The sequence below is a fragment of the Muscardinus avellanarius genome (genome assembly GCF_963383645.1).
Source record: "Muscardinus avellanarius genome assembly, chromosome: 11".
In the NCBI taxonomy this organism is placed as follows: domain Eukaryota; kingdom Metazoa; phylum Chordata; class Mammalia; order Rodentia; family Gliridae; genus Muscardinus; species Muscardinus avellanarius.
Genome location: NC_137797.1, coordinates 65728903 through 65800991, shown reverse-complemented (window position 1 = coordinate 65800991; position 72089 = coordinate 65728903). Strand labels below are relative to the sequence as shown.

Below are 72089 nucleotides of genomic sequence, written 5' to 3'. Positions count from 1 at the left end.
GAATTGCCCAGCACTTGCCTCCCACATGTTAAAACTAATTGATGTACCCATTTCCACAAACAAACTAATTTTAAGTATCAGAAATCTCCAGTAGTCAGTAGTTCCATAAACCCTCAAAATGATACAAGTATATTATAATTTTTATTCTTCTTGTGTGTGGGGCTACTGGGACTTGAACCCAGGGGTGTTCTACATCTGAGCTTCACTGTGCCCTATTTTATTTTGTTTTTAATTTTGAAACAAGGTCTCACTAAGTTGCAGAGAGCTCTGCTAAGCTGCTAAGACTGGTGGTGAACCTTTGATCCTTCTGTCTTAGCCTCTTAAGTACTGGTATTATAGGCATGATGACTACATTCAGCTCCATGTTTTCTTAAGATGTGAAAAAATATACAATGAAATTCATGTTTTCTTTGATAAAACACTTATTTAAAACATGTGACAAGTGTGGTGTGGAACTTTTTCAGTGTCTAGCAAATTCACTTGGGGATAAAGCAGAGAGAAAGAAGCATTTTAATGGTGATTACCAGAGGCTAGGGAGAGAAGGAGAGTCAGAAAGGTTGATCAATGGGTACTGAGTTACAGTAAAATAGTAGTAAGAGGTTCTGGTGTGCTAATTATTAGTATTATCTACAGTAGGGTGAATATAGATAATAATAATTCACTATATGTTTCAGAAAGTTTTAAGAAAAGATTTTGAATATTTTCACCACAAAATATTAAATATTTAGGACATAGATATGTTTAATCTTATTGAAATATTATACAATATATTCATGTATTAAAATATCATATAGTTGATGGAGACCTAGGTTGGTTTCATATTTTGGCTATTACGAATTATGCTGCTATGAACATGGGTATGCATGTATTAATATAGTTCTCTAATTGCAACCCCTTTGGAAAGATACCCAGGAATTCTATAACCTGATAATATGGTGGATCCATTCCCAGTTCTCTAAGGAATCTCCATACTGATCTCCATAGCAGCTGAACTAATTTGCACTCCCACCAACAGTGTAAGAGTTCCTTTTTCCCCACATCTTTACCAGTACTTCTTGTTATTTGACTTCTTTATGCTTGGGATTAGATGGAATCTCAGTGTAGTTTAGATTTGCATCTCCCTGATGGCTAATGATGTTGAACATTTTTCATGTATCTATTGGCCATTTGAATGTGTGTGTGTGTGTGTGTGTGTGTGTGTGTGTGTGTGTGTGTAGTGTCTAGTCAATTCAGTTGCCCATTTCTTGATTGGGTTATTTGTTTTGCTAGTGTAGAGCCTTTTGAGCTTTTTGCATATTCTATATATTATCCCTCTATCAGAGTGGTGGATGGTAAAGATCTTCTCCCATTCTGTGGGCTTTCTCTTTAGATTCTTGATGGTTTCCTTTAATAAGCAGAAACTTTTTAGTTGATGCCATCCCACTTGTTAATTCTCATTTTAATTTCCTGTGCTTTGGAGATCTTGTTGAAAAAGTTACTACTTGTGCCTATATGTTAGAATTGTTGAGCTTATGCCCTCCTCTACTAGGCTTCACAGTCTCTGGGCTAATTTCCAAGTCTTTGATTCACCTTGAGTTGATTCCTGTGCCTGGTAAGAGGTAATGATTTAGTTCCATCTTTCTATAAATGGAAAGCCATTTCTCTCAGCCCCGTTTGTTGAAAAGGCTGTCTTTTTCTTCAGTGTGTGAGTTTGGCCACTTTGTCAAAGATCAATTGACTATAAGTATGTGGGTTTGTTTCTGTATCTTCAGTTCTGTTCTGTTGGTCCGTATGCCTGTTGTTGTGCCAATATCATGCAGTTTTAACTACTTTTACTCAGGTAGTATAATTTGAAGCCAGGAATTGTGATGCCTCCTGCATGGTTCTTATTGCTGAGAATTGCTTTGGCTATTCTGGGTCTTTTCTTTCTCCATATAAAATTCATGACTGATTTTTCTAGGTCTATGAAAAATGTCATTGGCATTTTGATAGGAATTGCAATTAATCTGTAGATCACTTCTAGCAGAATGACCATTTTGATATTTATTCTGCCTATCCATGAGCAAGGGAGATCTTTCCATCTTCCAAGGTCTTTTTCAATTTCTTTCTTTAATGTTTTATAGTTTTCATTGTAGAGATCTTTTACATCTTTGGTTAGGTTTATTCCTAGGTATTCTATTAGTTTTGAGGTTATTATGAATGGAATTGTTTTATTTCTTTCATTGTGCATTCATTGTTGGTATATAGAAAAGCAACTGATTTATTTAAGTTGATTTTGTATCCTGCAACTTTGCTGAATTGGTTGATCAGCTCCAGTAGTCTTTTGCATGAGTTCTCTGAGTCTTTTAGATAAAGGATCATGCCATCTGCAAATACGGATAATTTAAATTCCTCTTTTACTATTTGAATTGTTCCTGATTTTAGAGAAAATTTTTGCTGTTTTCCCCATTCAGTATGATGTTGTCTTTGGATTTATTGTATATTGCCTTAATAATGTTGAGATACACTCCTTTTATTCCAATTTTCTGCCATAGGTCTCTGTCATAGGTCTGCCATAGGTTTCAACAGGTGAATGAATTGCAAAATTATTAGAAATACACACAATGGAATTCTACTCAGCAATAAAGAAGAACAAAATCATGTCATTTGCAATAAGATGGAAAGACCTGAAGAACACTATGTTAAATGAGATCAGCCAAGCACAGAAATAGATGGGACATATATTTTCTCTAATATGCCCAAACTAGTATTAGGGATACCAGAGGGACTCCAGATAATGGAGGGGAAACCTCAGCAAAGCTAGAAAGGAAGGGTAGGAGAGGAAGAAGACTGAGCTTGATTAATGGAGGAGCTACATTCAAATATGCAGTAAGTGTGAATGCAGTATGGTCAACCTGGACACTCATTGTTGGGAGGGGGCAAGGGGAAGCGGGGAGGGGGGAGGACACCAAGTACTGTGTGCATGCATGCCATTGTCAATATGATCCACATTATAATATGAAACTATAGTGTACCAATAAAAAATAAAATATATCATATAGTATCCCCCCAAATAGGTACAATTTTTATGTTTTATGTGTTGGTTCAAAAATGTAGTAAAAGGAAAATAAACAAACAAAAAAGACTGCAGTTGAACCACTAATATTTGAACTTACTAAAATGGTGGAAAATCACCCCAGCCACCTACATATGACCAATTCTATATGAGGGATGGTAAGAAGCAGTTAGAACCATTGTACTTGAAGAATTGCATTTCTATAAGGAGACAAGAAGGGTGATCTGCAAATACACCAAATTATATTGAGCAGAAACAAAAAAGAATCATTTTTCAAAGCTTTTCACCTGTAAACAGGTGAAACTGGATTATAGTTCTCCAGTTGGATGTTTTCTGCTATGTAGACCTGTGATCACCCAAGGTGATTCCACCTGAGCAAAACTTTGAATGATTTAATGAGAGAAAGAGAAACATAAAAACTAGGACCCTTTCGCATCCAATTAGTACCATAAGTTTGAGGTTTGCCAGAGGATTCTTTAAAGCAGGATTGGAAAGGAATGTAGACGGTATTTTAAAAATGATCAGCTTAGGCATAAATATAATAAAACATCAAGATCTATCTGATTAAAACTATGAAACTCCACTGTACAACATCAAAGAACTAAGTAAATGGAGGGGTATTCCATGTTCACATATAGCAGATTTAATATTTTCAAGATGTCGGTTCTTCCCAAACTGATTTAAAAATGCAATACGATCTCAAACAAATCACTTCAAGTTATTGTCAGCATATGGACAAACTGATCCTAATATTTCTATGGAGAGGCGAAGGACTCAGAACAGCCAGCTAAATCTTGAAGGAGAAAAATAAAGTGGAATTGTCACAGTGTTCTGCTTCAGGACATACTATAAAGGTATAGTAACCAAGACAGTGAGGTATTAGAGAAAGAATAAAGATATTGGTCAACGGAACACAGTAGAGGGAGCCAGGAGTAGACTCAAATACATATTATCAACTGATCTTCTTTCAGAGACAAAGACAAATTTATTTAGGAAAGCGGGGGGATAAATTCAAGGGAGAATACAGGCTACCTCAAGGGTGAGTGGCCCTTAGGGAGTGCAGGACTCAGCCTTTATAAGAGACTTTCATGAGGGGTGGGCAGGAGGGATGTGAGGATGACCTCAGTTCCATGATCACCAGGTGGTTTAAGGGTGTTTGGGGTCTTAACCAATACTGACTTATCATCAGGAATCCTTCTACACTACTCAAGGGCAACCAACAAGGTTGAGAAGATTGCTTTCTTCAGTAGTGACCAAGGATTCCTCTTTGATGTTATCTTTTGTTTGATAAACAGATTCCACCATAAGGATGGTCCATAGTGCTCAGGGTCTCTTGTAAATTCCCAAGGACTTTGGGTCTAGCAGGCCTTGTCACAGGTTGCCATATTAAAGTTACATTTTCCTTGTTCTCCCTTTGTGTGTGTGTGTGTGTGGGGGGTGTTTTACTGGGGATCCAGGGACATTCTACCTCTGAGCTACACTCCCTGCTCTGTCTTATTTATTTTTTTAATTTTGAAACAGGATCTCACTAGATTGCTGAGGCTGACTACAAACCTGCAATCCTCCTGTCTCTGCCTCCCATGTACTTCTTTATTTTATTGATGCATTGTAAGTACATGTCACAGTGAGGTTCAAAGTGATATAAATGTACATTCGCATGCCACTTGGTTTGTTTCCCTTTGGATCTTTGGCAAGGGAGCAAGGGCACTACAGTGAAGTAATGACTGTCTCTTCAAAAACTGGTGTTGGAACAACTGGGGTTTACCAGGGACTGAGAAAAGAGGATGATATGATAAAAGTGAAAAGCTAGGTGTGGTGGCACACACCTGTAATCCAAGTTCTTGGGAGGCTGAAACATAAGAATTGCAAATTTGAGGTCAGCCTCAAAAATTAGCAAGGTTCTCAGCCACTTAGTGAGACCTTGTTTGTTGTTGTTGTTGGTGGTGGTGGTTTTCTGTTTGTTTGTTTGTTTTACGACACTGGGGATGAAACCCAGGAGCATTCTACCTTAGAGCTATACCCCCAAGTCTATATTTTTTTCTTTGCTTTGAAACAAGGTGTCATTAGGTTGGAGAGGCCCTAAGTATCTGAGGCTGTCTGTGAACCTGTGATCTTCCAATCTCAGCCTCCCAGGTACTGGGATTATAAGCATATGCCACCACACCCAACACAAGACCCTGTTTCAGAATAAAGAAGTAGGGTTCCCATGTTCTCTATTTCCCTCTTTGAAGCACTTACCATTTTTCATTTCACTTTTATTCCGGCCCCCTCCCATGTTAGTCCCCACCCCTCTCATATTGGGGACTGCTCAGAGACACCTTGATGGCTCAGCAATTTGCCAACTATGGCTGTGTCTCTATGGTGGGGTCAGGCAGCAGAAGTTAGTGTTCCTTTTTTCAGGAATGGGAGATCTTTCTCCCTTATCTCTTGCCTCTCTTACTCCCAACCCCCAGGAAAGCACCAGAAGATGTCAGGGACGTGGCAGTAAAGGTCATTGACAAACTGCGCTTCCCCACCAAGCAGCAGAGAAGTGGCCATTCTCCAGGTGACCATCAGGATCCATGGACCAGGTTATGCCTGACCAAGAAGGGCCGCCCCCTCCTGCTTCCTCCTTTCAAGGGGCAACTGACTTAGTCTAGAGGTGGTCAGAGAGGGTTTCCTGGAGGAGGAATATGCGTGAGACCCAGGGGGAGAAAGTATTCTGAGCAAAAGGAGCAGCAAGAGCCAAGGCTTGCATGAGAAGGAAGTATCAAGAGGTCTTCAGCACGGAGGTGGTAGGAGGTGAGGCCAGAGAGGAGGTGGGCTAGACCCTGTGGGCTGTTTCTTCAAGGTACTAGGGAGTTTAGCTATAGAAAGATTGTGAGGGCTAGGTATGTAGCCCTGTGGTAGAGTACTTACCTAGCATGTGGGAGACCCTAGACTTCATCCCCAACACAACACACACACACACACACACACACACACACACACACGCCAAGTATGGTGGCACACCCTTGTAATCCCAGCACTTGGAAAGCTAAGACAGGAGATCACAGCCTCAGCAAGTATCAAGACTCTCATCAAAGTAGCGAGACCCCATTCCAAGATAAAAAATAAAATAGTGCTGGGGGGGTGTGGATTGGAATTAGTACTAAAAACTTAAAAGTTAAAAAAAAAGATTTTGAGCAAGGGAAAGACAGGATAGATGGTAGACTTGAGAAAAATCTCTGTATTTGCATCTGCACACAGTGGGTGGGAAGGACTGTGACTGGAGTTTAGGGTGTAGGGAAAAAGGAACCTGGGCAGGAGAATTGGGGTTAGGCAAGATTAGGCCTGGGGAGGGCATAGTTGTTTTGTTTGGTTTTTGTGTAGGGGATTGAATCCTCCAAACTACATCCGTAGTCCATCTCCCCCTTTTTTGCAGTATTGAGGATTGAACCCAGAGGCATTCTACCCCTGAGCTCCACCCTCAGCCCTACTTTTTATTCTTTATTTTGAGACAGGATCTCACCAGGTTGCAGAGGGCCTCTGCAAGTTGCTGAGGCTTTCTGCAAACCGCAATCCTCCTGTCTCTGCCTTCCCAGTGTTGGGATTCTAAGTGTGTGCCATCACCCCAGGCTATCACAGCCCTTTTTATTTTTGTATGTGAACAGGGTCTCACTAAGTTGCTAAGAGTCTCGCTGAGTTTTTGAGGATGATTTCGAATCTGCCATCCTCCCATCTCAGCCTTCCAAGTACTGAGATTACAGGTATGCAACAACATGCCTGGCTGGGCATAGATTTTAAAAATACATAGCTGAGGGTAGTGGTGCACATTTGTAATTCTAGTACTTAGGAGGCTGAGACAGGAGGATTGCAGGTTTGAGGCCAACCTCAGCAACCTCATGGGGCCCTCTGACATTTAGTGAGATCCTGTTTCTAAATAAAAAATAAAATTGGGCTGGGGTATAGCTCAGAGGTAGTACACCTCTGAATTCATTCCTCAGTACCACCAGAAAGAAGAAAGAAAGAAGGAAAGGAGGAAAGAAAGAAAGAAAGAAAGAAAGAAAGAAAGAAAGAAAGAAAGAAAAAAAGAGTTGGAGGGTAGCTTAGAGGTAGAATTCCACTGAGTCTAATCCCCAATACCACAAAATAATTTATCAATAAAAACATGATGATTGCAAAGCATTAAATTCCACTTACATGTACAATTTAAAATGGTCAGTTATAAAACTATGGGGACATTATTAAGCAATATAGTAAAACAAATTTAGACAAAACTGTATTAGCAAATATTTAATAAGCAATTAATAAAATTCTGTTATTTTATGTATTTTAGCACTTTAATTATTTAGTTTGCAATTTGCTGTTATTCTCATTCTAAATAAAATGCATTATTTGCTCAAAATTTAATATTTAAATTTTTTTCATCGCATTTTCTTGGTTACTAATGCTGTTGAAAATGTTTTTCATGTATTGTTGGCCATTTGTTTTTCTTCTTTTGAGAAGTATCTATTGCTAAATTGCCCATTTTTTATTAGATTACAGAGAAAGATAAAAGCCATGTTTTCTTTCATATGTGGAAGTGTTATACTCAAAGTCCGGGACCTCAGGGGGAGAGAGACCACCACCACACACAATAATGCAAAAAAACAGAAAGGGTTTTACTGAGGAATTAGCTTGAGCTAGGGTCCAAGTCCCTCCAATGCAATGAAGTCTAGACAAGGACCCTGAGTCTTTGTTTCAAGGCAGTTTTGTACATTTCAGTCACTCGGGTGGGCTGTGATTTACATTTCAGTCACTCGGGCTGTGATTTACACTTCAGTCACTCGGGCTGTGGTTTACAAAGGAGTTATCTTTAAACCCAAAGGAATCTTTGATGCTGTTATCACAAGCAACTGGACAGGATACTTGGTGCCTCCCATTTGGTTCGTGCCTCCTGAGCTTGGTTGGGAGTTTTTCATCCTGACCCAGGTGCCAAAACTGGCACTTAACTGTTAATTGTATTCCTGGGAAACTGAAACTCAGGCCTAGCGTGTTAGCTGTATGGATGACACCATGTATGGATGAAGCCTGTCATGGCTCCACTTTGGTCCTACAAAAGCTAGAAAGAAAATAGGAAACAAAAGGTACTTCAGATAAATGAGGATAGACCAGTAGAACAGTGGAAGGGGACAGGGAGAGGGAGTTGGGAAGTATTGAGAAAGGAAATGGTTTAAATATGGCTATGTCCACGTATGAAGGTATCACTACCAATCTCACTGACAGGATCAGGGAAGTAGAAGCGGGTGCAGGATGGGACGCAGATGGAGATACACCAAGTGACGTCTGCGTGTATATTTGCTTCACTTTGAAACTCGGTATGATATATAATCACAATGCACTAATAAAAGTGTAGAGTTACAATGCACTATAGAAAATTTTGCAGTGGTAACTGAAAAGTTTGTTTGTTTGTTTGTTTGTTTGTTTGTTTGTTTGTTTTGTGCTACTGTGGATTTAACCCAGGGTCATTCTACCTCTGAACTATACTTCCAGACTTATTTTTTATTTGGAAACAGGGTCTCACTAATTTGCTGAGGCTGTCCTTAAACCTGTGCTGCTATGCCTTAAAAATAAAGTAATTTAATAAAAGGAAGTTTAAGTGCCCCCAATACTTAAATCAACACTTTAAATGAGGAAAAAGTACATTTAATCTCCATGATTATATAAAACAAATTTCTTTCATTGGGCCTAGAAATCAATTAATTCTGATGGTTGAGAAAAAAAGTGTTCCAGTTGTGATGGTGCTGAGAAAAAGAAATGAGAATAAGAATTTCCCTAATGCATTTGAGTCTAATGAGAGCTTGTTTGCCCTTCTGGGGACCAGCCTGGGGAGGGAATGTCAGAGCACATAAATAACTATGCAATTATTTTAATGAGAAAATTAGGCCCAGTGATAACAATGCATTGTAACATAAAGGAACAAAATGTTACCAAGATGGGATTCAGCTGGAATATTTGTTTTGTCAAAATCAGATGGCATATGAATTTTAATTATAGTTATAATAAAAATTATGAAAAACAATGAAAAGACAGGGGAAATACATAAAGGAAGTTGAGGAGATATAATGAAATCAAATATTCATATTCCATACTTAAAGCTAATAACTAATAACCAACTGGAAAATATCATGTGGGAAGTGTAATATTTATAAAAATGGGAAGACACACTAACAATCTCTGGGTAAAATTTACGATGGGCGAGGGCTGGAACAAGAACTTACGTGTTACTAACCATTCAGGATTTTTGGCTTTTTGAACTTGAAATACATGTATCTTTAATAATAGCAATAAACTTACTGAAATGATAGTTGGGGAAGAAATAAATAAGAAATTTGCTCACACCCAGTCACAGCTCTAATGAGTTGTGTGCTAGATAATACACATTCAGTTTCTTTAAAAAAGGGAAAGGAACCGAAGAGGAATTGAAGATCATTTTATTTAACAGTGAGGCAATTACTGCATTTCTGACATAAAATCTGGTGCATTGTTCTTATTTTAAAGCACTGTACACTAATGTTACTATCAAATGCTTCCAGAGTTTCAGAAGTTTGACTTATTCATGTTCAGTGTTTGTGTGTTTGGTTTTTTGTTCCTTGCTGCTGGGGGGTGAACTCAAGACTGGACATGTGAGACAAGCACTCTACCATGTAGCTGCCTCTACCCTCTTGGTGTCGGTTATTTTATTTGACATTTAGGAAGAACTATCTATATTGGAAGATGTTTTAATATAGATGACACCCTGGATTAGTTGCTTAAAAATTAGCTCTCTGTTATTTTCTGTGTCCTCCAATCTTGCCCCAGGATCACTGCCCAGGCTTCCTCTCGCCAGGGACTCAGGCAGTTGTTTTATTTTGTATTTCCTCTTGTTTAGAACTTCTGAGTAGCATTCCACTACTCTCATTGCCAACTTGTTCTACTCGGTGTCCGGGATATTCCGGATCTTAAGTATCTAAGAAAGAATAACACCGGGGTGCAGCCTTTGCTCTGAAGAAATATAGACTTCTGTAGAAGATCTTTTTTTTAAGTGAAGAAAAGGCATGCAAAAATAAATATTGATAGTGTTGGGAAGAACAAAAGTCTGAAATAAAGATTATAAGGGAGAGCCAGGCACAGTGGAGCACGCTTGTAATTGTAATCCCTGTGCTTGGGAGGCTGAGACAGGAGGAGGCTGAGACAGGAGGGGTGCACAGCTTCAAAGCCAGCCTCAGCTACTTAGTGAGGCTCTCAGCAACTTAGTGAGACCCTGTTTCCAAATAAAACATAAAAGGTTTGGGAGTATAGCCGGGAGTTAGAAAGCCCCTGGGTTCCACTCCTTGTACCACCAAAAAAAAAAAAAAAAAAAAAAAAAAGTCTCCTTCTCAAAATGACATCTTTGTGGAGACAATGTTGAATCTGAGATCTGAAATTTGAAGGTGGAATGAGGGTGGGGCTAGGGAGAGGATTAAGAAAAGCTAGAGAAATTGAAAGAAAGTCGGTGTTACAATGGATAATATAGTACGTAAAGAAGGAGTTGAAATACACGAGGTTAGGATAGCTGGAGCTACAGCAGGAGGTTTTGCTGACCAATCATAACCTGCATTTCAAATGGGTTTTATGGCCTAAAGCTAGCAAAGAAGTAGCATGATATGAATTGAATTTTAGATAACAAAATTTTTATTCTCTATAAACAATGAATGAGATGAGATTAATTAAAAATTATAAGACTACAACAGACTATTAAGTTGAGGTTGAAGGTGAAGGGAGTAGTAAACTGATGGGGCAGCTCAGCAGACACTGGTTGTTTATCCCAGAACCTCTCCTGCTGCACCCATCTGGACTCTATACCCAACTGCCTTGCACTAGGTGTGCCTATATATCTCAATTCTTGTCAAGTCAGGTATGAAAATCACCTCCAGGCCTAGCAATAAAAATCTCCCAGGTGATTCTCGCTCTGTCTCTTCTTCATCTTCATGGATCTATATTCCAGATGGAAGATCATTAATTAGATGAAATCTCCATGTGACTGCAGAGAGTAAAGATCCCCTTCCTCACCATCCAAACAAGCAGAGGAAATCCCTGCTAGCCAGGCTGCATACTTGACTTTAAAGTATATGGAAATAACCTTCTCCTCTGTTAAAGTTGATGAATCTAAAGTTTGTTCTATTGAAATTCAGAGTAGTGGTTAGCCTTGAAGAAATAATGACCAGAGGGAGCAGGAGCAAGGGTTCTGGATTGCTGGTAAGTTTCTGTTTCTTTATCTGAGTGCTGCTCATTTGGGTATGATCAGTTCATGAAAAGTGACCAACCTGTCTAATTAGAAGAGTTCCATTTTTCTGTTGTATGCTATTTCATTAAGCAGTTTATTAACTATCTTATATGTATTACCACTATGATTTTAAATTTTATCTGTTATAAATCAGGCATGTGGTACACACCCATAATCCCAGTACTTGGGAGATTGAGACTGAAGGGTTGCAGGTTCAAGGACAGCATCAACAACATAGCAAGGCTCTAGGCAACCTAGTGAGATCCTACTTCAAAACATAAACTTAAAAGGGCTGGGGATGTAGCTTGGAGGTAGAATGCTCCTGAGTTCAATCTCCAGCAATACACACACACACACACACACACACACACACACACACACACACACTTTACCTGTTACAGCACCTAATGTTTGTTAAGTAACTTAGCAGTGGAAATGCAGAAAAGCAGATGTATTTGAAATATAGTTTGTATATACAATCAACATCTTCCTGCTGGACATAGAGACAAATCCAAGCACATCTGACTCATGTGCCTGCCCTGTCCTGAGAAACTCAATATTGGCCCAATTTTCTTTCAGTCCAGAGCTTTGTGATTCTGATGCTTAAATTTGGATGCTATCCCACTTGGTATTTTCTTTCAAGATTTCAAATCTGATTAAATCTCTTAAATCACCCACTCGAGAGGATGGCCTTAACTAGGGGAGTATAATGCAAGCCCTTTTTGGAATAAATCTGAATTCAAATTTTTGGTAAAATCCCTAGTTATTTCCACAGTAGAAGATTGGTGACTTCTATTTTTCTTGTTTAAAATGTACATGCATAGCCAGGTGTGGTGGTGCCCATTTGTAATCCCAGTACTTGGGAGACTGAGATAGGAGGATCATAGGTTTGCAGCCAGTCTCAGGAACTTAGTGAGGCCCTCTGCAACTTAGTGAGGCCTTGTTCAAAATAAAACAATAAAACAGGGCTGGGAATATAGTTTAGAAGTAGAATGCCCTTGAGTTCGATCCCCAGTACTGGAAAAGAGATGGAAGGAAGGAGGAAAGGAAGGAAGGGAGGAAGGAAGGGAGGAAGGGAGGGAGGGAGGGAGGGAGGAAGGAAGGAAGGAAGGAAGGAAGGAAGGAAGGAAGGAAGGATGGATAAAGAAAGGGAAAAAGGAAAAGGAAAGAAGGAAAAGAGGAGGAAAGGAAAGGAAAATGCACATGCATTATGTTCATGTAAGCTGAATTAGATTTTGCTAAAATTCTCATTGGATTTACAACATATAGCCACTTAAAATTATTTTTGTCTTGTTTTTAAACTTGAGCTCATGGATTATAGAGTTTTCTCCATTCCAATTAGTACTTTTAATATATTTTTAACATGCCAGGTCTCCAGGTAATTGTTTTCTTCTTTTATTAAAAAAATTAAAATTTGCGCATGGTGGCGTACATTTGTAATCCCAGTATTTGGGAGGCTGAGACAGGAGGATCTCAAGTTCATGGAGAGCTATTTATTGAGGCTCTCTGCAAATTAGTGAGACCTTGTTTCAAAAATAAAGAATAAAAAAATAGGGCTGGGAGTGTAGCTTGAAAGTAGAATGCCCCTGGGTTCAATCCCCAGTACCACATACACACACACAAAAAAGCCCATGAATCCTCCTGAGACAACTGTCACCGTATACAAAAGGATTATAGTTCTTAGAATTCTAAAATCCACACTACAAACAACTGTGCCATCCAGGTAGGCTAGAAACATCTCAAAGTAAACACGAAGCCTGGAATTTTTTCCCCCTCCTTTCCAGACTTAAAAATAACATATATCTTATGTGTAACCAATCAAAGTGTGCTCCAAATTTAATATAACAAATTGGAGAACATTGCTTCTTTCTAATATAAAAATCACGAGAAATGAAAATACTTAAGGTTCTTGTCATGATAAAATCTTTGAGCTTACACAGTCTAAGTGTATGTTGCTGGTACTAGTGAGTTTTGGATGAGAAATAAAAAATAGAAATATGGGTTAGAGCACCATATAAATATATTGACTATGAAACAATCAGAAATTGCCTCTATTCTGAGATATGTCAAAAGAAAATCATTGATAATGAAGTTACTAAAGATATTAAGGTTTAAAAAATTATGTCTTTAATCTTATTAGCTTTGTTACATGAAGCTAGAGGAATGATTTCTTATGTGAAATGATTTAACTGAGATGGCATGAAGTTAAAACTAATTTATTTTTTACAGTGCATGCAGTAAGCTGCAATGTTGGAAGTTATAACTGAGGAAGTCAATGGTGCTATAAAAAACTTGCAACTTTTTATTTAGCAGGAATCAAGTTTTGAGCAGATGATCTTCACAGTATTTAATAGAACCTTTATTAGAACCTTTATTTAATAGAACCTTTATTTAATAGCAACTCTTCTAATATACATAGTAGTCATGAATATTGTGAAATACAACAATAAACAGATTTGTGCTGAATTTGAGAGACTTTGTCTCGTATTTGTCATGCAGTTATATTTAATTCAATGTAATTTTAAGGTTTCATATTAAAATCTTGCTTCACATTCTAAAGGAAGCTCTTATCTCACTCATAAATTACCTAATCAGCCTTACAAATGCCCCTGGAACTATAATGATGGTTAGAAAGACATGATTATTTTACTGTCATCTAGTAAGCATTTTATTATGGAACTAAGAAGCAAAATAATGCTGTAAAGTAGTTTATAATAATTTTTATTTTTTCAGTAATTTAAATTTAGGCAAAATGTATCTATACATAAATCTACTTCTTATAGTTTGGCACCTATATATAAATCATCTTTTGTTGTTTGAGTTTTTCCTAAGCCTTTTTACCTTTAATTATATATTATAACCTTGAATTTAAAAAAATCATTTATTATGAGTTATATTGATGATGATGATGATGGTGGTGGTGGTGGTACTGGGGTTCCTGGAAGCCCTTCTACCTCCGGGCTACACTCCCAGACCTATTTTTACATTTTTATTTGGAAACAGGGTCTCCTAAGCTAGCGCGCGGCTGACTTTGAACCTGCGTGATCCTCCTATCTCTGCCTCCCAAGCACGGGGATTACAAGTGTGCGCCACCATGCCCGGCCTATGAGTTATAGTTAAATGACCAGAATATAGACATATATTATACATCCTACATATAATATACACACATACATATTATCAAGTAACAAACATGAGGACCTAAGCATAATCTGGAAAGAAAAAAAAATTTAAGTCAATGTAATTTTTCATTGTTATATGCTGAACCAGAAAGAAAATGAAGGGGAAGTGACTAAATCACAGAATAAAAGAGGCCATAATGACAACAGGGAGAAGCATGCTGAGCAGGACTCTAATGAGGACTGTCATGGATGCCCAGCTGGCATTTTACGTTGAACAATTCATTTCTGTACAATCCTCCCCTGTCACTTCAAATATTCTGTAAGACATATTATGTAATTAACACAAGCATCATGAAAGAAGTTATGCTTTGCATCTGCTTGAGTGTACATCAGAGAAAAGAGAACAACCAGGGTAAGTTAGATGTAAACAGTTTTTGTTAATCAAAAACTATATTAATAATAAGCTTTAAAAGATAATATTGATAAGGTTAAAATAAAAAGTGACATACAAGAAAGTCTTAGAACAAAAAGAAAGTAAATTCAAGTCTTCAGGAAAGCAGAATTAAAAGAAGTCATGAGGATGGAAATGCGTCTTCAAAAGGTTGATGAGGATATTAAATTCCCACTGTGTTTCAGCTGGAGACGTTTAAGTTAATTGCAAGTTGCTTTTAAGATAGAATCAGCTGAAATATGACATGAAGAATAGCAAAGTCTATGAGAAAAAGTTCTGAACAGAGAAAAGAAGATTCATGTAGCAAAGAAGAGTCACCAGTGATGTAAAATAATTTAATATAAATATATTTTACAATTTTAAATATAAAAGATAAAAGATAAAATAATATTATAATTTTGGTTTTTATACTTTATAGCTTTGTCAATATAATATATTATCCCTTTGGAATGCTTAGATTTATTGACTTTGAGAAAAATAAAATAACCTCAAAAATTTGCATTTAGCAAGTAAATTTTTTTTTTTTTGTGGTACTGGAGTTCCTGGAAGCCCTTCTACCTCCGGGCTACACTCCCAGACCTATTTTAACATTTTTATTTGGAAACAGGGTCTCCTAAGCCAGCCGCTGCACGAGCCTCCTGTCTCTGCCTCCCAAGCACGGGGATTACAAGCGTGTGCCACCACGCCCGGCGCAAGTAAAATTTTGAACAAAGATTATATGAGCCAATTGTTACAGTCTACTGCTGAGCAGTATATTGATGGAGGTTGAGTTTGGGCAGCAAGAAAGTGATATATGTGCGTATCATTCTGAATCCCACTCTAATATGTAATTCTAATGTAGTAATATAAGTATTTTAAAATATTGAAAGAGGCTGGATATGGGCAGCAATATGTTTATGGAGGATCTGAGAAAAAATATTTCTCTGACAGACCTCTTTCCTTCATTACTAATTTTTCCATTTCTTTTTAACACTAAAAATCAGCTATGAGAAACCACACAATGGTAACAGCCTTTATTCTTCTTGGACTAACAGAGGACCCACAGTTACAGGTGGTCATTTTTCTTCTCCTTTTTTTCACCTACATGTTGAGTGTTACTGGGAATCTAACCATCATTGCCCTCACCCTACTGGATTCTCATCTTAAGACACCCATGTATTTCTTTCTCCGCAATTTCTCCTTTTTAGAAATTTCTTTCACAACTGTCTGTATCCCCAAATTTCTCGTTAGCATCGCAACAGGTGATAAGATCATTTCTTATAATGATTGTGCTGCCCAGCTGTTCTTCACCATTCTCTTGGGGGCGACTGAATTTTTTCTTCTGGCTGCCATGTCCTATGACCGCTATGTGGCCATCTGCAAACCTCTGCACTACACGACCATCATGAGCAGCAGGGTCTGCAACTTATTGGTCTTTGCTTCGTGGTTGGCTGGCTTCCTCATCATTTTCCCACCCCTCCTGCTGGGTCTCCAGCTGGATTTCTGTGCAGCCAACACTGTAGACCATTTCTTCTGTGATGTTTCTCCTATACTTCAGCTCTCTTGCACAGACACAGATGTAATAGAATTAATGATGCTTTTCTCGGCCATTTTGACACTCCTGGTGACTCTGATGTTGGTGCTTGTCTCCTATACAAACATCATCAGGACGATTCTGAAAATACCTTCTTCACAACAGAGGAAGAAAGCCTTTTCTACCTGCTCCTCTCACATGGTGGTCGTGTCCATTTCCTATGGCAGCTGCATCTTCATGTATGTGAAACCCTCTGCAAAGGAAAGAGTGTCTTTAAATAAAGGGATAGCTCTGCTCAGTACCTCTGTTGCCCCCATGTTGAATCCCTTTATTTACACGCTGAGAAACAAGCAAGTGAAAGATGCCTTGAGGCACGTGACCAGGAATACCAAAGTTTTCTCAGTGAAGTAAGTAATTTTAATGAGATTTCTAGAGTTATGAGTGAAATGAAGAGTCAGATATGTCACAGAGCTCTTTTGCATCCATGTTCGCAACAGTGTGACTTTTTTCTTGACTTGTAATTGTCACTGTGACCTGCCTAATTGCCAATGCATGACCTTTATGCTGCTTTTTTCCTGAGAACATATAAAATATATTTCTTTTGTTTGGGGTTAAAATCATTTGCCTTTATTTTGTGCCTCTGGTGACTTCCTCTAGAAATTCTTTCAGAGGGAGACAAAGTAGAGCTTCAGTTTTCTCTGTCCCTTTCCACTGTTTTGTAACTCTGGAATTCAATTTGTTATACAGTCTATTATATTTCCTAGATTTGATCAGCCAATGAGCTTCTAACTGCTGGATGCAGAATGTGAAATTTAATATTTTAGCCAGGCATAATGACACATGCTTCTAATCCCAGTAGTTGGGAGGCTGAGACAAGAGGATCACAAGTTCAAAGCCAGCCTCAGCAACTTAGCAAGAACCTCCCCAACTTAGTGAGACCCTGTTTTCAAATAAGAAATAAAATCGGGTTGAGAGTATAATTTGGAAGTAGATCCATTTCCAGTACCAAAAAAATTGAAGAAAAATGATATATTTTACTCGGTGTTTAGTAAAAACTTGGAGCTAATAGACTTAATTATACCACTTCTTTAATTACACAATTTGATAGTTCAAAATTTTAACAAGAGTTAGAGACATAGTGTATTTTCAGAAACAAAGAAATTTCAGAGAGAGTAAAGCATTACTGCCACGATTATTTATCCAATAGAAGTTATAGCTAACTCTTACTGATTATTGATAATCTGCCCGATTTTATGAAATGCAGTTTCATCTTCAAAACTCTATAGGACCATTATAGCTGTTCACTAATGTCTATGAACCTCTTATGCACTGTTAGCAAAATTAAGCAGAAATCCTCTCTGACTCTCCCTCACTCAGGGTGCAAAATAACATTAATATTCTTTTAGAGCATTCCATAGATTTGAAGAATGACATACATAAAATTAAGGCCCTATGAGATCTCATGGTGTGTGTTATTTTTTCAAAATAAGTCATTTTAACATTAACATTAGATATGATTATATGTCTAGAAATAGATTATATGTCTAACATTAGATATGATTATATGTCTAAAGCAGAATCTCCTCTCTTTGAATGACATATTTCAATATGACAAAAAGGAAAAAAAAAACTTTCCCTGAAAGACTAGTGTAAATTTGCTCTATGAATATTTGTCAGCGAGATAGTTTCCACACAAGGCAACTGATGATGTTATGGAAGATGTCTCACTATTAGTTTTTTTTTTACCTTATCAAAATATTACATAAATTTTGTCCCAAAGTATTTCAAAGAAAATATAACTTATTAAACCTCCAACCAAGCAACTAAATCTTAATACCGATAGTGACAAGGTTTACATTTGTATATCTAGATAAATTTTAATGGCAGCATTGAGACTATTCAAATGCATTCTTCAAAGGGAGCCACTTATAGGTAAGTAGTGTACATGAAACTGCAGGGCCTCAAAAATAACTTATTTGATATTAGAAGATAACTTATCAAAGAAGTCCTCTTCAATTGTCATTATTTGTCTGTCTTTGCATCAGAAACTGAATTATGCATGCACAAATTTTCTGCCTTGCAGAAATAACTCTACCCTAAAGAAAGTCATTTCAAAATGTCTGACATCTGACAAAATTTCTAATGCCTTATCTCTCAGCTTTTCTCGTGAACACTATATCCTGTTATTGCCAAATGCGACCATGTCAAATATTTATAATGTATTTCTAAATATTATATTGTTTACTTATTAAACCTGATTTTATTTTTGAACTCTAAGTCTGTTTGTCTTATTTATTTATTTATTTATTTATTTATTTATTTATTTATTTATTTATTTATTGGTACTGGGGTTCCTGGAAGCCCTTCTATCTCTGGGCTACACTCCCAGACCTATTTTTTTATATTTTTATTTGGAAACAGGGTCTCTTAAGCCAGTGCGGCTGGCTTCAAACCTGCGCGATCCTCTTGTCTCTGCCTCCTAAGTGCGGGGATTACAAGAGTGCGCCACCACGCCTGGGTTTGGCTTTTTAAAAAGTCTGGTATGTATATCCAGAAATAATTTAATACAGATTAATGACAGTTCTTTCCCCTTTTCATTTATATCTAAAATGAATTAACAACCTATTTATGAATTACTAACAAATTCATAAATATATTTACTAAATCGAACTACTTAGAATGCATGAGGTGTTTTTTTTCCTTAAATTTCTATACTAAGTAGATAATGGAAAATAAAAAAAAGAAAGAAAAACCTAGTCTTACACTATGATGGAAATGATTAGTGGACATAATTATTCGATTAATTTTAAGTAAATTATGAGTTTGATGGTAAATGTTTACTTGTATAAACACTTGGATGAAATTCTATATTTGAATCTATGATACATAATTTGTGTTGGATGTTAGAAATATTAAAATCTTGATTATGCACCAGTGTCTGCCATTTCTGGTATTTCTTCCTCTCTGGAAATAAAATGAAAAAGCAAGAGCAGTTTTTGTTTTTTGTTAAATATACTGAATGAGTGTTAAGACAAGCAATATATTCAAGGTATATCAATTGTGTCGTTTTTTATTGGTGCATTCTATTCAAATACCATATTGGGGTAAAAAACTTGTGTGTACAAACATGTACACATCACTGATTTAACCCCTACCCAATTCCCACCCCATTCCCTCCCCGTCCCTCCTTCCCTTGCTTGGCTTAGTGATAGACTTCGATATGTTTAAGTACATTGTGTGTTTTAGAGATTTTCCTCTTCCCCCCTCCTTTCTCCTCCTTTAGGTTGTCTTGTTTGCTCCTCTATAGGATTTCCTTTTTCAAGAGTTCCTCCTATGACCCATTTCTCCCTAACTCTCACATATTAGGGAAAGCATCTGATTTCTTATTTTTTGTGACTGACTAATCTCACTTAGCATAATGTCCTCCAGTTCCATCCATTTCCCTGAAAATAATGTAATTGAGTTTTTTTGATGGCTGGGTATAATTCCATTGTGTACATATCCCACAGTTTTGTAATCCATTCATCTGTTGATGGACATCTTGGCTGGTTCCATAGTTTGGCTATGGTGAATTGTGCAGCTATGAACATAGATACACATGCATTAGTTTGGTAGTTTGGCTTCCTATCTTTTGGGTAGATACCCAAAAGTGGTATTGCTGGATCAAATGGTAGATTTGTTCCCATTCTTCTGAGGATTCTCCATACTGTTTTCCAAAGTGGTTGCACTAATTTGCAATCCCACCCACAATGTCTTAGAGTTCCCACTTCTCCACAACCTCGCCAGCATCTGTTGTTGTTTGTGTTTTGAATGATTGCCATTCTAGTTGGAGTTAGGTGAAATCTCAGGGTAGTTTTGATTTGCATCTCTCTGATTGCCAGTGATGTTGAGCATTTTTTCATGCATTTATTGGCCATTTGAATTTCTTCTTTTGTGAAGTGTCTATTTAGTTCATTTGCCCATTCTGTTATTGGATGCTTTGTTTTCTTAGTGTTGAATTTCTTGAGTTCTCTGTATATTCTAGATATTAGTCCTCTATCTGTGGAATAGGTAGCAAAAATCTTCTCCCATTCTGTTGGCTCTCGATTGAGGTTCTTGATAGTTTCCTTTGCTGAACAGAAGCTCTTCAGTTTCATGCAATCCCATGTATTGATTCTCCTTTTCATTTGTTGTGCCTTTGGGGTCTTGTTGAGAAAGTATTTATCTGTGCCTATGTGTTGCAGTGTTGGACCTATGCCCTCTTCAAGGAGCTTCAAGGTCTCTGGTTTGATTTCCAAGTCTTTGATCCATCTCGAGTTGACTTTTGTACAGGGTGAAAAAGTGGGATTAATTTCCTGTTTTCTGCATATGGTTAACCAGTTTTGCCAACACCATTTGTTGAAGAGGCTATCTTTTTTCCAGTGTAAGTTTTTGGCCCCTTTGTCAAAAATCAGTTGGCTGAAAGTGTGTGGACTTGTTTCTGGGTCTTCTATTCTGCTCCATTGGTCTATATATCTGTTCTTTTGCCAGTACCATGCTGTTTTTATTACAATGGCCTTGTAGTATAGTTTAAAGTCAGGTATTGTGATTCCTCCTGCATGGTTTTTGTTGCTGAGAACTACCTTGGCGATTCTGGGCGTTTTTTTTATTCCAGATAAATTTAAGGACTGATTTTTCTATGTCTGTGAGGAATGGTCTTGGTAGTTTAATGGGCATTGCGTTAAATCTGTAGATTACTTTTGGAAGGATGGCCATTTTAATGATATTTATTCTGCCGATCCATGAACATGGACGATTCATCCATTTTCTAAGATCTTCTTCAATTTCTTTTTTCAGTGTTTTATAATTTTCTTTGTAGAGATCTTTTACCTCCTTAGTCAAGTTTATTCCTAGGTATTTTATTTTTTTGTGGGAGATCCTGAGTAGAAGTGTTTTCTGAATTTCTTTTTCAGTGGATTTATGGTTGGTGTACAGGAAAGCTTCTGATTTTTTAAGATTGATTTTGTATCCAGAAACTTTGCTGAATTTGTTGATCAGCCTTTTGGTTGAGTTTGTTGGGTATCATGTCATCTGCAAATAGTGAAAGCTTGACTTCTTCTTTTCCTATTTGTACTCCTTTGATTTCCTTTTCTTGCCTTATTGCTCTGGCTAGAGTCTCTAGTACTATATTGTAGAGAAGTGGTGATAGTGGACATCCTTGTCTCATTCCAGTTTTTAGGGGGAATTCTTGAAGTTTTTCCCCATTTAATATGATGTTGGCAGTGGGCTTATTGTAGATTGCCTTAATAATGTTGAGATATGTTCCTTCTATTCCAATTCTCTGCAGTATTTTTTATCATAAATGGATATTGAATTTTATCGAATGCTTTTTCAGCGTCTATTGAAATAATCATGTGATTTTTGTCTTTGATTCTGTTTATATGATGAATTACATGGATTGATTTTGGTATATTGAGCCAGCCTTGCATCCCTGGGATGAACCCTAACTGATCATGGTGTATGATTTTCTTGATGTGGTTTTGAATGCGTGTTGCTAGTATTTTGTTGAATAGATTTGCATCCAAGTTCATCAGAGATATAGGCCTGTAGTTTTCCTTCCTTGAACTGTCTTTATTTGGTTTGGGTTTTAGTGTGATATTGGCTTCACAGAATGTATTTGGGAGAGTCCCAGTTATTTTCTATTTCGTGGAATAGTTTGAGTAGTATTGGGGTTAGCTCTTCTATAAAGGTTTTATAGAATTCACTTGGGAAACCATCTGGTCCTGGACTTTTCTTTGATGGTAAGCTCTTTATTGCTGTTTCAATCTCTTTGATTGTTATTGGTTGGTTTAAGTTTTCTATATCTTCTTGATTCAGTTTAGAAAAGTTGTATTTATCTAGGAAGTTGTCAATTTCCTCCATTTTGTTGGAGATTTTCCATTTTGTTGGAGTATAGTTTTTCAAAGTAGTTTCTGATAATCCTCTCCTTTTTAATCTATCTTCATAATTTGGGTTGATTCTCTCTTTTTTTTTTTAGTTAGGTTGGCTAGTGGTTTATCAATCTTGTTAATTTTTTCAAGAAATCAGCTTTTGGTTTTGTTGATTTTCTGTATTGTTTTTTATTCTCTATTTCATTAATTTCTGCTCTAATTTTAATAATTTCCCATCTTCTGCTGGCTTTGGGGTTCAATTGTTCCTGCTTTTCAAGGGCTTTGAGGTGTGTCATTAGGTTATTTATTTGAATATTTTCTGTTTTTCTTACGTGAGCACTCAGTGCTATAAATTTTCCTCTTAATACTGCCTTCAAAGTGTCCCTGAGGTTTTGATACATTGTATCTTTATTTTCATTTGTTTCTAGAAATTTCTTGATTTCACCTTTTATGTCTTCTATGACCCATTCTTCATTCAGAAGTGTGGTGTTCAGTCTCCACATGTTTATGTTGTTTCTCTGGGTCTTCTTATAGTTGATTTCTAGTTTCATTACATTATGGTCTGAAATGACACAGGAAAGTATGTAACTTTTTTTATATTTGCTAGTGCTCATTTTGTGTCCCAGGATGTGATCTATTTTGGAGAAGGTTCTATGAGCAGCTGAGAAAAATGTAAACTCCACTGTAGTTGGGTGAAATATTCTATATGTGTCTAACAGGTCCATTTGGTTAATGGTGTTCTTTAGTTCTGAGGCATCTTTACTGGCCCTTTGTCTGGAAGATCAGTCTAGTATTGTGAGAGGTGTGTTGAAGTCTCCCAGTATTATTGTGTTGGGATTTATGTGTGACTTCATGTCACAAAGAGTTTGATTTATGAAAGTAGCTGCCCCTATGTTGGGGGCATAGATGTTGATTATTGTTATTTCCTCTTGTTGGATTATTCCTTTTACCAGTAAAATATGACCTTCTTTGTCTCTTCTAATAAGTTTGGGTTTGAAGTCTAACTTATCTGATATCATAGTTGCTACTCCTGCTTGTCTTTGAGTACCATTAGCATGGATTACCTTGCTCCAGCCCTTTACCTTGAGTTTGTTCCTATCTTTACTTGTAAGGTGTGTTTCTTGTAAGCAGTAAATGGATGGATTCTGGTTTTTAATCCATTTTGCCACTTTATGTCTTTTTATTGGGGAGTTGAGGCCGTTTACATTCAGTGTGATTATAGAGAGATAATTTTTAATTCCTAACATGTTAAGATCTTATTTCTGTTTGAGATACTGTTTATTCTTCTTTGCTTAGTTGTCTGCTGGATGGGAATTCTTGTTTCTTTGGTTCTGGCGTGTATTACCTATTTCTTCTTTGCAGTTAATCCCCTTGAGTATTTTCTCTAGCGCTGGTTTTGAAGACATAAATTCCTTCAGTTGCTGTTTGTCATGGAAGCTTCTTATTTCCCCATCTAATTTGATAGATAGGAAATTTTTGGCTGGAAGTTGTTTTCTTTCAGAGTTTGGAATATGTTACTCCATGTCCTTCTGGCTTTCATGACTTGATTTGGAAAATCTGGAGTGATTCTAATTGGTTTGCCTCTGAATGTCACATGGCCTTTTGTTTTTGTTGCCTTTAAGATTCTCTGCTTGGCTTCCACATTGGTCATTTTGACAAATATGTGGCATGGGGATCCTCTCCTCTGATCCTGTCAAAAGGGAGTTCTATAAGTTTCCTGGACCTGTGTATCGACCTCTTGCTCTATGTTTGGAAAATTTTCTGCTATTACTTTCTTGAAGAGATTATTGATCCCTTTGGTTTCATCTTCTTTTCCCTACTTTATTCCAATTATTCTTAGGTTAGCTCTCTTAAAATGGGCCCATATTTCTTCAATGTCAGATTCCTGCTGTCAGATTTTTTTTTCCTAAATTAGAAACTATGCATTCATTTTTGGAGTGATCATCTTCTAGAAGTGAGATTCTATTCTCCATGTGGTATAATCTATTGTTTATACTTTGAATTGAGGCCTTTATTTCAATGATTGCATCCTTTATCTCTTTTTGACTCTCTCTGAATTCTTTTCAAAAGTCCTCTATTATTTCTAAATTTATTTTTCTGATTTGATCTTCTAGAGATTTCTGGATTTCTGTGTTATCAGGTTCTGATGTTGTGGGGTTGTGGGCATTCATTGATCCATTGTTATTTCTCTTTCCCATGATTTCGGAAGTTTGTGCCTTCTCTGGGTTCTTCCCTGGGTCACTATGACTTCACTTAAAGTACTCTGGATCTCGAGTTTGTGGTATCTCAGTCACCACTACTCCTTTACTGGGTTGTATTGCAAAGTCTCAGACCCAGGGAATCAATCGAGGCTGCTTTAGACCATGGGGGGTGCCAGGTTGGGCTTTCTCCTGCAGGGAGTTGTGACTATGATGTGATATCTCTGCCACTGCCACTCCCCCACTGGGTTGGACTGCAAAAATTTCCAACCCAGGAGACTATCTGCGCAAGTCCCTGGGAGTGCAGTACTGGGATTTCTCCTCTAGGGGGCCACAATTTGACTCATGGTTGTTGAGTGAGCTTATGGAGTTGTAGTGGACTTGGTGAATTCACTGCTACTGCTGCTGCTGCTGCAGGCAATATGGCACTGCTGCTACACCTTCGGCCGTGAGGCTGGCATATTTCTTCTCTGGTTTTGAGCTCCACTCTGAGTCCCTTCAGGGTGTGCTGAACCCGGCCCTTGGGAGCTTTAGACGTTCCTTGCCCTGAAAAAACTGCTGACTGCCACCCAGCTGTTCAGCAACTGCTCACCTCAGCTCGCTGTCCACCCCTCCTCTCTGGAGCCTGGTGGCTGGTTGAGTGCGTTGGTCTGGAGCCGTCCAGTGAACTCGCCGCTGCCGCTGGCAGTAAAGTGCTGCTGCCGTGTCCTCGGCCATGAGGGTGGCGTATTTCTTCTCTGGTTTTTAGCTCTGCTCTGAGTCCCTGAAGGGTGTGCTAAGCCCGGCCCTTGGGAGCTTTAGATGCTCCTTGCACCAAAAACACTGCTGACTGCCACCCGGCTGTTCAGCAGCTGCTCACCTCAGCTCGCTGTCTACCTTCCTTGTCTGGAGCCTGGTGGCTGGCTGATTGCATTGGTCTGGAGCCATCTGGTGAACTCACTGCTGCCACCGGCAGTAAGGCACTGCAGCTGCATCCTTGGCCATGAGGCCAGCGTACCTCCTCTCTGGATTTGAGCTCTGTTCTGAGTTTCCCTCCTCTCTGGAGCCTAGTGCCGCAAGGGAAGATGGAGCCCACGCTGCTCCGCACCACGGCTCCGGCTGCAGCACTGCGGGCTTGTTTCTTTCTGGTGTCTCATTTTTCCAGCCCACTTTTTCTCTGTCTCTTGTATTTACAGTTTTTATTTCTTTGCTGATGGTGTTTACTGGCTATGAAAGGCACTGGTTTTGTGGTAATAGAGAATGATTGTTAGTGGGACCCGTAAGCGCCGCTTTTCTCCATCACCATATTCCCAGAAGTCTCTCAATTGTGTCTTAACTAGCCTCTCAGCCTATGATCTAAAACTCATCCAACATTGCAGCTAGAAAACTTTTTTTAAATTTTATTGGTGCACTGTATTCATACATCATAATGGGTTAAAAATAATACTTTTGTAGACATACATGCACAAATCGCCCAGTTAGCCCCCACCCGATCCCCACCCCATTCCCACCTTATCCCTCCTTCCCATGATTGGCTTAGTGGTTGACATCTAGTATTATAGCAATTTATCCAATATTAACGTTGATAATCTCACATAACAGTTTCATTTGTCTGATACCAAACTTTTGATGACTTAAAGATAACATTTCAATATTTCTTTTTACTTTCTTTCTACCAGAGAATATTTCTTTCTTTTTCTTTTTTAAGGTGAAACTATCATATATTTATTTATTTATTTTTCACAAAAAATCTATCCTAATATGGAATATGGACTCTAGATACCCAAAATGATCTTGAAAAAGAACAAAGCTAGAAGATATATATTTTCTGATTTCAAACCATATAAAGCTACAATAATTGAAACAGTGTAGTACTATTCCAGAGGCAGATATATAAACCATTGGAGTTAAATAAAAGCCTAGAGATAAATTCTTCCATATATTGTCAAGTTATTTTTGACAAGGTTTCCACGAACATTTGGTGGAGGAAATACTAATCTTTTAACTAAATATTGTTGAAAAATAATAATTATATGAAAAAGAATAAAATCAGACCCTTACCTAACACCATATACAAATATTAACTCAAAATAGATAAAAGACCTAAATATAAATCTTAAGACTATAAAATTTTAGAAGAAAATCTGGGTCATAAAACCTCACAACATTGAAATTGGCAGTGATTTCTTGGATATGATTTCAATGGCACAGGCAACAAAAGGCTAAACAAACTCCCTAAAAAATAAAAGCATATTGTATATCCAAAGACAATGTAAACAGAGTTAAAAGTTACTGATAGAATGGGATAAAATATTTCCAAATGCTATATCTGAAGGTATATTAATATTCCAACTAGAAATCCTAAAAATTAACAACAATAAAGGCAAACAATACCCTTTAGAGATAGGTAAAAGACTAACATAAATAATGAATCTCCACAGATAACCAATCTTAGTTGTCTGTTGGATAGAAAATCTTGTTTCTCTGGTTCTGGTGTGTGTTACCTATTTCTTCTTTGTAGTTAATCTCTTTGAGTATTTCCTCTAGTGCTGGTTTTGAAGACATAAATTCCTTCAGTTTCTGTTTGTCATGGAAGCTTCTTATTTCTCCATCTAATTTGATAGAAAGTTTTCCTGGGTAGGAAATTTTTGGTTGGAAGTTGTTTTCTTTCAGAGTTTGGAATATGTTACTCCAAGCCCTTCTGGCTCTCATGACTTGGTTTGGGAAGTCTGGAGCGATTCTAATTGGTTTGCCTCTGAATGTCACTTGGCCCTTTGTTTTTGTTGCCTTTAAGATTCTCTGCTTGGCTTCCACATTGGTCATTTTGACAAATATGTGGCGTGGGGATCCTCTTCTCCGATCCTGTCTAAAGGGAGTTCTATAAGTTTCCTGGACCTGTGTATTGACCTCTTGCTCTATGTTTGGAAAATTTTCTGCTATTATTTCTTTGAAGATATTACTTATCCCTTTGGTTTCACCTTCTTTTCCCTCTTCTATTCCAATTATTCTTAGGTTAGCTCTCTTAAAATGGGCCCATATTTCTTCAATGTCAGATTCCTACTGTCGGATTTTCTTTTCTAAATTAGAAACTATGCGTTCATTTTTTGAATGATCATCTTCTAGGAGTGAGATTCTATTCTCCATGTGTTCTAATCGGTTGTTTGTACTTTGAATTGAGGCCTTTACTTCATTAATTGCATCCTTTATCTCTTTTTGACTCTCTCTGAATTCTTTTCGAAACACCTCTATTATTTCTACAGTTATTTTCCTGATTTTATTTTCTAGAAATCTCTGAATTTCTGTTTTATCAGGTTCTGATGTTGTGGGGTTGTGGGCATTCATTGCTCCATTGTTATTCCTCTTTCCCATGATTTCGGAAGTTTGTGCCTTCTCTGGGTTCTTCTCTGGGTCACTACGACTTCACTTAAGGTGCTCTGGATATCGAGTCTGTGGTATCTCAGTCACCACTACTCCTTTACTGGGTTGTATCATAGAGTCTCAGACCCTGGGAGTCAATAGAGGCTGCTTTTGACCATGAGGAGTGCCAGTTTGGGCGTTCTCCTATGGTGTGATATCTCTGCCACCGCCACTCCCCCACTGGGTCAAGTCCCAGGGAGTACAGTACTGGGATTTCTCCTCTGTGGCCCGCAATTTAACTCACTGTTGTTGAGTGCGCAGATGGAGCTGTCGTGGACTTGGTGAATTCGCTGCTGCTGCCGCCAGTGGCAATATGGCGCCGCTGCCACACCCTCGGCCGTGAGGCTGGAGTATTTCTTTTCTTTTTTTGAGCTCCGCTCTGATTCCCTGCAGGGTGTGCTGAGCCCAGCCTCTGGGAGCTTTAGATGCTCCCTGTGCCGAAAATCTGCCAAATTCCTCCCGGCTGATCCACAGCGGCTCACCTCGGCTCACTGTCTGCTGCTCCTCTCTGGAGCCTGCTGGGCTGTTGAGTGCATTGGTCTGGTGCCATCCGGTGAACTCACCGCTGCCGCCAGCAGTAAGGCGCTGCTGCCGCATCCTCGGGAGTGAGGCCAGCATATGTCCTCTCTGGTTCTGAGCTCTGTTATGAGTTCCCCTCCTCTCTGGAGCCTGGTGCTGCAAGGGAAAATGGTGCCCACCACTTCTTGCCGCGGCTCCTGCTGCAGCACTGCGGTCTGGTTTCTGGTGTCTCGTTTTTCCAGTTCTCTTTTTCTCTATCCCTTGAAATTACATTTTTTTTTCTCTGCTGATGGTGTTTTCTGGCTATGAAAGGCGCTGATTTTGTGGTAATAGAGATTGGTTGTTAGTGGGGCTCGTAAGCCCCGCTTTTCTCTGTCACCATCTTCCCGGAAGTCTCTGATAGTAAGTTTTTTAATTGCTATTTCAATCCCTTTTATTGCTCTTGGTTGGTTTAAATTTTCTGTATCTTCTTGACTCAGTTTAGGAAGGTTGTATTTATCTAAAAAGTTGTCAATTTTCTCCAAATTTTCCATTTTGTTGGAGTATAGTTTTTCAAAGTAGTTTCTGATAATCCTCTGGATTCTACACTGTCAGTAGTAATGTCTCCTTTTTCATCTCTTATCTTCATAATTTGTGTTGATTCTCTCTTTTTTTAGTTATGTGGTTTATCTATCTTGCTATTCTTTTTGAGAAACCAGCTTTTGGTCTTACTGATTTTCTGTATTTTTTTTTTATTCTCTACTCCATTACTTTCTGCTCTAATTTTAATAATTTCCTGTCTTCTACTGGCTTTGGGATTAGATTATTCCTGACTTCAAGGGCTTTGAGGTGTGTCATTAGGTTATTTGAATATTTTCTGTTTTTCTTATGTGAGCACTCAGTGCTATAAATTTTCCTCTTAATACTGCCTTTAAAGTGTCCCGGAGGTTTTGATATGTTGTATCTTTATTTTCATTTGTTTCTAGAAATTTCTTGATTTCACCTCTTACATCTTCTATGACCCATTCTTCATTCAGAAGTGTGGTGTTCAGTCTCTACATGTTTATGTTGTATCTCTGGGTCTTCTTATAATTGATTTCTACTTTCATCCATTATGGTCTGAAATGACACAGGGAAGTATGTCACAGTTTTTGAATTTGCTAGTGCTCATTTTGTGTCCCAGGATGTGATCTATTTTTGAGAAGGTTCCATGAGCAGCTGAGAAAAATGTAAACTCTGCTGTAGTTGGGTAAAATATTCTATATGTGTCCAACAGGTCCATTTGATTAATGGAAAATTTTCTGCTATTATTTCTTTGAAGAGATTATTGATCACTTTGGTTTCACCTTCTTTTCCCTCCTCTATTCTGATTATTCTTAGGTTAGCTCTCTTAAAATGGGCCCATATTTCTTCAATGCCAAATTGCTGCTGTGATTTTTTTGTTCTAAGTTATAAATTATGCATTTGTTTTTTGAGTGATCATCTTCTAGGAGCGAGATTCTATTCTCCATGTGGTCTAATCAGTTGTTTATAGTTTGAATTGATGCCTTTAATTCAAGGATTGAATCCTTTATTTTTTTCAGACTCTAAATTCTTTCAAAGGTCCTTTATTATTTCTACAGTTATATTCCTGATTTGATCTTCTGGAAATCTCTGAATTTCTGTTATCAGGTTCTGATATTGTGGGGTTGTGATATCTCATTGCTCCATTGTTGTTCCTTTCCCATGATTTCAGAAGTTTGTGCCTTCTCTGGGTTCTTCCCCGGGTCACCACGACTTCACTTAGGATGTTCTGGATCTCATTTTTGTCATAATCTCAGCTGCCACTACTCCTTTACTGGGTTGTATCACAAAGTCTCAGACCTAGCCAGTTAATTGAGGCTGTGGGGGTGCCAGGCTGCATGTTTTCCCATGGGGAGCTGCGACTATGGTGTGGCATCTCTGCTACCACTACTCCTTTACTGGGTTGAACTGTAAAATCTCAGACCCAGGGAGATTACAAAGCTGTGCAAGTCCCTGGGGCTTCAGTGTTGGGATTTCTCCTTTAGGGGCCGCAATTTTGCTTATGGTTGTTGTGAGCACTGATCTGGAGCTCTCAGAGGCATGGTGAACTTGCTGCTGCTGCTGCTGCTGGCAACTTGGCACTACTGCCACACCCTTGGCCCTGAGGCTGGTGTATTTCTTTTCTGGTTTTGAGCTCCGTTCTGAATCCCTGGAGGGCATGATGAGCTTGGTCACTGAGAGTTTTAGATGTTCTTTGCACTGAAAGAACTGCTGAATTATACCTTAATGTTCACTTCAGCTCCTTGTTTACCTTTCCTTTCTGGAGCCTGGTGCTGTGAAACAAGCTTGGGTCAGTGCAGCCCCCACCGCCACAATGCAGGCTGGTATCTTTTCTGGTCTCTGGTTGTTCTTCTAGTCTTGTTTTTCTCTGACCCTTGTACTTACAGTTTTTATTCCTCTGCTGATAGTGTTTTCTGGCTATGAAAGGCACTGATTTTGTGGCAATAGAGATCGAGTGTTAGCAGGACTTGCAAATGCTTCTTTTCTTGGTTGCCATCTTCCCAGAAGTCTCCTAAAGACGAATTTTAAATATATATATATATATATATATATATATATATATATACACATATACATATACATATACATATACATATATATATATATCCCTGATATTCAGAAAGTTATACATACACATATATATTATATATACATATATACATATATACATATATACATATATATATTATATACATATATATAAATATATATATCCCTGATATTCAGAAAGTTTACTCTCCAAAATATATAATGTTCATTTTTCACTATTTTCTATACCATGTGTTAATCATGTTTGCATGTATATATAGGTATATTTATATGTATGTATATATTTATATATGTATATACCTATACATCTATTAAGAGATTATAGTATTTAGATATATGAAGGTTTATCTGGCACCTATACCTACAGTATATATTGTTAATAGCCTATACTTTTTTGTTGATAGGAAACTTACATGATTGTATCAAACTATAGTGATCAACAAGTAATGTTTCTTGGATTTTAACATATATATATTACAGTACTGAGGATTTAATCTATGGGCATTCTACCACAAAGCTACATCCCTATCCCTTTTTGTTTTATATTTTGAGACAAGGTCTCACTAAGTTTCTGAAGCTGGCATCCAGCCTCAGCTTCATGAGTTGCTGGGATTATAGTATGCACCAGTGTGCCCAGCTACTTTTTATTTTCAACCTTAAAATTTTTAATTTATTGCCAGGTGTGGTGGTGCATGCTTGTAATCTCAGCATTTGGGAGGCTGAAGCAGGAGGATCACAGTTCTTGGCCAGCCTCAGCTACTACTTAGTGTGGCCCTTTGCAACTCAGTGAGACCCTGTTTCAAAATAAAGAATAAAAAATAGGGCAGTGGGTGTAGTTCGGAGGTAGAATGCCATTGGGTTCCATCCTTAGTACCACAAAAATAATTTAATTTATTGACTTTTTTAATGCAGGGGATCAAAACCAGGGCCTTACACATGCTAGGCAAGTGCTCTGTCTTCAAGCTACAACTCCAGATCTATTTCTTGGTTTTTAAATTTAGTATTGCATGACTATCTATGTTTGTTAAATCACAATTTATAATTTCCAAACTATGAAGCCGGTTTAGGTCTCTATCAATAGATTAATTCATTACAAAATTATGGGCTATAATACAATGGAATTCTACTCAGTCATAAAGAACAAAATTATGTCATTTGCAGGGATATTGCTGGAAATGGAGAATATTATGCTAAGTGAGATTAATCAGTCACAAAACATGAAAGGTCAGATGTTTTTCCTTATATGTGGAAGCTAGGGAGAAATTAGGGCACTGGAGGGATTCCTGACACAGGAGGAGAAACTTTATTGGAGTGAGGGAGGGGGCCTAACTGAGTTAGGAGGGAGGGGTAAGAATACTTGAAGAGGGAAACATTTCAATAAACATGCTATACATATGCAAATCAATGCCAATCACAATATTATGCACTGGGAATTGGGGAAGGAGGAAAAAGTGGTGTGTCACAGATTTCTTCTTAGTAGCCACAAACAATTTAGCTTATGTGTGTCCTCACAAGTAGACTTAGTCTTAAATAAAGTTTAGTTTAAATATTTATTATTTATTTATGGGGAAGCTGGAGAAAAAAGTAGAGCACATTTCTCTACTACTTTTCTGCTACTCCTGCAAGTCTCTTCACAGAAGCCTCTTTTACTAGTTAAGTTTAAACAAAACATCTGTTAATGCCAACCTTGGGATATGCAGAAAGTAACTTGTAATTTGGAAAAAAAGGGCAATTCTCAGCATACATCAAGGACAAATACATTATAAAGGAACAGTGTAAAGGAATGTCCATCTGGGCTCATGTCTGATATCGGGACCTTTATACAATCATTTGTGCAGAAATTCTGCTCTCCACAGCTCATTGTGTCAGTTACTGAGACAGTCTAACTGACCTCACAAATTTAACTCTTGATGGTCTGCAGCAGGCTGGAAAATGGAGAAGGGTTTACCAAGTGTTGTGTGCATTATGCTTTTTTCTTTCAATTACAAAACATTTGAAAATATTTCCTAAATAAAACACCAGACAGCAAAGGAAATATCTCTAATACAAAATAAATAAATCACAAAAATATGTTCTCATATATATTTAGTATGATGAATTGATCAATATTTATATGATATTTATAAGGTGTTGCTCATATTTGGGGGAATAATTTTTTTCTGAACAAATTTCAAAATGCAATATTCTTTGTAAAATAAGCTGGCACGTGCCTGTAATTCCAATACTTGGAAAGCTGAGAAAGGAGAGTCACAGGTTTGAGAACAGCTTTAGAAACAGCAAGATTCTCATCAATCTATCAAGACCCTGTTTCAAAATGAAAAGAGAGGAAAGTCTAGATGTAGAATGCCCATTGATTAAATCCCCATACACACACACACACACACACACACACACACACACACACACACACTATTTTAGTCGAAGATGTGATAACCACATGCCAAAAGAATGAGGTATCAGAAAGAAATTAGAAAAGTTACTTAATGGATGAGACATATTTTTGTGTGTGTATGTGTGTGGTGCTGGGGGTTGGAACCCAGGGGATTTCTACCTCTGGGCTATATACCTCAGCCCTATTTTATAATTTATTTGGAAACAGGGTCTCACTAGTTGCCAAGATCTTCTCTAAGTAGCTGAGGCTGGCTTCAAACCTGTGTGATCCTCCTGTCTCAGCTTCCCAAGTGCTGGGATTACAAGCATGTGCCACCACGCCCGGCTTGGATGAGAAATATTTTTAACATGTTTTTTGTTAGAAAAAAAATGAAAGAACAAGGATGACAAAAAAGGACAATGATGATTTGCATGGGCTGTTGAAATTTCATTCTTATATTTCAAATTATTGTCCAATGTGCTTCTAATTCATGATACCACATGTGAAAAATACAGTCTTCCTGGCCATGTTTATGAAGGCTCTCTTGACTTGCTGATTCCTTAGGCTGTAAATAAAAGGGTTCAGCATAGGGGCTACCGAGGTGTTCAGCACAGCAACTCCTTTGCTCAGAGACACCCTCTCCCTTGCTGAGGGTTTAATGTACATAAAAATGCAGCTACCATAAGAGATGGAGATGACTATCATGTGAGAGGAACACGTGGAAAAGGCTTTTGTCCTCTGACTAATAGAAGGAATCTTCAAAATCGTTCTGATGATGTATGCATAGGACAGAAATATTAATGCCAAAGTGAACATGAGAGTAAACACAGCACAGGAAAACCCCATGAGCTCTAGGAATTTTGTGTCTGAGCAAGAAAGCTGGAGCAGGGGGAAATAATCACAAGTAAAATGGTCAATAATATTGGACCTACAGTAGTCAAGTTGCAAGAGCAACATGAGAGCAGGGAAGATGATTAAGAAGGAAGCCAGCCAGGAAGCAAAGACCAGCATGCTGCACACCTTCCGATTCATGATGGTCAGGTAGTGCAGAGGCTTGCAGATGGCAACGTAACGATCATAGGACATGGCAGCCAGAAGGTAAAACTCAGCCACCCCCAGGAGAATGAAGAAAAACAGCTGAGCTATGCAGTTGTTAAAGGAAATGGATTTATCTCCTGAAATAATGGTGCCCAGGAACTTGGGTATAGTGACCGTTGTGAAGGAAACCTCTAACAGGGAGAAATTCCTGAGAAGGAAATACATGGGGGTCTGGAGGTGCGAATCCAGCAGGGTGAGGGCGATGATGGTCAGGTTCCCAGTGATGCTGAGCATGTAGGTGAGGAAGAGGAAGACCAATAGCACAGCCTGCAGCTTGGGGTCGTCTGACAATCCCAGGAGGATAAACTCTGTTATTTTTGTGTGGTTTCTCATTCTTTGATTGCTGGTTTTCTTTTCTTCTCACCAATCCTATAAAACAAAGCACAAAGATCCAACACTGAGGATTAATCAATATCCAAGTACAGAGTTGGAATTTTGCCGAACCAGTATGCCATTTCCACCAAAGGGGAAATGTAATTTTTAAAATTTTTAGTCTTTTTTTTTTTTTTTTTGGACTGGGATCGAACCCAGGGCAGTGCACTTGCCAGGCAAGCACTTTGCCACTGAGCTACATCCCAGCCCTAAAGGGGAAATTTAAATCTACCTAACAACGTATAAACACATACACACACAGCAAATTCTGATGAGTATGTAGATAAAGAGGAACTCTGAGACACAGCCAGTAGGAATGGAAGTTATTATAGCCACTATGGAAAAGAGTCTGCTGGTTCTCAAAAATCTAAAACTAGAACCACAAAATGATTCAGCCACCCCACACCTGAGTATATATTCAATGGAAATGAGGTCAGCAAAGCAAAGAAATATCTGCATGCCCATGTTTACTGTGGCAATACTCACAGTAACTAAGATATGGAATCTGACTAGGTGCTCATCAACAGATAAATGGAAAAACAAAATATGGCATATAAACACAATGGAATTTATTCAGCCATAAAAAACAATGAAATTATTTGCCATAAAATGGATAGAATTGGAGGACACTATGTTAAGTGAAAGAATTCAGAGACAGAAACACAAGTGTCACATGTTTTTTTCTCATATGTGGAAACTAAAAAAGTCAACCTGAAAGTATAATAGTAATTACTGGGGATTGGAAAGAGTGGGGTGGGAGGGGAAGTGTTGAAGAAGAATGTTTGGATATCGATTCATGCTGTATGCATCTATGTAAACCTAACACTGAATATTATTAATAGTTACAATTAATATGTTTGAATAAAAAACAACTAGCTAACTAGCTAGGTTGGTCCCATACAACTTGAAGGAGAGCAGGAGTGTGCAACATGACTTTCTTGATGTCAAAAGCTACTTCTTGCCTTCAGAGGCTTTTTTGCGAAATTTCTTCCCAGTTAGAATCACATTTGAGTCATTGCTCCAATCTCTACACAAATTTCCCTTTAAGTAAAAGTTTAACTTTTAAACTTATAAAAATTTAGGAAAATGGTCCCAAATTGGAAAGACATTTTACTTTTTATACGACATTGTTTTGTTCTTAGCATCTAACATGGTTATTAATCTTCTTTGACTGTTTCAACTCCTCCTACTACCTCAATGGGAGTCAGAATTACTTAAACCATTGCCATGAGTAACTTCAGGGTCAGGGATAGAGGGAGAAAGACGAAAATAATGTAGAGTGGAAGGCCTAGACCTAAAGTCGATTTCACATGAATCTCTTGCAAAGTTTTACAATATGTTAGCCTAGCATAGAGATCTGACCTCTATGATCTTTATGATCTTTTTTGCTTTCTAGTGAAAATAACAAGCATCATTTTTATTATTAGTATTTGAGGATTATTCTCCATAGAAGCTTGTTTAAATAGTTTTATCAATTTATGTTTTTTTAAGTTTTAATTCTTTTATTTTAAAAAAAGGTTTAAATAATATTGCAATACTTATTTTCAAAAAAAAGTGAGGATATCTACTTTTGAATTCAATCCACTTTCTAGGTCTGAAATTCATTTAATCCTCTGTGTTACCAGTCTCCTTGTCTATATACATACAATTTCTTCTGTTTACAAGTAAAACTCATAGGATAATTGTGGGTATTTTAAATTTTTGGTCCTGGGAATTGAACCAAGGAAAGCCTACATCTGAGCTACAACCCGAGCTTCTTTTACTTTTGTTTTGATAAAGGGTCTCCCTAACTTGCTGAAGGTTGGGCTAAGTTAATGAGACTAGTCTCAAACCTGTGATCTTTCTATCTCAGCCTCTGAAGTGGTAGGATTATAGGCATGTGCCCCCATGCTGGGCTTACGTGTAACCATTACATAAGTTAACACATTTGAAATACTTAGAAAACTGCTTGACATTTAATGAAAGCTATATAAAATGTGTTCTATGGGAAAAATGTTCATTAATCACTGAGTTGAAAACTCTTTGGAATTAGGATAGTGTCTTGTGTACAAGGCCAGTGTCTTAGATAAATAGTAACAACTAATTCTTTTTTGGTCCTAGGGATTGAACCCAGAAGTATTCTACCTCTGAGCTACATTCTCAGCCCTATTTTTTTTTTTTTTTTTTTGAAACAGGGTTTCACTAAATTGCTGCGGGCCTCAGTAAATTGCTGAGGCTGGCCTCATACCTTCAATCCTCCTGTCTTGACCTCCCAAGTACTGGGTTTACAGGCATGGACAATCACATCTGGCATGATAAAAACATTTAACACCAAGAGGGTTATACAAGAATGATAACAACATCAAAAAAATTGAGAATTATCTGGTTGTGCCATAATTATCACATTTGGGCAGTGATTCTTAGTTATAACTTGTCTACATGATCCTGGTTTATCCCATTACTTTTTCTACCTCCTGCACCCTATACACACACACACACACACACACACACACACACACATGCACACTGCTCCTCCCATCGCCAGCCATGATGTGATCACTGCTTTTAGATACAGTAGATGTTCATAGCACGTCAACATTCCCACCCATCTGCCAGTTTGTTTTTCTGATCCTCACTAGTAATAACTTCTCTGAAAGTGCTTGTGAAGCTTGCTACACACACACACACACACACACACACACACACACACACACATGTACATATAATCTGGCATTGTGAGTAGCACAGTGTAATGACACCCCGATCATCTCCTTGCATGATACTAGGTATAATGCTCAGAAATACATTTCATAAGATGCTTTGACTCATTCTTCCCAATGCACCACATTTATCTGGTGAAATATGTGAATTCCTTCCTTATGCTGCATTCTCAAAAGTTAGGATGAGTTTTGTCTTCAAAGCTATGTAAAGGTATTCCAGTACCTGGTATACTTAACAGTAACATTGTCTAGTTAATTAATGTCAAGTTTGTTGTGAGATCACAGCCACCACGAGGCATAGTTTCTCCTGTGTGCTATATTCCAGCATGGATCGTACTTAGGTTTTGTGCACTTCACCATAGTAATTACATTAAAAGGAGTGTTTGCTTACTTGGACCAAATTTCCTATATTGAGTAAATTCAAAACAAAGTATATATAAAGAAAAACCAGATTAGTTGATATATAAATGTAAATAAAACATCATAAAACTTTTTTCTAAATTACTTTTCTAACATTTCTTTACAACTCATCCTTTCAATTTGCTTTGCTCATGCCCTAGCAACATCACTCTTACTTTATCTGTTTGTTTTTTATTAAAACCTTGAGTTTTTCTTAACACATTGAAGCTACAAAGTACCATCTCATCAAATAAGATTACATTTCAGTACCAAAACTGATGTTTCTATAGTAACATACTGATACTGTCTTTTCAAAATAATTAAATCCCAAATAGCACAGCGATGCATGCATATTTGTGTTAATAGCTGCACAATTCACAATAGCATACATTATCAAAACATGTTTAAGAAAAAATTTATTAATACTAACACTTATAGCTGTAAGGGCTTATGGTAAATGTCCACTCAAAACCTCATATTTTCAATTCATTAAGTAGTCACTTATAATTTCTACAAAAAAGGAAAAGGAAATAAATTAATGATAAAAAAAATCATATGGAGCTGGATATGGTGGCACATGCCTCTAATCCCAGTACTTGAGAGGATGAGACAGGAAGATAACAGTTTGAGACCAGTCTCAACTTAGTGAGAACCTTAATAACTTAGTGAGATGTTAATATAAAGTATAAATAAAATAGGGCTGAGGATTTATCTTAATGCTCCTGAGTTCAATCCCTAGCACCACAAACAGAAATTCATATCAAAACACTAATAGTTTATTATTTACGACATTATAAGGTAAATTTAGTATAATAGAGGATTTGCCATTAAAAAAGGATAGATTAAGTCGGGCATGGTGGCGCACGCTTGTAATCCCAGCATTTGGGAGGCTGAGACCGGAGGATCACAGTTCGCAGACAGCCTCAGCTACTTAGTGAGGCACTCTGCAACTCAGTAAGACCCTGTTTCAAAATAAAGAATAAAAAAACAGAGCAGGGGGTGTAGCCCGGAGGTCAAATGCCCTTGGGTTCCATCCCCAGACCCACAAATAAATAAATAAATGAATATAATTAATTAATTAATTAAAAATAATAGATTAAAGATCCAATGGGCCATTTACCAAATTTGTGACTTTGGAAGAGTCACAAACTTAATTTATTTAGCTTCAGTTTCTCTGCTTAAAATGAATTTCAACAGTTTAATAAAATTTCATAAATAAATAAAATTGTATAATTTAATAAAATTATGTAAATAAATGTGCTTCATTAATCTTATGGTGCTTAAGCCCCAAGAATAATGCTATCAATTATTTTATTTCATTTACTTTGTCAAGAATAGAATTAATTTAAAACTTTATGGTAGTAATATTATTAATTCCAACAACTAGAAACTTTTATATTTTATCTCATTTTTCTCTAATAATATACTTATGAAATTATTACCTTATTCCAATAAGAAGCATGGAAGCTCAGAGAGACATGTAACTTCCATTAGTTTGCACAGCTGGCAAATGTCAAATATAATCTCAGACTACCTAAAACTATAGTCTTAAACACAGTACAACATAGTCTGAATTTAATTAAAAACACAGAGGCACAAAGATAAAATTTTCCTCCTTTTAATTAATAGAAATGGATACATTGATTTCATAAAACAAAACATAATTGCCATTTTATATATTTTATACGTCAATTTTCAATCTATAACCCCAGTATGTCCTACTAAGCTTGAGTAAAATTTTATCTGTCAAGTATTGAGTCAACACTGACACTTGAGGCTCTCCCAGTGCCTTCTGCACTTACCTCTGATTTTCACAGAGCTTCCCTAACACCCAGAATGCTGGAATAGTAAAACATTAGCCGTTGCTCCTGTTGTAATCCATGGAGACCAGCTTTGCTGAAAGCATTCCCTTTCTCTTCCAGTGAACTAGTTTGTTCTTTATTGTTAATGTTTTTTGTCTTGATTTTTTATGTATCAAGAGTGGATATATTTTTAAATTATGGAGAATGAGGAAGAAGCAAAAACATAAAATAGAAAAAAAATACCAGAAGGTGTTTTGTAATTATATGGCATAGTTTCTACCTAGATTTTACATAACATGAGTTATTTAATGTTTTATCCACTCTCTGTGCTACTGACTCTGGGGACTAATTCAGTGAATCAAAATAGCCAGAAGAATGTACATAAAACTCAAAGGAATATAGAGCATAATACACATTAGCATTAAAGGTGGAAAAGAAAGCCTAGGGGACAAGTGTCCACTGAGAAGAAGAAGGAAATAACAATAAATAACAACACCCAGTGTGAAGTTTTATTTCTTCTTGCCATTGTTTTCTGGGGATGGGGATAAGCACTAAATACGGAGTCTCAGTTCCTAATGGGGAACTCTGCACATGCTCTATGACATTTTTCAAACTGGGCATCTACTACATTATACTAAATGCATTCATTACCTCCATTATTTTATGTTTATACTTTTATTGGTGCATTGTAATTATACATCATAGCAAGATTCAAAGTGATACATTCACATACCCACACTTCATTTGATGTCTTACCCTCCACATCCCACCCGTTTCCTCCCCCATACATGGTAATAGTTGGCAATGATCATCTCCATTATTTTTAATGTGCCTTCCTCTAAGAATTTACTGCCACACTTTATACATTTTTCTTTCTCACTGTTACTCAATAACAAGAGCAGTTAAAAAGTTTCTTATTTTGGTAGATTAATATTATAACAAGACTAAGGTTAGAACTTAGTACTTTCCCTTATGACACTACAAATATATACTCTCACCCAGATAAGACGTGACTGAAAATAGCCTAAGACATCATGCAGGCTATTAGCAAAAGCTATGCAAGAAAAATGGTTTTTTCTTTGTTTGCTTGTTTTCTAAATCAGGCTATAATGTTGCTTAAAGATCTTAGTTCGATTACTCATTTTTTTCTGATCATAGATTTACCCATTTAAAAAGGTCATAACCAAGTCTATTTTGTCCGGCATCTCTGAAAATATAATAAAAATATGGTATAGAACAAACCTAGTCCAAAATATGGCATAAAATAAGTGCTCTTTACAGAATAATATCATTACTTGGGAATTTTTTTTCTTCAGATTTCCAGGTTGCATAAAAGTAATAGTGCAACTATACTACCTAAATATTCATCGTTTTTGTATTTTCAAGAGCAAGCACTGAGAAACAAGAAAAACATAAAGTTAGATATAACACATACACTCAGGATAATGAGGAAATAAATAATCCTATGAACTTTAAATTACTTCAAAGGAGAAAAACTACTAAAGTTCTCAGAAGAGTAAGAGGAAGAACTAACCAGATTCTGTAAACACCATGAAGAAAAGCTGGTTCTTGATATTTATTTCATATTTTCATGATCTTTAAAAAGAAACTGCTTATAACAGAAAAGAGAAAATTTATGGGTAAGATTGTTAAATGTATGTACTCCTATATGTCATTACAGTATAAGTCTTTTTCGCTTAGAACAAACAACAAAGTGATTTAGTACTAAGGCCACTGGTTTTCTAATCGGAATTGTAAATCAATGATTGCCTAGAACCAACAGAGTTCTAAAGTAAGATACAACATAGTCACCTTGAGAGTCAAAAGAAAGCTGAAGCCAATGAGCTCAGCATCCCAGGTAGTTGAGATACGGATGTAGGACAAAGGGGATTAAATTCATTTTCCTTTGTTGAGTCTACTCATGTTAATAAGTCCTTTCATTTGTTTCTATAAAATGACATTCTCTGAACCAAATTCTTAAAGTGCTGTTTTACCTGCTGGTTTCTCAAAGTGTAAACAGAAGAGCTCAACATGGAAACAAGTAAAGTGTTGAGAATAGCTTCTTCTTTGGTCAAGGATGCTTTCTCACTAAAGACTTAACATATGATAAACAGCTTCCATAAGAGATAGAGATGACAATAATATTAATAATACTCTTAACTAAAATATGGACTTTTGGGAATTTATTTTGGTTTATTACTATCTTTCTTTAAACATACTTTTCTTGGTGCATTGTAGTCTCACATCATAATGTAGTTCAGAGTGATAGAGACCTTCGTGCACGCAGCTATTACTGTTCTTGTTCTGAGGATCAAATCTAAAATCCACATTGCATTTGGATATTAGGTTCATCAGTTTTCTATAATGTGTAAAAGTCCCCAGGGTTTTGGAGAAGATATTTTGGTGCTATGAAATCCAATTTCTTCTTAAATTTCTACCCACTAATTTTAGCACTGTCTAGTGATCTTTTCCTGCCTCTGTTAGTAGTATATTTTTCAGATTATTTTGTATTTCCTTCAATTCTTCAGTATTTACTAACATTTTTCTTTTAGAAAAAAGATCCCTTTTTATCTTTCTTATTCATCATTACATCATTTTATGCAATAGCATGTGTTAATAAATATAAATCATTTTCTTTAGTTTATAACTCAATATTGTTTGTTTTTCAAATTCTCCAGCTTTGGCCATTGGCTGTTCTTTCAGGTTAACTCTTGATTCCTTGCAATTTGACTCTGTTTTTTTTTTAAGGTCTTCCTAGGACCTGTTAGTAGACAGAGATAAAAATCTATGTGTATGTGCTAATTCGTGCATATCCATAATGTATCAATATATTTGATTACGCATATTTAGAGAAAGAGCTGAGTAAAACTATTTGTTGTTTTAGAGGTCATATACAATTTAATATATATTAATATATATTAATTAATATATATTATATTGCCAATGTCCCTTAAACATAGACCAGTCTTGTCAGTCTTGAAAATTTTTCTTCTTCATAACCATTTTTTTTGTTTGACATGTAGCAGGTGTTTAAAATTTTTCTTCCACAGCCTCCTGGTCCTGCTTCACATCATGCTTAACATTTTTCACTTCTCATCACATTTTGAAACATGTAAGATGGCAAGCACTAGCCACAGCACTTACCATTTCTAACCCTAGATGACACACCACAAATTTCCTTGGCTTACAATCTCACAACAATGGTGCCTCTATGGTTTCCTCCCAAATCAGTTTTTATCCAATGAATCCATAAGTTTACCTATTTTCTTCTTTTCTATAGTTTCACTCTATACTAAAGATGTTACTTTAGAACTTTTTGGAGAGGGGTCACATATACATTTATGAATTTCCTGTTCCTTTTTCTGGATATACTGTGTTATGGATTTATTAACACTGAACTCACAACCAGCAGCGCTAAATAAAACTCAGAACTGAAGTAAGCTTATGTAAACCATCTATTTTCTCTGCAAGTCATATTATAATCTTCTTGTTCTTAAGATATTATCTAGTACTTTCTTACTCTGCTTGGAGGCCATTTTAAACCGCAACATCATCAATAAAAAGTGCAAAAAATGTGAAAAATCTGGCACTGAGTAGATCATGAAAGGCACTTGTTTGGGGTGTGAGAGTTGAAACAAAGCAGAACCTTATCTTGTTTAATCTCCACTGGCAATGTGCATGATGAGTAACTCAATTGTATTTATTTAATTTTTTTTTCTGCTCTGGTATGTCCTCAAATGACTGGAAGTAACACAAGTTTTAACTTAGTGGTTTTAACTTAGTGGTTAAAAATATACTTCATCCAGCTGACAAATTTAGAAATACAAAATTCATAAATAATGAGGTAGTTGGATGTAAAATGCATATCAGTTCATAATACCTACAATTTCAATCCTCAAGTCTTGGAGTTTAGTCTAGCATTCCTCATTTATTAGTTTATAATTCCTTTCCTTAGTAGGAGGAACCTTATTCTTGTTATAAAAATATATCTACTTACCAGGCGTAGTGGCACACACTTGTAACTCCAGAATTTGGGAGTCTGAAACAGGAGGATTTTGATTTGCAGACAGCCTTAGCTATTTAGTGAGGCCCTTTGCAACTCAGTGAGACCTGGTATTTTGGAGCCAGGCGTGACGGCGCACCCTTGTATTCCCAGCATTTGGGAGGCTGAGACAGGTGGATCATGGTTTGCATGCAGCCTTAGCTATGAAGTGAGAGTGAGACCTGTTTCAAAATAAAAAGAATAAAAAGTAGGGCTGAGGGTGTCACTTGAAGGTAAAAGGCCCCTGGACTCCATCTCCAGTACCATAAAAAATAAATAAATGGGGCTGGGGGTGTAGAATTGCCCTGAGTTCCATCCCCAGCACCACATAAACACACACACACTTATTTGTTTAAATCTGATAAGCATAGCGTAGTTCAGAACTGTCGCCTTGTGTGACTGTGAGAAGCAGGTTTCCCCCTCAGATTACAGAGTGCAGTCTGGTGCTTTTCCCTTCTGTCTTAGTTCCTCCTGTCGGAGGCTCTTGCTGCTCCTTTGTGGATAACCCTTTTTCCTTTTTGCAACACTGACACTGGTTTTCTCTACTTAAAGTTTTACTATTCCAGAATGTCATGAAAGTGGATTCATATAAAACACGGCCTTTGTGGCTGCATTCATTTGCTTAGTGCAATTAACTTGTGTTTCACTCGTGTGATTTGTGAATTCATAACTGGTTTCTACCCAGACCAGGTGGTAATATTCTATTGTCTGGCTGCAGAACTGGATGTTTTCCTACTCACTTACTGAGGAGCATTGGGGTGGGCCCAATGCTCTATGACTAAAGGTGTTATACGCATTAAGAGAAAAGTGTTTGTGTAAATATAAATTTCCATTTCACTTGCTTAAAATAACTAGGAGTGGAATTTTTTTTTTTGCTGTTAGTAAGTATATATTTAAAATCATAAAAATTTGTGAAACTACCATTTTATATCTTATCAATAGTGTCTGAGACTCTCTATTGTCCTACTTTCAGCATTTGATTTTTAGTTTTTAATTTTTAATTTTAGTCATTCTAATAGATACATAGAAGGAGACCATTGGGGTTTTAATTTTTATTTTCCTGATGACCAATGATATTGAACATCATTTATAATGCTTATTTGCCATTTTGTATATTGCCTTTGGAAAATTCCGTATTCAGATACCTCTGAGCTACACTCCCAGGCCGTATTTTTTTATTCTTTATTTTGAAATAGAGTCTCACTGAGTTGCAAAGGACCTCATTAAATAACCAAGGCTGGCCGCAAACTGCATTCCTCCTGTCTCTGCCTCCCAAATGCTGAGATTAAAAGCATGTGCAACCACGCCCAGCTCAGGTATTTTAGCCATTTTAAAAATTGTTTCCAGGGTCCGGGCCTCTGGCCCCAACCCTGGGCAGGTGGGCAGGCCCTTGTGGGGCACCCCTAGGCGACCCCTCCCCACCCGGAAGGACCCTGTGGTCCAGGCCTCTGGCCCCGACCCTGGGTGGGTGGGCAGGCGCTGGCGGAGCACCCTTCGGTGACCCCCTTTCCACCCGGAAGGACCCTCTGGTCCTGGCCTCTGGCCCCGACCCTGGGTGGGTGGGCAGGCACTGGCAGGGCACCCTTACGCAGCCCCCTCTCCACCCGGAAGTACCCCGTGGTCCGGGCCTCTGGCCCCGACTCTGGGCGGGTGGGCAGGCACTGGTGGGGCACCCCTAGGCAACCCCCTTTCTACCCGGAAGGACCCTGTAAAAAAGGAAAAGAAAACGAAATAAGGAAAATATCGGAGAGGGGTCAAGGAGGCCGTGGCGGATGCCAAGATACTGGAGATGCAGACAAAACTTATCCAAATGAACTGGAATTATTGGAAAAATTCCCCACTAAGGAGGACTGCTTCTTCTCTACATTGTTAAGAATCTTGGACATCACCTGTAAGGAGAGAGACTTTAGCAGAGACCAAGGAGAAAGGGGGTGCTGAAAGCAGGCTCCCCGTTAGCGATGGAGACTTGTATCCAAGAGAAGCAGAAATCAGAGCCTACCAATCTTATTATTATTTTTTTTTTTTTTGGAGAAATTACACCAAAGGTCGAATGCTACCATCGCACATGCTTAGGAACACTGGACAACATTCAGAGTGGAAAAAGAGCTTGGGAAAGATTTGAAATGGTGGAGACAGTGGCAACGGCAGTGGCCAGTACTCAGAAGAGGCAGAGATCTGATGCATTACACCTGGAACCTTTGAAGTAATGACACCAGAGGCAGAATGCTACCACCACGCACCCTCAAGAATGTGGGACAAATGGTTGGGTGAAGAGGGTGCTCGGATTAGAGCCTGCTGAGGGGTGAGGCTGGCAATGGACACAGCAAAGCTGGGATAGGAGCCTGCCGTGAGGCAAGGCCGGTGCTGGAGCCTCCAAGGCCGGGATCGGAGCCTGCCGAGGGGTTAGGCCAGTGCTGGGGCCAGTGAGGCCGGAATTGGAGTCTGTGGTGAGGCAAGGCTGGTGCTGGGGCCTCCAAGGCCAGGTCAGAGCCTGCTGAGGGGTTAGGCCGGTGCCAGGACCAGCGGCCGGCATCGGAGCCTTCCGTGAGGCAAGGCCGCTATTGATGCCTCCAAGGCCGGGATCGGAGGCTGCCGAGGGGTTAGGCCGGTGCTGGGGCCAGCGAGGCTGGGATCAGAGCCTGCCAAGGGGTCAGGCCGGTGCTGGGGCCTCCAAGGCCAGGATCGGAGCCTGCCGTGTGGCAAGGCCAGTGTTGGGGCCTACAAGGCCAGGATCAGAGCCTGCTGAGGGGTTAGGCTGGTGCCGGGGCCAGCGAGGCCAGGATCGGAGCCTGCCGTGAGGCAAGGCCGGTGGTGGGGCCTCCAAGGCTGGGATCAGAGCCTGCCAAGGGGTCAGACTGGTGCCAGGGCTAGCATGGCCGGGATTGGAGCCTGCCGAGGGGTTAGGCCGGTTCTGGGGCCAGCGAGGCCAGGATCGGAGCCTGCCGAGGGGTTAGGCCAGTACCGGGGCCAGCAGCCGGCATCGGAGCCTTCCGTGAAGCAAGGCCGCTACTGAGGCCTCCGGAGGCCTGGATCAGAGCCTGCCGAGGGGTGAGGCCGATGCCGGGGCCATCGGCTAGCATCAGAGCCTGCCAGGAGGAAGGCCGGTGCTGGGGCCTCCGAGGCCGGGATCGGAACCAACTGAGGGGTTAGGCCAGTTTCAGGGCCAGCGAGACCAGAATCGGGGCCTCCCATGAGGCAAGGCCACTGCTTGAGCCAGCGAGGTCTGGATCAGTCTACCGGGTAGCCAGGCTACAACTGGGACCATCAAGAGTTGGATCGGTATTTTCAATGCGGCATGCACAGAGAAATATCGCAGAAAATTAAAACCAGATGCTTCCCCTAATCAGCAATAACTAGGAGGAAAGGGGCAACAGGAAGTGGTCGAGCTATAGAAAGGGCCCTATAGTGAAGCAATTAAGGTGACCAGAGGGTATGGAATAGGGGAGGATGGAGTCTCTTTAAAAAGCAGGAGGTATATAAACATATGTATCAAAGTTAATCACCAAACAAACATGGGATCGAGGGAGGGGGAGGGAATGGGTTGGGGATTGGATGAGGGCTAATTGGATAATGTGTGCTTGTATACCCTCTCAAGTCTTATATTCCAATGTGATGTATGATTACAATGCACCAATAAACATAAATTTTAAAAAAATGAAAACTAGAAAGGGCTGCAATGCAGTTTGGAAGTAAAATGCCCCTGAGTTCAATCTCCAGTACAAAAAAAGTGCAAACATATAGCTAATCATATATATTAAATAATATTGATATATAGTTATGTAGTAGATATAATTATTAATAACCTATTTGTGTATTTATTCAAATTTTCTACAACTGTTATAAATAAATAAGGGCAAGAGAGTGAGAGGGAAAAGAATTATATAGAAAAAGGTGTAAAAAGGACACACACAGAAAAAAATATAAAAACATAAAATTTAAAATTTTTAATCTCCAAGTGCTCCTTAATTTTATATACCCAGCTATATATAATTGTACTAAACAGAGTTCTTCAACTATTAAACTTGTATTTTTTATTTTAGAGTATAATTTTTAGCTAATACATTTACTAACTTGTTCTAAGTTATCACCACATTGATCAGTCATTATAATGAATTGGTATTGATGTTTTCTGTGTGTACAGATAACATATTGAATTTCAAATAAAATTTACATTTTCATGAGTTCTCAAAAAAATAAAAATAATAAAAATTGTTTTCATTATGTTGTATTTTGAGGTTATATATATATATAATATATATTTATATACACATTTTATCTGATATATGCTACAATTATTTTTATTTTTCCTAACTTAGCCTACTGGCTGTTGACATGATGACTTAAACCTCTTTCTTGGGTAATCAGATTTTCTTCCTGGCATACATGCTTGCCATATCTTCCATATGTGTTGCATTCTTTTTATACATTTTCATACCAGAAAGGTACTACAGGATCCCTGACATCTAGATGTTTCTTAAAATCTTTAGTTGTTGGGACTTCCAGGAAGATGGTGACTGAGGGAATAAACACATATCAGTCTTACTGACACTCAACCTCTACTGCCATGAAAACAGCATCTTGACAAGAGAAAGAAACCAGCATTAATCTGAAAAGAGCACCAAGAATTGAAAGGTGGCAGAAACAAGGCTAGAAGGAAGGAGAGCACCTACTTCCAATAGCTACAGCTACAGGCACCTCGGTGGCGCCATCTTGCCTCACCATGCTGGGACTGCCAGAGAACCCCAGCAAAAAAGCCAGTTACTTGAGAGGAACTCGGTGGCTGCAGCTCATCAGATTTGTATGTGGTCAGCACCTTCTGCTTGGACCAGACCTGCATCAGTGGCGGCCAAGCTCACCACATCCTCCAGAGATCCAGAGCACTGCTCAGCAGAATTCTAGTGCACTGAGATCTACAACTCAAACCCTGGGAAGACTGCTTCTCCATAAGGGAAGAAAAGCAGTAAAATAGTCAACAACAAAAACAAAAATTGTGCTGGGTGTGGTGGTGCATGCTTGTAATCCCTGCATTTGGGAGGCGGAGACACATAGTTAGAATTTCCCTTGATTGCTTTTGTTATATTCTTATTTTTGACAAATAAAATTGCTTTGTTTATTTGTAGAAAATACTTCTCTGTGGACCGCATCCATGAATTTTTGTTTTACTTGCTGGTTCCTCAGGGTGTAAATAAAGAAGTTCAGCATGGAGGAAATAGAGGTGTTGAGAATATCCACTTTTTTAGTCAGGGACGTCTTCTTTTGCAGAGAAATTGGTGTACACAAATATGCAGCTTTCATGAAAAATGGAGATGGCAATCATGTGAGAAGAAGTGGAGAAAGCCTTTTTTCTGACTGGCAGATAGAATTCTCAAAATAGTCCGGATAATATGTAACATTAAATCACTAATGCCAATGAAAGTTATAAAACACTAAAGAAATTTAAAAGGATCTTACGAGATGAAAATATCTCCTATGCTCTTGGATAGGCATAATAAATATCAAATGGTTATTATACCAACAGTGATCTATAGATTCTATGCAATATGCATTAAAATGTCAGCATCATTCTTTACAAATATAGAAAAATCAGCCCTAAATTTAATATATAAAACCAAAGACCCAAAATATCCAAAGCAATTCTCAGCAATAAAAACTATGCAGGAGCTGGGCATGGTGGTGCACACTTGTAATCCTAGCATTTAGGAGGCTGAGACCAGAGGTTCACGGTTCGTGGACAGCCTCAGCTACTTAGTGAGGCCCTCCGTAACTTAGTGAGCCCCCATTTCAAAATAAAGAATAAAAAATAGGGCAGTGGGTGTAGCTCAGAGGTCGAATGCCCCTGGGTTCCATCCCCAGACCCGCAAAAAAAAAAAAAAAAAAAAAGAACTATGCAGGAGGCATCATAATTCCTGACTTCATGTTATATACTACAGAGCTATAGTAATAAACACTGTATGGTATTAGTAAAAAATAGATACATAGTCCAATGGGACAGACTAGAATATAGAGAAACACATTCATACACTTAGAGCCAATTTATTTTCAACAAAGGCATCAAACACATATGTTGGAGAAAAGATAGCCTTTTCAACAAATGCTGTTAGAAAAACTGGTTATCCATTTGTAGCAAAATAGAATTAATCCCCAACCTCTCATTTCCACATGAGTTAACTCCAGATGTACCAAAAAGCCTGGAAATTAGACCAGAGACTTTGAATTACTAGAGAAGGTCATAGGTCCAGCATTCCAACATATATACACACATAGAAAGTTCCTTGATTAGATCCTCAAGGCACAGGAAATTAAAACAATTAATAAATGTGATTGAATTAAATTAAAAAGTATCTGTTCATCCAAAGAAACTATGGAGAGTCAAAAGAGAAAGTCTATAGAATGGGAAGTCTTTACCATCTACTTCTCTGATAGTGGGCTAATATCTAGAATATGTAAAGAAGTTAAAAGACAACAACAAAAACCCTATTAAGAAATGGAAATTTAACTAAAATGAACACTTCACAAAAGAAGAAATACAAGCCCTTTTTATTTTTTGTTTTGAAACAGTCTTGTTGAGTTACCGAGAGTCTTGTTAATTTGTGAGGCTGGTCTTAAACGCCACATAAAAAAAGGAACTAATCAACACAGTCCATTTTTTTCCATTTTTTATATAAGGAAAGGGTTCCTAGTTGTTAATCAAAATGGAAGCATAGTTAAAAAGCTCCTTTGATATTTTTCGATTTATGTTTTAATATGTATTTATTAGTATATTATCATTATACATCATAATGAAGTTGAGTGATATAAACATACATGCACATAGCAGTTGGTGTGTTTCCCTCCAAATGCCACCCCACTCCCTACCTATGCATGTTATTCAGATTAGTGTTGATAATTTCATGTATATACATAGCATTATCTGAATTGCTATGCTGGGGTTCTTTATGTAGGTATGTAGTATTGGGTATTGAACTCCAGGGCATTCAACTTCTGAACTACACCCCATTTCAATTTTTTAAAATTTTGAAACATGGTCTTGATGAGATACTGAGGGCCTTGCTAAGGTGCTGAAGCTGGCCTTGAGCCTGCAGTCCTCCTGTCTCAGCCTCCTAAGTACTGGGATTACAGGTACGCACTGTCATGTCCTGTTTATATGCATGGTTTTATATGCATGGTTTCTAGTTGTCAAAATTGGAAATAATATATTAGTCAGTATATAAGAATAATTAAATCAAATATAGCACATCCTAGCAAAGAATTATGCAACCATAAACAAATTTAAAATATCTCCCTTTACTTATGTGGTATATCTGACAACATATATTGTTCAGTTGATGTGAGCAAATTCTACTCTGCTCCTTCCTTCTTCCTAAACATGTTATTGAGATTAGTGATGGTAATGTTTGACGTGTATACAGCATTACCTGTTTTCTTCATCAAATCTCTTTTCCCCAACATCCCTCCCTAACCCCCTTACACTATTTTATAGGGATCCTTCCCCACAACTGCTGTGTACATGTGTGTTCCTATTACTCTGAACCTCAAAATGATGTACAATTACAATATGATGTACAAGTACAATATGCTGTATAATTACAATGCACTGATGAAAGTTTATTTTTAAGAGTACTCATCTGCTAATGTTTACATATATATTACAATATATAATATAGTATAATATATATGACATTGCACCCTATATAATTGATATATATATATATCTTATACTCAACAATGTTCTATAATTGAGATATATCTCAATAGATATATATAAACTAATGATATATATCAATTAGATTATATTTACTACTAATCTTGTTAAAAAGAAAAGATATATTCAGTGAAGGAACTGAAGGAAAACAAGGTACTTAAAGTACTTACAGCAAACTATCTTTTTCCATCTTTCATTGTCACTTTTCATATCTATTTTAAAGTGTCCTTCTACAGCCTCAGCTATGTAGCCATGATTGGTTGTGTAAAATGCTATCAAATAATATTCTAGCAATCTAAACCGAATTCTCTGGGAGCATAGCTAAAAGATGTAAAAATTGTAAAAATTGTGTGTGTGTGTGTGTGTGTGTGTGTGTGTGTGTGTGTGTGTGTGTGTAGAAAACACTTTTGTAACACACAATTCAGCAGTCCCTTAGGAAATGATGTCCTCAGATCTCAGTTACCTTGAGAATTCTTTGTTCTTATTAGGTATTTCACTGTAAGACACAGAAGACAAAAATCCTCCCTGGTGTCAGGATATAGCTAATTTTTGCATTGCATTGTATGTTATATTTAGCAAGGTTCACAAAATACTTCAGATAAATTAACTGTAGTAAATTGTAGAAAATAAAGTAATTTAATAAACTCTTTTCATGACATGAAATAAATTAGTCAAAAATAATATTTCTTGGACAATATTTAAATCAATCCTCATTTTTATTATAGAATGAAGTATTTAGGGTTAGGGAGAAGACTTGGTCGTCGCTACTCTCTGTTCACCAGGATGATGTGTTAAGTATTGAAGAGAGAAAGTTTGCCCAAACTTATGTATACAACACAAGGACAAGAGGTAAGGATTTCCATTGTATAACCTGACAATTTCCTAACCGTGCCTACTTTTAAACAGCCCTCTCATAAAGTTTTTCTCAATGACTCCAACATGTGAGTATCATTTCTTGTTAAAGAAAGTTGTTAAACTATTAAAGGGTGAGTGTTTAAACCACTTTCTTCATTTCAACTTGTAGATGCTGGCAAAAGATTGCAAGGAAGATATAATAATGATTTAAAATTGAAAAAGTTTATATAAGATATATGACTTTTTAACTTGACGTATCTATCAAAAATATCTTATATATTTGATTATATTTGAAAATATATTTGATATGTTTTATAAAAATATCAAATATACCAACATTTGATATATTTGATTATTATATCAAAAATATTTGATTATTATATAAAATATGATTTAAAATTGAAAACATTGAAAGGTTTTTAAATTTTCATGTGATATTCATTATATCCAACAAAACTAAATATAATTGTGCTTATTGGCCTGTGCTTACATGATCCAATAATGTTATTATGTTGTTTTTCCCCCACAATGTTTGTCAATGAAATACCTAGCATGCATGGTTGTTGAAACAGGACAAGTTAATAGTTTGACATATTATATAACCAACAATTTCTATTACTGTTGCTATTGGGACAATTTGTATAAATAAGAGCATTTTATAATACATTATTTCCCAATCATCTGAATGTGTTAAACAGCTCTTCATGGTGGATTGCTTCTTTTTCAATGATTTATTTTATTAGAGATGATTAAGTAGGAGAACTCTAAACATTATTTCAAAGAAAATCATGGTTGAGCCATTACTCTTCTTTGGCCTATGCTCCGTGTTCTGCCTAGAATATCTTTTCTCATCTCTTCACCTCTTTCAAGGGCCCATCTAAGATTCAAACACTCAGATATCTCCTTCTTTAAATTCTTGTAGAGAATACTGAAAATACCTCTTATTTTTCAGTTAGCTTCTGGTTCTATGTTTATTTTTATGAGTGTTCTGTTTTGCAAATAATTTATCCTTTAGAGGTTGGAAATATTCTGTTAATACCTTCAATGCTGAACACATGATTTTACATAGTGTCCATGTAAATTGGGTTTAATCCTTTTGTTGTGATAATAAAAACACCAAAGAGGGAATTTTCCCCAGAGATATCACTAATTAATTCTTTTCAGAAGAAATGTTCTATAACATGGCTTCTAATTAAAACCTGTATAAACATTTGAGTAAGAACTTCCATACCAGGAGTGAATACCCAGGAAAAGATACCCAGGAGTGAATGTAGATCTCCATCAACAGATGAATGGATTGCAAAATTATGGGAAATACACACAATGGGATTCTATTCCATTATAAAGAAAAATAAAATAATAGCATTTGGAAGAAGATAGAGGGAGCTGGAGAACATTATGTTAAGTGAGATTAGTCAAGAACAGAAAGAGAAGGGACATATGTTTTCTCTAATATGTCCAAGGTAGGGAGTAGTGGTAATACCAGAGGGACTCCAGATGATGGAGGGGAAACCTCAGCAAAGCTTGAATGGAAGGATAGGAGAGGAAGAAAGCTGAGGTTGTTCAATGGAGGAGCTACATACGAATATGTGTAATAGCATAAATACAACATGATAAACCTGGACACTCTCATTTGAGGGAGTGGAGAGGGAAGGGCATGAAGCACAGTGTAAATGTACACCACTCTCAATATGTTCCACTTATAAAAAATAAAAATAAATAGAACAAAAAACCCTGCTTCATTTTAATGCCATGACTTCTGAAAACAACCTCTCTTAATGTGACCTGCTGCTCTGAGAGTAAGCCTGAGTATACATGTACAATCTCATAACAAATGCAAAGCATTGAGAATAGAAATTGTTACATAGATAGCTCCCCAAACATACAAGATTATTATTAGTGTTTTCCTGACATCATCATCATCATCGTCATCGCCGTCATCGCAGTAGTAGTAACAGTAGTAGTAGTAGTAGTAGTAGTAGTAGTAGTAGTAGTAGTGGTGTGATACTGGGATTGAGCTCAGGAGCATTCTACCTCCAAGCTACACCCCCAACCTTATTTTTATTTTTTATATGGAAACAGGCTCTCATTAAGTTGTTGAGTCTGGCCTAGAACCTGAGATCCTCCTGTCTCAGCGGTCCAAGTACTAGAATTATAGGCATGTACCACCACACTCAGCTTTAATACAGTTATTTTTGATGAAGTTATATACACTATCCAAAAATTTGTCTTGACTTCCATCCTACCACTCACTGAATTTGAAATTTATCACATACTCTTTTCCTTTGTAGATCATGCTGACTTAAAATATACTCACACTTTGGGTCTGTACTTTAGAAAATGGGCAAAGAGGTGTGCATTATTATTAGAAGCATATTCTATTTTTAAAATTTTGCCTTTATTACTTCTTTACATTTATACAAAGAAATATATATCTCCCCAAATTTAAATCTTGCAATTTTTCCTTGAACTCATGTCCCTAATTTTAAAAATATTTCATTTTAAGCTTGAATGGAAAGATAGGAGAGGAGGAAGGCTGAACTTGATTAATGAGGGTCCACATCCGAATATGTGTAAAATTATGAATATGCATGGTTACCCGGGACAATCATTGTTGGGAGGGGGAAGGGAAAACAGGGGCAGGAGGGGAGAGAGATCATCAAGTATAGTTTAAATGTATAACATTTATGTTCAATAAAAAATTTAAAAAATATTTCATTTTAATCAGGCTTCCATAACCCTTTCTTTCTTTTTGTTTAGGGTTTTCTTTCTCTAAATCCATATTCATATTTATCTGCTTCTAAAATTCTTTCTTGTGCATTTTACACCTAGGTCCTATTTTCAAAACTATAGTAGAAGAAAAATAGCACCTTTTGCTCTCTATATCAGCATTATCAAACTGTTCATAATGAAGCTGTATTGGGAAGGAAGTGATATCTAGGATAAGTTTAATCAGCGATGGGGGGTTGGGAATTCTCACAAGAAAAACAATCAATTATTCCCTACTGGTACTCAAAAGTATTTGAAAACAGTATCATCAGCCATAAAAGTCACTCAAGAAGCAGGTAGATCATGTTTTCATACATTGAATAAAATAGTACAGCCAAACACATTCTGGTTATTAACCTAAGCTAGGTTTGTTTCCTTGAATGTGCATTTTAAATACCAAATGTAGGTTGTTATACATGAGTAATTTTGGTTCTACTTTACACCTTCTAAAATTAATCAGGATATGATATGCTGTGTCAACTCTTGTATATTATACGCAGGAGGAAATGTGCTTTTTAAACTTTTTGAGTCTTCTAAATATTCACATAAAAATATTCAATACTGACTAGTTTTGTAGAATTATAATCTTATTAGGTGTGTAAAGTAAAATTTTAATTTTTGGTCAAGGTCATCTGGAAATATTAACTATTTGCCTTACTAGCATAAGTATCTGTGAAATGTGAATCAGCATTTTGCAAGTCTACCTGAACTTTACTTTGTTAACTGTAAATTAACCAATAGTTATCACTGTTATTAGATAGAAGTCTTTTTTGTCCCATGCAGACCTGCCAAGAAACAAAGGATGTTAATGGGAAACCATACAAGATTGACAGCACTTATTTTAACAGGTTTGGCTGATGACCCAAATTTGGAAGTTGTATCATTTATCTTCATGCTTCTCAATTATTTGCTAAATTCTACTTTAACCTGATCATCATTACCATGACCCTGATGGATTTTTACTTTAAAACCCTCATATACTTTTTCCCCTTTGGAAATTTTCCTTCTTTGAAATTTCCTATACTATTACATGTATGCCTAAGTTGCTAGTTATTATGACAACTAGGAAAATAATATTTTCTATAAGCACTGTGTAACTCAAGTTACAATTTGCCTGGTATATTAACTGAATTTAGAAATTAAAATGTGTCAACTACTTGAATAGCCAAGTGAGATAAAACATTTGAATGATGGAGCATAGACATTGCTAATCACACTGAGACAGTGTGTGTGTGTGTGTGTGTGTGTGTGTGTGTGTGTGTGTATGTGTGTGTGTGTTATCCAGGGGCATTCTACCTCTACCTCTGAGTTATGATTCCCAACCCTGTTTTATTATTTTTTTGGGGGGTGGGACGGGGTTTCATTAAATTACCAAGGCTTGCCTTGAACCTGCTATCCTCCTGTCTTAGACTCACAAGTACTGGGATTAGAAGCAAGGAGCTACTTTTTTTTTTCAGTAACAGGGATGGAATCTGAGGCATTGTGCCTCTAAGCTACACCCCAGCCCTATATTTTTAGTATTTATTTATTTATTTATTTATTTACTTATTTATTTCAGTTTTGGGAATGAAACCCAGGGGCATTCAACCTCTGAGCTACATCCCCAGCCCTATTTTTTAGTCATTTTATTTTTGAAACAGTGTCTCACTGAGTTGCTAAGGGCCTTGTTAAGTAGCTGAGGCTGTTCTCAAGGTGCAATTCTTTGGTCTCCACCTCCTAAATGCTGGGATTACAAGCATGCACCACCATGGCCGGTCTTCTACATTTCTAATGATCAATAAGCCTCCCATTGATTGGCAAATAGGACTTCAACTCTGGATAACTGAAGAATCTCATAGCATTCTTATAAACATGACTAGTGATGTGGAAGATAAGTTCATTGTGATGAACTCTGAGTCAAATTGAGAAATATTTGCACATTAGTAAGTTTCTGAATATGGTATATTATATGGCTAAAAATGAAGAACTGTCTTTTCTTACTTGTGATGTTAGTTTTTATTTTTTGTAGATTTGATAGGACAAAATAAAAATGAAGAACCAATCAGCGGAGATAGAGTTCATTTTGCTCGGACTGACAGATGACCCTCTGCTACAAATTGTGATTTTTCTATTTCTATTTTTCAATTACATCTTGAGCCTGATGGGGAACCTAATCATCATCATCCTTACCCTGCTGGACCCCCACCTCAAGACTCCCATGTATTTCTTCCTCCGAAATTTTTCCTTCTTAGAAATTTCATTTACAACAGTCTGCATTCCACGGTTCTTGCTAAGCATTCTCACTGGAGTCAAAACAATTTCCTACAATGGCTGCGCAACTCAATTATTCTTTTTCTTTCTGATAGGAATTACAGAGTTTTACCTTCTGGCTGCCATGTCCTATGACCGCTATGTTGCCATCTGCAAACCACTGCATTATCCAATCATCATGAACAACAAAGTGTGCTACCAACTTGTGCTCAGCTCCTGGGTAACTGGGTTCTTAGTCATTTTCCCTCCTTTAGTCTTGGGTCTCAAGCTGGACTTCTGTGCTTCCAGAGTGATTGATCACTTCCTCTGTGACACTTCTCCTATCCTGCAGATCTCCTGCACAGACACACGGCTCATAGAATTGATGGCATTTGTCTTAGCTGTGATGACACTCATCGTCACATTGTTGTTGGTGGTCCTCTCCTACACATTCATCATCAAAAACATTCTGAGATTCCCTTCTGTTCAACAACGAAAGAAGGCCTTTTCCACCTGTTCCTCACACATGGTGGTTGTCTCTATTACTTATGGTAGTTGTATCTTCATGTATATGAAACCATCAGCAAAAGAAAGGGTGACCTTAACTAAAGGCGTCGCTGTGCTCAACACCTCTGTTGCACCTTTGCTCAACCCTTTCATTTACACCCTAAGGAACCAGCAGGTGAAAGAAGCACTCAGGCATGTGCTTCAAAGGTTTTCTTCTTTCAAAAACAATGAGAAAAAATTTGGACATAAGTGGAATTTTTCACAGAAATGAGAAAATTAAAAACAATCATCTATTACATTGATTCTGGTCTCTGGCACTTATTTCCTTGGCTATTTATATCATATTAGGTTTACTAAGTCTCTCTGCACCCCTCTGTGCTCTTCCTTATGAGCAGATCTTTCTATCTTCATGGAGTAAACTACCTTCTTCAATCCAAAGTATTAAATATTATCTTAACCTAAAAATGTCTGTTCTCATAAAAGAGAGCTTTATGTACTGAATGCTTTATAGTGATATAGGAATGATATTTGTTAGGCATAATTAATTAATTCAATATATATGTTAATTAGTATGCATCGCATCTGCTCCTAAGTATTTGTATTACTAAAATTGTCAGAGACAAAGCCAGAAAATAATTATTATATAATGTAATTTGTGTTGTGATAGAAAGGTTAAAAATTAGACTAATGTTAAAGATCAAAGTAACTTTCCAAGAGGAGTAATAATTTATGATGAGACATGAAAGATGAATAAAAAAAGATCCAAGGTTGTTATGATAAGAGGCATAACATATACAAATGAATAAAGATTTTACTGAAAAAGATTCTCCTGTAGAGTTTATTTTGATTAACAACTAATTATTTGTAAATATAATTAGTTGCTATTTTGGGTAGAAATAATTGAATTCATCTTTGGTTCTAATTACTTATATGGCTTTATAGTCTCTAAGCACTAGAAGAGATACTAATCAATGAAAGAAATTCAACCGCTAATTCATTTATTAGAGGAAAGTTTTTATATATCTAGAATAATTTTTAAATTAAAGTTTTCTAATCAATTCTGCTTGTGTCAATTTTCACCAAATGGATTGTGTTTATCTTACATACAATCATTAAAACCAATATAGTAAACGAGTCTGCACAATGGTTTTACTATAGAGAACATGACACTGAATTGTTCCCTTTGCCTCTTCCCTGCCATTCTTCCAACACCACCCTCACCTCCACCTGTCATTGAATCAACACTGATGGTCCTTCAGTTACTGTAGACCAATCATGCCTTTTCTAAAACTTTGTATAAAAGAAACTATACAGTTTCAACTATATGTGTTTGGCTTCTTTTGCTCCACAGAGCATTTTAAGTTGCCGGTGCTACTGAATACAGCCATCCTTTGTTTCTTATGCTGATGGGATTTTTAGCAGCTTATTTCTCATAGGCAGATTTCTCTCCCTATTTCAATATTGTGGTATTTTTATTTTCTGGGGAATCTCTCTACAAGACTGAATCATTTACTTTGGTCAGTGTGAAAAGTGAATATGTTTAAATGCCAATCCCTGAAAGCCTCTATCCCCACTCCTCCTTTTAAATAAAATGTCTGCCAGAGAGGAACTGATGGGAAGAGGCTATCTCCACATGTCCTAGTGATTCCACTCTTGAGTCCTACTCTACAGGCACAGAAGCTTAATAAATTGTTCCTAGAGAAAAAGAAGTACCCTTATAGAGTAGGTAGTTCTCCAACACTCAGTAAAATGAACTATGGGCGTCACATTAATTAGCTCATCAGCATGAGTACAAACACTTCAGCTTTTCCTCCCACTTTCAAATTTTGCACAAAGTCCTCTCATTAACAAAGTGTAAATTAGAGCAAAACTAAGCAGGCAACTCCGGGAAGTGGCCTCGCAGTTTCTCTACTCCTTCTAAAGAGTAAATAGGAAGGTCATATGTGACGTTGATTTGGCCACATACAATTCAATGCAAATTCTTTGAAGATAATCCGAGCTGTGACCTCAGAAATTGCAAATTACTGCTTTTGTCATTGGCTCTACTCAGAAGAATGATGCCAGTTTTGTGGACAGGTTGGGAGATGAGATGCATGTTGCTTCTTCCTATAAAATTTACTCTATTATCTAGGACTATTAGAATGTCCTGGCCATTAGAAATGTTTAAATCCATGAAATTAATTCATGTTACCTGAGATAGTTTTTATAACCTAGTTGGAAAGCATAATTCCACAGGACACAGTAGGTGGTTTGTACTGCAGGAAAGAGAAGTAAACATAGGGAAACATGCTACCTTTATACTATTCTGTTGGTCTATGTGTCTGGTTTTGTTATGCTATTTTATTACTAGAGCTCTGTGGTATAGTTTCAGATCAAATGTTCTGATGCTTCACTATGATTCTTATTATTCAGAAATCCTTTGGCTATTCTGAGTTTTTTGTTTTTCCATGTCAATTTTAGGACTGTTGTTTTCTAGCTCTGTGAAGAATGACATTGGTATTTTAATAGGAATTACATTGAATCTATATATTACTTTTGGTAAAATGGTCATTTTTGATAATATTTATTCTGCCTATCCAAGAGCATAGGAGGTCTTTCCATCTTCTAAGGTCTTCTTCAATTTCTTTCTTCGGCATTCTATAATTTTTACCTTGGAGGTTTTTTATTTCTTTGGTTAGATTTTTTCCCAAGGATTGTGTTGTTTGTTTTGAGGCTATTTTTTTCTGGTTTTCTTTTTCAGTGGGTTTGTGATTGTTGTCTAGAAAAGCTACTGATTTTTATAAGTGGATTTTATATCCAGCTACTTTGCTGAATTTATCAGCTCTAAAAGTCTTCTGGTTGAGTTTCTGGAGTCTTTTAAGTATAGGATCATTGTGGGGCATGGTGGCACACGCTTGTAATCCCAGCATTAGAGAGGCGGAGATTGGAGGATGGTGGTTCGAAGACAGCCTCAGCTACTTAGTAAGGCCCTTTGCAACTCAGTGAGACCCTGTCTCAAAAATATAAAGACTAAACAATAGGGCTGGGGGTATAGCTCAGAGGTACAATGCCCCTGGGTTCCATCCTCAGTACCACAAAAAAGTGAATAAATAAATAAATATAGGATCATGTCATATGCAAACAAGAAGATGATTTCAGCTCTTCTTTCCCCATTTTCACCCCTTTAATTTCTTTCTCCTGCCTAATTGCCCTGGATAAAATTTCAAGTGTTCTATTTAATAGGAGTGGTGATTAATTGTTCCTGATTTTAGAAGAAATACTTTCAGATTTTCTTCATTCAGTATGATGTTGGCCTTGGGTTTAATATATATTACCTCTATGATGTTGAGGTAAGTTCTTGATAGCCCTCATTTCCTCAGTGCTTTAAAAAAATTAGTAAGTGCTAGATTTTGTCGAATGCTTTTTCTTCATCTACTGAGATAATCACATGATTTTTGTTCTTGATTCTATTTGCGTGATGAATTACATTTTTCATTTGCATATGTTGAACCAATCTTGCATTTCTGGAGTGAAATCAACTTAGTCATGGTGCACAATCTTTTCGATGTGGTTTTGAATGTAAATTGCTGGTATTTTATTTAAAATGTTTCTATGTTCAACAAGGTTTGTAATTTTTTCCTTGAGTTATCTTTCTTTTATTTTGATATTAAGGTGATACTGGCTTCATAGAATGAATTTGGGTATATTCCACCTCTTTCTATTTTATGTAATAGTGCTGCTGAGAAAGTGAGTGTGTTAAATCCCAGGGCTTATTATATGAGAACATCCATTCATATGTCATTCTCTAAAAAGAATGAGAATTCTATCTTATGAAAAGGAACTTCAAATATTTGGGGATGGTAGGACAGAAGCTTTGATGATGTGCTATATTAGTTAATAATTTGTTTCAAATCAATAAACTAGTCCATTCATAATTAGTTATGATTTAAAAACTTTAGCATAATTCCTAAAGCTCAACTCAGATAAAATAAAATGTTTTTCCCTTGCTTTGGCTTTATGAGAATAAATTCATGTAATTACAGATAAAAAACCTGTGTCCAGATATAGGTATATAGGTAAAAATTTCTAAAGTCTTGAATTTATTACAGTTAACCAAGACCTTAGGCAACCTTGACTACTGAGAGAAGTTTGAAGGGTCCATAAGAAAGAGGGATGTGGAAGGTTAAGAGAAAGACATATTACAACATTACCCTGTGGGCTAAGATGACTAAAGGGACTGATAAAAAAAAATAAATGAATAATTAAAACCTAGCTATTCCTCAATAGCTATCAAACTGGAACTGAAGTGAACATAATTACAATAGTAAAACATCCTAAAATATCTGCATCTAGATTCATGTGAAGTTCTTATCTGATAAGAAATCTGGTTCTTTGAATAATTATTCATTTAGGTAATTTCTATGTGTCAGAGAAGATTTATGAGTTTATTATAAACAACATCCTTAAGTGCATTTAATGCATATTGGTGGAGAATAGAAATAGTGAATTAAATCTAATTACTTCCATTTTATTATCCTAACAATTTGAGTGTTTAATTAAATCTTTAATTCATTTCTCCTAATTATCTCTTGTCTCTTAATGATCTCACTCCATTTCTATCTTACAGAACTACCATTACATTTGTATACTAAGTTTAAATGTTCATGAATATTTTGAACCAATGACCCCTCTCTTGTCCTTCCAATTCTAAGACAGCCCATGATCAATATTATTTTTTGAGAGAATTTTTTTCTAAAACAAAAAACATGAATATTGAATATCCATCTTGTGTATACTTTTAATGACTTCTCTAGTTGGAAGTGTCAAGTAAAGACTGTGACCTCAACACTACCCCAAATAGTGACTGACTCAGGAGATTTTACTCAGAACCTCTAGGATGGGGTTAGGTAGAGGGAAACATACTCAAGGCCCTTTTTTGTTTCTGGAAATGAGGATTGAACCCAGGGACATTTTATGTCTGAGCTATATTCCCAGTGTTTTTTTATTTTATGTTTTGAAACAGGATCTTTCTAGGTTGTTGAGAGTCTCACTAAATTGCTAAGGATGGTCTCAAATCAGTGATCTTCCTGCCTCATCCTCCCAAGTACTGGGTTTACAAGCATGCACCACCACACTTGGCTTCAAAGCCTTTTCTAACCATTAGTTGGACCCATTCTCCAATGTACGCTATTCTCTAGTGTTCTTGTGTTAGTTGCACATAACCCTACATAAGCATTTCTTTCTATCCATATTTTTAGTCTCAGCAGTTATCCTGGAAGCACTTTCTCCTGGAAGGTTTTTTTTTTTTATTTCCACAGACATCATCTCCACAATATTTTGTATATCTTTATTATAATACTGATTACAGACTGTACTCAATTTTTGATTTATGTGTTTGTGTCCCTTTAAGTAACAAGAATGTAAAAAATATGGTTTTTAGTTTTTAAGGCAAGGTTGTAGTTTGTATCATATTATTAAAATTTGTTTTTTGGAAAACACAAAATCTTTTGTAATACATCCCCAAATACTTCTTTCACCTGCTGATTTCTTAGAGTATAAATGGATTTAGCAAAGAGGCAATTGAGGTATATAGCAAAGCTACGTCTTTACACACAGTCACTCTCTCTTTTGCAGATGGTTTTATGTACATAAAGATACAGCTCCCTGCCGGGCGTGGTGGTGCATGCTTGTAATCCCCGCGTTTGGGAGGCAGAGACAGGAGGATCGCGCAGGTTCGAAGCCAGCCGCGTGCGCTGGCTTAGGAGACCCTGTTTCCAAATAAAAATGTAAAAAAAATAGGTCTGGGAGTGTAGCCCGGAGGTAGAAGGGCTTCCAGGAACCCCAGTACCACCAAAAAAAAAAAAAAAAAAAAAAGATACAGCTCCCCTATGTCATGGAGACAACAATCACGTGGGAAGTACAGGTGGAGAAAGCTTTGGTCCTTTGCTCTGCAGAAGGGAAATTCAGAATGGTCTTAATGATGCAAGTGTAAGAGTGAATCACTAGTGTCAATGTGACCACAGGGTCACCACAGCCAAGACAAAAGACATCATTTTGAGGACATATGTATCTGTGCAAGAGATCTGCAGGATAGGAGAGGTCTCGCACATAAAGTGATCTATTATTCTGGAAGAACAGAAATCCAGCTTGAGTCCCATGAGCAAAGGAGGAAAGATGATTAAGAATCCAGTTACCCAGAAGCTGAGCTCATGATGATTGGGTAATGCAGTGGTTTGCAGATGGCGACATAGCGGACGTAGGACATGGCAGCTCGAAGGTGAAACTCTGTGACTCCCAGCAAAAGGACAAAAAATAACTAAGCTACACAATTATTATAAGAAATGGTTTTATCTCCACTCACAATTCTTGTCAAGAATCTGGGGATACACACTGTTGTGAATATGATTTCCAAAAATGAGAAATTATGGGGAAAGAAATACATTGGCGCCTTGAGGCGGGGATCCAGCAGCGTGAGGAGAATGATGATCGCGTTCCCCATTAGGCTCCATGAGTAGCTGAGAAATAGAAAAGGCACAATTTGCATATGTGGGTCATCTGTTAATCCTAGAAGAATGAACTCTATTTCCACTGATTGGTTCTTAATTTTTCTTTTGTGAATTTTATCAAATCTGTATAGGATATAAAAAGGAAATTTTAGAATACACATGCATTTGAATACACACCACACACACACAAAAGCAGAAAAGGATGCATATTCTCAAGTTTATCTGTTTAAAATAGTTTGGCTAATTTGAAATTTTAGATGACACATAATTATATGCTGGAATGATTCAACATGATGGAATAATTCAAAATTTTATCCCTAACAAATTTTACCCTCAAATTTGAATACTATATATTTTTATTAATATGCAGCATTTGGGTATATCACTTCCAAATGACCTCATATCTGCAAATAGAATTTAAGTAATATATTAACTATTTAAAATTATTATTATTATTAATTATTATCATTATTAGTGAGAAGAAGAAACCTAGCACCAGCAGAGCGGAACTTCTCTGCTTTTATCTTTCAGGTTTGACTCCTGGCACTGGCTGTAATACTTGGCATTTTTAAGGTTCAGGGAATTTAGAGAATTTGGTACCACAGTGTACAGGAGAAAGGGGAAGTCTGGGGAATAGTCCAACTGCGCAGGGCCACTTGTTTCTAGAAGATGGAGAGGTCAGCTGAAAACTCTGGCTTTCTGAAGGGGCAGTGGGAAAGGAAGATTCTTTTAGTCAGTGATTCTCTGATGAATGAGGATGGGCTGTGGAACAGTGGCAGAGTGTTTGCCCAGCACATGCAAGGTCCTGGCTTCAGTCCCCAGCACTGAAAAACAAAAGACAATAATAAAAAATAACTGGGGAAAAGTCACATGATAGAATTAGAAAATGTTGAACGTACAGTGGCCATCTATTGCGGCTCCCTTTCTTTGTCTATCCTGCAGTGATCTGTGCCCGCCCTGCACTGCAGCACCCATCTAAGGAACATATTAACAAATTGTAAGTGCGTGCGTGCGTGTGTGCGTGCTCATATCAAACTGTGCTCTGAGGATGAAGCAAGCTCTCATGTGTGGAAAAAGGATTAAATATTTCTGTTTTCTAAAAAGAGTTATTTTGTATTTTGTTTTCTATTAAAATGTATTTAGTTTAAAAAATTATTTAAAATTTACGTTTCTATTTTTATATCATATGTTATATTGTACTAAGTTTGTCTTTTCTAGAATGAGTATTAGTGTGATGTTTCAAAATCAGGATTTGGGGTTATAATTACTATGCTGGCCAATAACTAATATAGTATACATTTCTAATAGTTGGCAATTCTAGTTTTAATAGTTTTGAAATTTCCTCTGCACTGAGAGCATACCATTACTATTATAAATTTTCTTGTTCTTTCTGTACTGAAGTGGATAATCATTTATCAACAAATAGGGCAAATAAAATAAAACATGGTTGAATCAAATACATTACATATCTCAATAAAATATTGTTTTCTTTTCAGTTCATTTTTTTAATTGATACAATCTTATATCAGTATATTGACAATTAAGCAGCACATGGTTTTCTTACCTAGGTTAAACATGCCCAGAAAAATTTTATTGAAAGTATATATTCCTTTAAATAAAATAAATTCTTAAAGAGAGGCCAAATCCTTAACAAATAAGATTTCTACCAACCATAGATTATTGATGACATCGCCAAATTTCCTTAAGAAAAATAAGTTTAAACACTTTTTTCATTCCAGTTGATGGATTTTGAGAGTGCTGCTATTCAATGTGGCACACAAACAAAACTATGATGACAAGGGCAAGGTACTGAAATATCCTAATAGCTCCACCTCTAAATATAAAACTCCTTTGGAATGAATGTGCTATCCTCGCTTGAATTTAGATTCAATCATCAGCAAACTGAGATTAGATGCAGCCACAATCTTTAAGATGATTGAATAAAATTAGGTGAAGTAGTTAAAGCTCTCAAACATGATAAGTTACAATTATATATTTAATCAGCTATAGGAAATTTAACACCATTTATACATTGCACTTTAACTAATTAGCAGTTCTATTTTGCCATTAAAGTTAATAATGATGTTTCATATGCAAATAGGTGTGAAGGTTTGATATTTCCCAACTGAGAACAGCGGTAAGTGCCTTCCTGCCTCTCCTTTTCCAGTTCATGGGTTCTCGGAGTAGAGTGTGGTCATATGTTATCCCCCTTCCCATATATGGGAAGAGACTCCAAATTAAACAGAATACTTGGCAGCTTTACTCCAGGCACAGTGCACAACAATCAGGTTAACTTGCTTGACTTCTTTAGCCCCCAAATCTAATTTGCATATGGTCCTTAATTCGCCTCTTTGCTAGGGAAGATGAGGTAGAAAAGCTGTTGCCTATCAGGACTCAAGGCAAGAGGGAATAAGAGCATGAAGGTCAAAGGCACTGCTTTATCATTTGGCCTCACACGGGTCTGGTCAAGCAACACCAGTAAGCCTTCCACACTTGTAAATCTGGAGTTAGAATTTCTCTAAAAGACTGAAAATAGGCACAATTCTCCCAGGCATAGAAAAAATGAATTGTCCTTACATCCCTCCTGTAAAATGAGGAAGAGGAGATAAATGATGTATTAACTTGCAGTGGGAACAGTGGTACTTGACCCATGTCTCCTGCCCAGGGACTATGTTTGGGTTCAGTTCGCTATAAGAAGATCCAACATAGCAGAGATTGATGACTGTATTATGTAGCACTGACTTTTTTTTTTCTTTTTCTTTTCCTTTCTTTCTTTTTCTTTTTTCTTTTTTCTTTTTTTTTTTTTTTTTTTTTTTTTTTTGGTGCTGGGGATGGAGCCCTGAGGCATTCTACTTCCAAGCTATACACCAAGCCCCATTTTTAACTCTATTTTGAAACAGCGTCTCACAGAGTTTCACAGGGCCTCACTAAGTGCCTGAGGCTGTCCATGAACCGTGATCCTCCTGTCTCAGCCTCCCAAATGCTAAGCGTGCACCACCACGGACGGCTTAACACCGACTTTCTAAGCCTAGACATGAAAACAGCTTTTCTATATAAACATTTCAAAATACCTATGCAGCATCTTAGTATCAGGTGAAAATCAGAAATATGACTGCATGGACTAAATTATTGCCTAGTGTTCCAGAAGGGTGCCTGTCACCATGAGTGTTGGATGGCACCAAAATGTCGTGTGAAGGTAAATAAGGACCTCAGAATGTGGGGAGGGGGAGCAACCATGAAACACAATTTGCCAGTCCTTATTCTTTTATGGCTAAATATGAAATGAGCTAAGAATGCAATATTAGAATAGAAGCAAACCTCAAATATTGCTCTTTTCAGATTGTATTAAAACAATAACAAAAAACAGTGTGAGGTTTATAACTTGTTGATGGCTTCTGGAAATTACAAAATCTGATTATATAAATAATACACACACACACACACACACACACATATTTTGGTGGTACTGGGGTTCCTGGAAACCCTTCTACCTCCAGGCTACACTCCCTGACCTATTTTATATTTTTATTTGGAAACAGGGTCTCTTAAGCCAGCAAGGCTGGCTTCGAACCTGTCTCTGCCTCCCAAGCACGGGGATTACAAGCATGTACCACCATGCCCGGCATAATCTGATATTTTTTGAGATTCTATATTTAAAGGTGCTTGGTGCTGTTCTTCATGGGTGCGATACTCCATTTACAGTCTAAATCATTTAAATACAGCCACTACATCATTGCTGAGTGTTTTAAGATAAATGGTCATCTATTTCTTAACTGCCTCTCAAATTAGAGATTGTAATTATATGAGTCTCAAAGGCTGGCTCTTCGTGTTTTATTATTTGTGTTGGTCTCCATCACAGATGGAATTTTTCACTGGCAATTCCTCAGAACTAAATCCATTCATAGGGAATTCAGAGTAGTGAAAATAAATTCCATGCCACCAAGTATGATATGAAAACAACAGTCAACAGGAGTGGCGGGAGCTAGGAACCAGCGTAGACCATCTCAGTTCTCAGCTGGTGTTGGGTTTTGCAAAGGCTGGCTCACTATAACCTGAAGAACATAGTCCTTTAAGATCTTCAGTTTCTCCAACGTTGGTGAGAGGTCTGCCAGAAAAGAACCAGCGCTGAATACCTGGCTCCACTACTACTGCATGTAACGGTCCCTTCAGGTGGGACACCGTGTCTGTGCTGCACACCACAAGTTTGAGGTCTTTGCCTGTGGAGAGGAGACAATGGAGCTGAGTTTCATATCCAGAATTGGGTGGTGGCTCAGGAATATCCAGTGTCTCTATATCACTCTCTATCACTCTTCTCCTCTGTCATGCAGATTGCTGGTGCCAAGCAATAGACTGGAAGCTGGTATCTGTTCCCCAGTTCATCACAGCACCCTGTAAGTGCACCATGTGGTGGTGTTATGTTCGCACCATCAGTGATTGCCTGTGTCAATTCATGATTATTGCTCTTAAAAGCATGTGCAGCAGCCTTCAAGGCATCCCGAGTCTCTTTCCAGCCTTCAAAAGCTGGAGCAGTGTCCCAAAGTTCATCCCTCCTACTATGCAGTTGTCCATGTGTCATAGGATAATCACTTTTACATTTTTTATGTTTTAATTTATTTTTTATTTTTATGTGGAACCTATTGAAAACGGCATACATTTAGACTATGCTTGGTACCTTCTCCCCCTTCCCACTCCCTTTCTCCCCCTCCCAACAATGAGTGTCCAGGTTAACCAAGCTAAATTTATAGTTTTACACATATTCAGCTCCTCCATTAATCAACCTCAGCCTTCTTCCTCTCCTATCCTTCCATTCTAGCTTTGCTGAGGTTTCCCCTCTATTATCTGAAGTCCCTCTGGTATTCCTAATACTTCCTAGTTTGGGCATATTAGAGAAAATATATGTCCCTTCTCTTTCTGTGCTTGGCTGATCTCACTTAACATAATGTTCTCCAGGGCTTTCCATCTTCTTGAGAATGACCCAATTTTGTTCTTCTTAGATGAGTAGAATTTCATTGTGTGTATTTCCTATAATTTTGCAATTCACTCATCTATTGATGGATATCTAGGTTAGTTACATATTTTGGCTTTTACGAATTGTGCTATGAACATGGGTATGCATATGTTACTGTAGTTCTCTGATTTCAACCCCTTTCGACAAATACCCAGAAGAGGTATAGCCAGATCATATGGTGGATCTATTCCAAGTTTTCTAAGGAATCTCCACACTGATCTCCATAGTGGCTGAACTAGTTTGCACTCCCACCAACAGTGTAAAAGAGTTCCTCTTTCCCCACATCCTTGCCAGCATTTGTTGTTATTTGACTTCTTTATGCTTGCCATTCTGATTGGGGTTAGATGAAATTTCAGCATATTTTTGATTTGCATCTCCCTAATGGCTAATGATGTTGAACATCTTTTCATGTATCTATTGGCCCTTTGTATCTCTTCTTTTGTAAAGTATCTATTCAGTTCAATTCCCCATTTCTTGATTGGGTTTTTTGTTTTGCTAGTGTGGAGTCTTTTGAGCTCTTTGTATATTCTGGATATTAGCCTCTATCAGAGTGGTGGCTGGTAAATATCTCCCATTCTGTAGGTTTCCTCTTTAGGCTCTTGATGATTTCTTTTGGTGAGAAGAAACCTTTTATTTTGATGCCATCCCACTTGTTAATTCTTGTTTTAATTTCCTGTGCTTTGGAAGTCTTATTGAGAAAGTTACTGCCTGTGCCTATATGTTGTAGTGTTGAGCCTATGCCCTCCTCTAATAACTTCACAGTCTCTGGTCTAATTTCTAAGTCTTTGATCCATCTTGAGTTGATTCCTGTGCATAATGAGAGGTAAGGATTTAGTTCCATCTTTCTACAAGTGGATATCCAGTTTTCCCAGCACCATTTGTTGAAAAGTCTGTCTCTTCTCCAGCATATGAGTTTGGCCCCTTTGTCAAAGATCAATTGACTATAGGTGTGTGGGTTTGTTTCTGTATCTTCTATTCTGTTCCACTGGTTAGTATTCCATTCAAGACCAAATCAAGAGAATTGTACACCATGACCAAGTTGGTTTCATCCCAGAAAAGCAAGGTTGGTTTAACCTACACCAATCAATACAAATTATTCACCACATAAATAGAACTGAGAACAAAAACCACATGATCATATTAATAGATGCTGAAAAGGCATTTGACAAAATTCAACACCCATTCATGTTTAAAAAAAAAAAAAACCCTGCAGGCTGGGCGTGGTGATGCACACTTGTAATCCCTCTACCTGGGAGGCTGAGAAAGGAGGATTGCGCAGGTTCGAAGCCAGCCTCAGCTGGCTTAAGGGGCCCTGTTTCCAAATAAAATATAAAATAGGTCTGGGAGTATAGCCCAGAGGTAGAAGGTCCCTGAGTTCCATACCCAGTATCACACACACACACACACACACACACACACACACACACACATACACACACACACACACACACACACACACACACACACAAACCTACAGAAAATTGGAATAGAAGGAACTTGTTTCAACATCACTAAGGCAATATAAAATAAACCCAAAGCCAACATCATATTGAATGGGGAAAAACTGCAAGAATTTTCTCTAAAATTAGGAACAAGATAAGGATGCCCACTATCACCACTTCTTTTCGATATAGTCCTCAAGACTCTTGCCACAGCACTAAGACAAGAGAAGGAAATCAAAGGAATTCAAATAGGAAGAGAGGAATTAAGACTATCCTTATTTGCTGATCACATGATCCTTTACCTAGAAGACCCAACTAATTCAATCAAAAGACTACTGGAGCTGATTAAACAATTCAGCAAAGTAGCAGGATGCAAAATCAATCTAAAGAAGTCAGTTGCTTTTCTTTATGCCAACAATGAATCCACAATGAAAGAAATTTAAAAAAAATAGTTCCATTCACTATAATCTTAAAACCAATAAAATACCTAAGAATAAAGCTAACCAAAGATGTAAAAGACCTCTACAAAGAAAACTATAAAACATAAAAGGAAGAAATTGAAGAAGACCTTAGATGATGGAAAGATCTCCCTTGCTCATGGATAGGCAGCATAAATATCATCAAACTGGCCATTCTGCCAAAAGTCTACAGATTCAATGTAATTTCTATCAAAATACCAACGACATTCTTCATAGAAAAATCAGTCATGAATTTTATATGGAGAAAGAAAAGACCCAGAATAACCAAAGCAATCCTCAACAATAAGAACTAGGCAGGAGGCATCACTTTTTCATTTTGGTTTCTCTTTTTTCATACCATGACCTAGAGCAACTTCGGTGCCCTCAGAGTTCTCGTTGAGGCAGCCAAAGAGTTGTACTTGGTGCCCACATACCCGCCCATAGGCCGGGCGGCATCCTTGCCTCCGGGGACTGGTCTGGCCTAACCTCACCCACCGCCAGGCTTGGACCCTTCCTCCAAGCCTGCCCGGGCAGCCATAGCCCTGGCCACTGCCTGAGCTCCCCCAGCCTGCCTGGAACTGCCCTTCAGTTCATTTTTGAAACATATTCTTTTATGTACTTAAATGATTCAAACACTTTTTTTTATTTCCACCATATACTTTTCAAAACTATTGAATATTCCAATGAGAATATTATTTTCTAGCTCTTGTACATATAAGAATTATCTCCACATCATATTAAATAGTCAGTCTACTTCATTATATGCATTATTTTCAGACTACAAAGGAAAATGGGCAACTAAAGCAGTCTCTGGTATCTTTATTTTTGCATTTGTTTTAATAATATTGGTTTCCTTTCCATGTATTAATTTTGTTAACTAACTTTGAAAAAAT

The 72089-nt window shown here is 37.2% G+C and overlaps 2 protein-coding genes and 2 pseudogenes across 4 annotated transcripts; 1 reads left to right on the top strand and 3 right to left on the bottom strand.

The window, feature by feature from the left end:
• Positions 1–15837: 15837 nt before the first annotated feature.
• On the top strand, positions 15838–58074 carry LOC308269501 (olfactory receptor 6C74-like; the record flags this gene model as incomplete). Its single annotated transcript, XM_080704865.1, has 2 exons — positions 15838–16153; positions 57413–58074. The coding sequence occupies 2 exons, from the start codon at positions 15838–15840 to the stop codon at positions 58072–58074; spliced, it is 978 nt and encodes a 325-aa protein (XP_080560991.1).
• On the bottom strand, positions 33813–34937 carry LOC308270298 (olfactory receptor 6C1; the record flags this gene model as incomplete). Its single annotated transcript, XM_080706110.1, has 1 exon — positions 33813–34937. The coding sequence occupies exon 1, from the start codon at positions 34758–34760 to the stop codon at positions 33813–33815; it is 948 nt and encodes a 315-aa protein (XP_080562236.1). The 5' UTR covers positions 34761–34937.
• Positions 58075–63668: 5594 nt separating the features above from the next.
• Positions 63669–64281, bottom strand: LOC308269500 (olfactory receptor 6C6-like; annotated as a pseudogene). The gene has a single exon. The product of its transcript is annotated as an olfactory receptor 6C6-like (transcript).
• A 4011-nt stretch (positions 64282–68292) lies between these two features.
• Positions 68293–71638, bottom strand: LOC308270245 (ubiquitin domain-containing protein 2-like; annotated as a pseudogene). The gene is made up of 2 exons: positions 71525–71638; positions 68293–68874 (listed from the first exon to the last, which is right to left on the bottom strand). The product of its transcript is annotated as a ubiquitin domain-containing protein 2-like (transcript).
• Positions 71639–72089: the final 451 nt, after the last annotated feature.